Below are 72089 nucleotides of genomic sequence, written 5' to 3'. Positions count from 1 at the left end.
CTTACCGCCACCATTAGTTCCAACTAAAGTAATGCATAAGACTACTAAAGACATTTTCCTAAATTCTTACCTAGAGGATGTAGCACCAGCTTACGCCAATCTGCCTGTTCGTGCCCTGCCCACTGACAGGGACGGGGGTGGCACTACGCCCCCAGATCATGTTCCGCCAGTACCGCGACAGACCTCCCCTGTTCCGCCAGCTCCGCCACTTCCCGCACCCAAAACTGACCTACCGAAACAAGTCCTACCTGATCCCACCAAACGACAAATTCAAGTTCAGGTACAGACTCCGCAGGGAGAAAATGCCCAAGCATCCGCTTCAGGAGGTGCGACTGCGGGTCTTCGGACCCCGCCATTAACACGCAGATTCAATTTCAGGGACACGCAGAGTCCTCTCACGTTCCAGTCACCCCGACTTGACGCATTTAAAGAAAACATTTCCGTTTGCAGATATGATCCAGTACCCGGAAGAAACGATCTAATGATATTAGCATCACTACGGTTAAGATCTGCCACTGATATCTTGCTATGTTATGTAGGAATGAAGGAGCGGCTCGATAGAATATATGAGTTTGTTCAAACAGGGAAAGACCCTGACAGTATCAAGGATGCCATGGATAAACAGAAAGTTGACATTCAAGCACAGATATTACGATTTTTCATAAATTGTTTAATAAGAGAACGAGACAGGCCTGAGACAGATCAAAGTGAATTAGATGCACTAACAAAGTGGGGTCAAAATATAGCCGAAGGAAAACATGACAGGGGGGCTTGCATAGCCAGTATGTACCAGAAAATTAGAAGGGCAGTGATAACGGCACATCAGAAAGGGAATGAAAAAGCTTCCTCCGAGGAGGAAGAAGAACTTGCAGAACCAGGAAGGTCTACAGATACTATAGCGTATGTAGGTAAGGGAAACTACCTTAGGAAGGGCATCCGTCCGGAAAACAAGAGAGTTTTTCTCTCTGCTTTAACAAACCCGAATTCCTCTGAACATCAGTTCCAGGAAACCGATAAAATGCTTCGAGACCGAATGGGGTACCATGTACTCAATTCTATGGATGAACAGGAACTAGCCCGATCAGCCGTGTTATGGGCCGAAAACCCAGACATATATAATGATGACACGTTAGCGCAGACATTCTTGAACCTTTCCCCAGAGGAACAGAAATTAGCAGGCGTATACATGATTCAGCACCTCCTCATCAAGTTCAGAAACAACCATTCCGATCCAGGTCCCTTACACGAAACATTAGAAGCACTACTCATGGATAGATGGAGAGGTTTCAGTACCAAGTTAATACAAATAATTCTAGAACAACGACATAAATATAACACTTTCATAAGCTCTGAATATGTTCCCGCCCCGCCTCCAGAAAGAAAAACGTATCACATGCAATGCCTGAGTGGCATTGAAAGTCAGAACCCCTTACGAGAAGTACACCCAGTTATGGGTGCGGACCATGCCTTGAAACGTGTATATGTACACACACCACTGACTAAGTTAGAACTGTTAGAAATGAAGAAACTAGTTCCGTGTCACGATAAAGATCCGGCAGGTTTTCACAGAGAGCTTAAAGACATGTTACTCATGGGGGATTACACGTATGATGATATTATGACAATTTTAAAAGTACTGTTGCCCACGGGCATTTACGAGAAATTAAAGGAAAAGGAATGGGAGGTAGGAGAGACAAAGATTGCATGGGCAGAAATAGAAGACGAAGAAAGCAAACGAATCCCCGGAGTAGGCCTTGGGGACAAGACTAAAGCATTACCCGGTTTAATAGTACAGGTTTTGCCAAGATTATTGACAACTAGAAAGGAAGATTGGGACGTCATCTCGTCCTGTAAACAGAAACAAGATGAAGATACTAGTGACTTCTATTCAAGATTCGAGAAATGTTTCATTATAAATAGTGGCCTACAACCAAGTAGCGAGTCATATCCACACCTTTTCGTATCAAAATTAGTCGAGAATTCCCTACCATTAGTTAAAAATAGAGTGTACAAGGTTGAAAGTACTTGGCAGGCAAATACGCCATCCCAGATGTTACAAATGTTACAATATCATCAGAACAGAATTAGGGAAGAACAAGATCAGGAACAGAAGCGTATGAAAGACACGAAAATGAAAATGTTAGTAGCTCAGACGGTCCCAGCCGACGGTCAGAGAAAAGGTGGGACCCAGACAAGTCATACTACAGCTCCCGTTAAGGGGACATGTAATTACTGTAAACAGCCAGGGCATTACGTACACGAATGCCCAGTCCTGAAACATAACATCTCAACAGGTAAAAGTAAAGAAAGACCGCATCCGCCTAGACAAGACCAGGTCCAGCAGCAGACCCCACAAAATGTACAGCCAATACAGAATACACAGCCTATGCATGCTCCATCCCACACAGCACAGACAGTAGCAGTACCACAACCACAGCCCATTGCCGCGACTCAGCAAGTTTCGCAACAAATGTACCAATATGCCCAATCTGCATATCCAGATTACCCCCGATATACATGAAACAGCCTAGAGAGGGAAGGTGGTTTGCCTCTTATTGAAATTCCTGTAGATCAAGAAGGTCCTTATGTACATAGTCACGTATTGGGAAAAGACAGAAAGTTTTTAATTGACACAGGGGCAAGCCGCACCACAATCAGCCATAATGAAGTCCCAGGGGCACCCCTCTCAGGCTCACAGAATGTTTCCCTTGGTTTTTCAGGACAGCCTATTGTAAATGAAGTATCGGAACCAGTACCGTTGGCTGTGGGTCCATTATCACGAGTCACAGATTTGTTACTTACGAACTCATGTCCAGAAAATCTGTTAGGAATTAAAACACTGAAGGCTCTAGGAGCTATAATATGCTGTTCCCCGGAGGGAGTTAGACTCTTTCTACGGGATTTCAAGGGTCATTATGTTTTACGAGATTTTGATGTCAGATTGAAAAATGTACCAGATCACCTATGGGCAAAAGGCCCAGCTGACGTAGGTTGTATGCATATCACTCCATATCGTGTTACACTCAAGACAGGAGTTGTTCTACCCAGAATCAGACAATACAAGTTACCACCCGATGCTGTAGTGGCTTTACTGAGAATCATTGAAGAGCTTATTGCCCAGGGAGTGGTTGTAGAGACCGACTCCAATATCTGTAATTCACCCATCATTCCGATTCTTAAACGTACAGACCCCAATGCACCGCCAGTATATCGGCTGGTGATTGATCTTCGAGAATTGAACAAATGCATTGTACCACAGTACCCTGTGGTCCCCGATATCTCTTCCCTATTGACTGCTATTGATTCAGAAGCAGCGTTCTTTACTGTAATAGATCTCAAGAACGCTTTCTTCAGTGTACCTATTGATCCGGAGAGCCAATATCTCTTCGGATTCAGTCTAAATGGACGAAGTTTCAAATTTTTCCGCGCACCTCAAGGATTCACAGAAAGCCCCAGCATCTATAGTCAAGCACTGAAAAGACAACTAGATTGTATTCAAATGCCAGTTAACACCGCTTTACTGCAATACGTCGATGATCTACTGATCACCGCACGAAGTGAGCCCGAATGTGAACAAGCATCATTGACAGTTTTACATTTTCTGGCAGACAAGGGACACAAGGTGTCTCCTTCGAAGCTACAATTCTGTGTTCAGCAAGTTGTGTACTTGGGTCACTTGCTGTCCAAAGTGGGGAGACAGCTCACTCCCGATCGCATTCAGTTAATTGTAAATATGCCACGACCCCAGACACAAAAGGAAGTGCGGGCCTTAATAGGCCTCACCTCGTACTGCAGACAATGGATTCCTCAATATGCATTTCTAGCTAAACCACTCATCCAGTTAACGACGCAGGAGGCAGCAACTTCGCCTGCCCTCCCTTGGACTCAGGAACATACACAGGCCTTTGAGGAATTAAAGAAAGCATTATGCCAAGCACCAGTTTTAGCGACACCATGTTACAGCAAACCGTTTACACTTTTTGTTACAGAACGTGATGGTACAGCATTGTCTGTCCTCACTCAAGACCAAGCAGGTTCACATAAGCCTTGCGCTTATTTTTCAAGTACATTGGACTCAGTAGCCCAGGCACTCCCTGCGTGCTTAAAGTCAGTAGCAGCAACAGCGTTAGCAATCAGACAAAGCGATTCAATTGTTTTAGGCCATCAGTTAACAGTACAAGTTCCACACTCTGTAGAGGTTCTTTTAAACAGAACTCAGACTCAACACTTGACTATAGCACGACTGACAGGTTACGAATTGACACTATTCCAGCCACACATAGAAATCAGACGCTGCAGTATCTTGAACCCAGCAACACTGTTACCTACAGTTATGACAGATCCAGCCCCGCATGATTGCATAGAGATCATTAATGCAGTAACAAAGCCCCGACGAGATTTAACAGATGTTCCATTGACAAATCCTGACCTGACACTTTATGTGGATGGTTCATGTATGAGAGCAAGTACAGGAGAATTAGTGGCCGCGTATGCAGTGACCACTGAAACTGAAGTTAAAGAAACACATCGTATTGATACACTGTCTGCTCAAGCGGCAGAGCTCATTGCTCTGACCCGAGCTTGTATTCTAGCCAAGAACAGAAATGTCAACATATATACTGATTCCCGTTATGCGTTCGGAGTTGTACACGACTTCGGCATGCTGTGGCAAGAACGAGGTTTTCTGACCTCTCATGGTGCCAAGATCCAACATGGTCCCCTCATTCAAGCACTGTTAGAAGCAATACATCTGCCTTCAGGAATATCAGTCATGAAGTGTAAAGCACATACTAAAGTCACAGATTCTGTTTCCCAGGGTAACGACCTGGCAGACCAGACAGCAAAACATACAGCACTGACTCATACTCAGACAACTGATACAACACAGACAACAGAACCGACAAACTGTATGACAGTCAGGGATCCCGCACTAGATGTTATCGATATTCAGACACATGCTACTCCAGAAGAAATAAAGAAATGGATTGAACTAGGAGGGATCCAGACAGAACAAGGTTGGATGACGAAGGGAAAATCTACATGGTTTCTCCCTGACTCTATGGTTCAAGTCATGATAAATACAGCACATAGTCCTGCACATCTAGGAGAGAAAGCGATGTTAGACAGTTTACAAAATCTTTGGAACAATAAACACTTACGAGCAGCAGCGAAGCAGAAAGTGCGTACTTGCATGATCTGTTGTCAGTTCAATCCAGGAAAAAGCGTCCCTGTAGAGCAAGGTGGATTTCATCCTCCCGATCACCCTTTTGAAGTCCTCCAGATGGATTATATCCAGATGGACCGTTGTCGAGGATTTAAATATGTTCTCGTAGTCGTCTGTGCTCTGTCCCGTTGGACCGAAGCATACCCAGTCCCAGATTACACTGCTCCGACCACTGCCAAACAGCTGGTTCGTGAATTCTTCCCACGATACGGCTTGCCTCGTGTCGTGTACTCAGATAACGGTCAGCCATTCTCATCTGCCTTAATGAAAGAAGTTTCTTTATTATTGGGATACCAGTGGAAGTTCCATTGTGTCCGACATCCCGAAGCAGCAGGCCTTGTAGAAAGGCATAACCAGACACTAAAGATCCGCCTTGCCAAAATATGTCAGGAGAAAGGGGTCGACTGGATAGTCGCCCTGCCAGTGGCACTATTCTACATGAGAATGGTCGCCCATTCGAGATCAGGGCTATCCCCGTACGAGGTGGTCTTTGGCAGACCACCGAATATGTGGGGGACGCCCATTCCGAAAAAGATTACTGATGTTGATTGTAATATGTTGACAGATTACCTTGCCTCCTTGATGTCTGCACTCCAATCATGTCGTTCACAGGTTGCCGCAGCGTTCCCTGACAACATTGATGTAAAGCCACAAGACGTCCGTCCTGGCGACATTGTACTAGTTCGCAACTTCGACAGAAAGAGTCCGCTGGAGCCCCGCTGGAAGTCCCCGAAGACCGTTCTTCTCACCACAAGGACGGCCGTGAAAATCGAAGGAAGAAAGGGGTGGGTTCATACGAGTCATGTGAAAAGATTCCTTGGACTGAAACCTGACCGAGACTCGTCCACCCCCACCAAAGACTGTGTCGAACCAAAAGACTTTACAGAATCTGAACGAGAAAAAACTCCTCAAGAAAATTATCGCATGAAACTCCGATCTAGCAAGTCAGACAGTTTAATTGTTTAAGTCCTCCCCTAGGTGAATCGGTTAAATAGTTTCTGACATGTATCCCCTAGATCGAGATAGAGAGAGAGAAGCTAAGAAACGTACATACTGTAAATCACTGCGTAGTCACTGTATAGTGACCCTATTAATCATGTTTATTCTAAGTATTCTAATCATTGTTGCTAGCATCCTATTACCAATCTATTACCCTATTTTCAAGCGTGAACAATCTGTTTATAATGTCTCTGCTGAACACATTTTTAGCAAGTTACCTCCACACGAACTTTCCTACAGACTTGCGCTGCGCAACAATACATTCATCAGTATGCTACACCATTCTCATCAAACTAACAATGCTACAGACTGCTGGATATGTGGCCGACTCCCTCCCTTCCAGAATTTCAAGGGAGCTCTGCCCCTCTTTCCGTACCCATTCACTCACAATGGCTCCTGCGGAGCATGGTTTAAAATAATTAATTCCTTAGATCCTGATATTGCTGTTTTCGATGGGGGTTGGGTTTGGGGAAACTTGAACTTAGTCCTGCTAGACGTCTGTTACCCAGATAAGGAGGGACTCCCCACTAGAATAGGAACTGATCTAGAAAATGAAGTATATGGATTAGGTAATTATACAATTAGCCTCATGATTCTTACTGTTGAATTCGAAGACACGCCAATTATACCCACTATGTCAGTATTGCCAGTTACTGGTGCATTATGTATCAGAAAGAAAGGTTCAGTACTCTTAGGTCATAGTAAATGCACTACTGTGATCGAATTCAGTGATCATGGTAAGTCATCCTTTAAAGCTATCAGTCATTCCTACTTTGTTTGTGGTCACACCGCATACATACGTCTACCTCCAGATTGGGATGGTACCTGTTACATTGCATTCCTTCTGCCACCTGTTTTCCTAGCTCCCCCTGATTACCATAGAAATACCAATCTAGTAAAGAATAGACCCAGAAGAGATATCCCACTTGTCGACTACACAGAAACGGCATGGGAACAGTACACCGATTTTAATAAAGGATTCTTTTTCTTTTTAGGACCTGTCCAGAATAGTAAATTAATACGTAGATTAACTAGAACGCTTGAAGCAGTAGTGAATGAAACTGCCTCCGCCTTAAGTAACTTAACAGAAGAGCAGTCCGCTATGCGGGTTGTTGTCCTTCAGAACCGTCTTGTTATTGACGTCATCTTGGCAGATAGAGGCGGAGCCTGTAAGGTCATCGGGTCAAGTTGTTGTGTTTTCATACCACAAAACGCACCATCTGTATATCAAGCTATTACACGTCTCCATGAAATTGCAAATCAGATCCATCAGAATCCAGGCACCTGGACTTGGTCCGGTTGGTTCTGGACAACGTTGACAGCTTGGGGATGGAAGATCCTATCCTTCCTAGGCATTGGCCTAGTCCTAGTATTCAGTTGCTGCCTGTGCCTACAGTGTGGGCCAGCGATTTGTGGACTGTGTGCCACCTCTTGTATTGAACATTCCAGTTTTTCCTCAAAACGTAAACGAAAGAAAGAAGAACAAATGATGTTACAAGAACAAACTGATCGATTCATGAGGATCGATATTTCATGAAGGGTCCGTAGGGAACAAGGAGGGAATGAGGAAATATAAATTTTTGGTCATGTTATGTTCCCTAGCGCGTACCCCACCGACTCCATGTACCAGCTTAAAGTGCATGTAACTTCCCTCCTATGCCAGCTATGAAGACGCAAATACATTTGCGTCCAACGTTAACTTGTCCTCTCTCAGATCCACCCTGAATGGATTATATAGTCCGTTCTTAAGTATGCTATGACACCGTCTTTTTGTAGTGTACTTTACATGTTTTCCTGCTCTGACAGAGTAGGCCCTGAATTTCTGCCATCGAGCCTCTTTTTTTGGCTTCTGACTATGACAGCCTCAAGCCCAGGCTGCTTCTGTACCCGTGAACTCTGACTTACTCTCAGCGCGGCCCCTCGCGCTCAGCTCAGCCTGCTTTCTGCCAAGACTGACTATAACCTTCGAGTTATCTGTTCCGCTCCTCGAGAATGCATTCCTGCCTACTAGCTCCAGTAAACATCCTCTCCAGCTGCAGAGCCAAAGGGCCGACCTGTCTCAATGCAAGTAATTCACAGTCTCTGTTACCATGCTTCCATGGAAGGCCTCGTGCCCCCACGCTTCTCATGTAGACACTTAGGCGCTTATACACGCATCCACAGTTAGCATAGAATAGCTTCTGCCCTAGAGACCTTTCCGCCCAGATAGTATGGTTCCTAAACATCAGATATCAGATACGATAAAAGTACAAGTTGATCTGACATGCCAGACTTCTGTCTCTTTCCGTCAGTGTAAATGTCAAGTCCCCTGCACCCCGTCAATCACACGTCATGCAGCTGCGCACGCATCCAAGCTTCCGATTTCTGCTGACATTGCAACAATTCTGTTAGCACCACCCTTAGGTGCCACCCACTTGCGTCACCTATCAGTGACGTTTCTAGCACACACCTCCAGTCCACGCCTAGTTCACGCCTCTTGATTACGTACTAGTAACACGTGCATACTGTTATCTTGTCTTCTCTCAGCTGTTACGCCTCTTGCACCATTACTTATGATGTGAATTAAGTATATAAGCTATGTAATGTCAATAAAGTTTGCTCTATCCCTTCTGACACCCCTGTGGTGGTCAGAACATGATATCCTGGTCACGACCATTCCTTTATGAGGAATAAAACCCTTAGAATCTCTAACACCACGGACTCTGTCTTTTTTCATCCGATCTGAGTTATTATTGATTAAGTACTTACCTGCATAGAAATTAAGAGAGTAAATTAATTATTTACGTCAATACTCTAATGAATAAACTTAGTCAAAATCAGGAAGTTGTTATTAACAAATCTGACAAGGGGGGTAATATTGTCTTGTGGAAAAAGGAAGAGTATATGGCCGAAGCCATGAGACAGCTTAATGACCCCACCTGCTATGAAAGATCAAATGGGATGGCCTACAAAAGAGCCAAAGACAACTTGAAAAAACTGCTAATGTCTTACAAAAGAACTAATTTGATCTCCCAAGCTGAATTTGACTACCTACATAGAGAACATCCGGTTATACCGATATTGTATTTGATCCCTAAAATTCATAAGCAGAAAATTCCCACTCCGGGCCGCCCCATCATAGCGGCCATTAACAGTGTGGGGGAGAACATTTCACATTATATAGACTTTTTTCTGCAGGACATTGTCAAAGATTTGCCCAGCTATTTAAAAGACACAGGGGACTTTCTTAACAAACTTAATTCTATTCAGTGGCGTGAAAATTGGTGCATTTTGACTTTAGATATAGAGTCCTTATACACCTCCATAGACCACACTAAAGGATTGGACGCTATCACACACTATCTTGGTTTTCGATCTTGTGAATATTATGCACATAACAAGATGTTGTGTGAGTTGATACATTGGTGTTTAAATAACAATTACTTTATGTTTGCCAAGAGTGTCTGGAGACAGGTGCGAGGTGTGGCGATGGGATCGTGCTTCTCCCCCAGCTATGCATGCTTGCATGTTGGCTGGTGGGAGGAGCGCGGTCTCACCGGCACTCCCGGATTTGATAAGGTTAAATACTGGAAACGGTTTATTGATGATGTGTTTTGTATTTGGGAGGGGGATGAGGAAAGTGCTAAAGTTTTTGTTGATGCTTTAAATCAGAATAATGATAACTTGTTCTTTACGGCCCACATCAGCAAGGAGAAAGCAGATTTCCTAGATGTTCATGTTACAATTTCTAACAATACTGTTGCCACGTCGTTATATCGTAAACCGACGGCTGGCAACAGCATATTACATGCTAGCAGTAAACATCCCCAACACGTCATCACTAATATTCCATATGGGGAGCTGCTCAGAGTTAAGAGAATTAGCAGCACTCCTGAAACCTTTGAACAAGAAGCTCAGATTACGATAAACAGATTGAGAGCTAGGGGATATAACAACAAGGTCCTTCATAGCGCACTGAGACGATGTCGAGCCAAGTCTCGGGAATCTCTTCTGACATCTGAAACCGTGGACATGGAATCAGAGAACCCTGCTCCTCGACTTGTACTGGTATTCAGCAAACAAGAGAAACAAATAAGGTCCATTATGAGGAAGCACTGGTCCATTTTGCGTACTGATAGTGTCCTGGGTGATATTATCCCCAGTGCACCTACCATTACGTACAAAAGAGCACCCAGTATGCATAACTGTCTAGTCAAAAACAGCCCTGAACTAGGAAATGGTAGCGCTTGGCTAAAACAAAAAGGTTTCTTTAAATGTTCCTCTTGTAGGGCATGTAAATTCGGTGTAAATACATCATATTACTTTACACCTTTCAGTCCTAGGAGGAAAGCCATCCGGGGTTACTTTAATTGTCACAGCGAGTTTGCAATATATGTCCTGACGTGCACCTGTGGCCTACGATATGTGGGCAGTACCAAACTACAGGTGCACGCCAGGATTTTGCAACACTTACGAGCTATTGTAAATAGTGACAATACGTACCCAGTAGCACGTCATTTCAAGTCCACTCATAACAATGATTTGTCCAATCTATCATATTATGTTATTGATGTGGTTGCGCCCCTCGTTCGAGGAGGCGACAGAGAAAAACTGCTACGAAAAAAGGAAACCGAATATATAATTGAACTAGACAGCAAGTACCCCAATGGGCTGAACACCACTGAAGACCTACATCATTTGTTGTAGTCTTACTAATCCTAATGTTCTCATATGGAGTTTTTTCTGTATTTTTCTCCTCAAGGTCTTTCTGAATATAACAACTGATACCAGATGGCGCCGGCTTGGCACCACATGGGAGTCCATAAAGGATTCATTTATCACACGGACCTTGATGTATATTGCCTTCCTGTATATAGTATCTCTCTATCCATTTATAGAATAATTTGGGGACTAATGATTTTCAGTCTACCGATAATGTGTTTTTATTTCCACTAGGGTGCACTTTCACTATATTTTTAATATAAGATCACAATAAGATTTATCACCAGTGGGTAATCTAATATCAGCGTTGATATACTATTAGCACATGTATATATTGATGCTATTCATTTTCCTGATTAACACTCGGATATGTGTCCATTTGTCCAATGTAATGCCATGTAAGTTGGAAAAGATATAGATTTTGTAAATAAGAAAATAGTGTGTATTTTTGTAAGATATAAATATGTATATATGTATAGGAGTAGGCATATGTATATATATATTTTTTGTATAACTTTGTATTATTGTACATAGATAATATATATATATATATTTCTAATTGTATATAGTTGGATTTGAGCTCAATGGGCACATTTGTGTGCAGGATTGATATATGCATATTTAGTATGTTTTATACATGGCTATGGTTTAATATGACACTGTAAATGCATTCATGCAGATATAATTTTTTAAAGATCATCAACTCTGATATGTTTTTTTTTTGATTGTATATAGAGGTGTGCACGTATTCTTATAATGAAATACGTGTTTTTTCTATGTCTACACCTTTGCAACTCACGTTAATGGGTGGAGCATCACTGATAGAAAAAACTGTATAAATTTGTAGCTGACCAGGTGCGCGGTGTGTGACCAAGAGCACTAGTTGCTCGAAACGCGTAACCAGAGAGGTTTTAAATAAAATCTCCTTGACTGCAACCATTGGGTCCGTGTCTTCGTTTCCACAGAAGTGTGGTTTTTTTTGAAGATTGTTCTGTTCATATATATATATATATATATATATATATATATATATATATATATATATATATATAGATGTAGTTGATGTGGTACGCAATGGCAACTTATCTCCTTATCTCTAAGCTCAAAATATTTTCTATGTTGCAAACATCGATTTCTTTTGTGGTATAAATCATTGTGCTTATTTTTTTAACCATGAGAGGAATGAGGAAAAGTGAATGAAAATTTTATGTGAGGCATCTCTTAGTTATAGACTCTTGGGAGCACACATATCAGGCAATCTATGGAAATGTAGAAATCATTACAGTCAGCGGAATTATGTTCATACATATTGCTTTCAAAGTGGAACATTGATATAATAAAGTGACAGCTGCTGACATTTTACATTCTTTTCCTCAATTTATTTTCAATATTACTTTGACTTTATATGAATAACATGTGAATTCAGAATGATAAAGTCTGCAGAACTATGTACTCTCTTAAGCGCCATTATTTTTCCAAACCTTTAACCATTTTTACCCAATGGAAGGCAATTGGACAATGTATGAAGTCAACATGTCCTGCTAACAGGTGAATATTTCTTGTTTTATTCAAATAAAATTACTTTGTAAAAGTATAATGTACCTTTTGCTGAAAACAGACTCATTATTTTTGTCATAATTATCTGTAGGCATTTCGTGGAGTGTGTGATTTGTTTTCTTCAGGAAAGAGCTGTAATACTCTAAAAACAAGCACTGGCAAAGCCAAAAGTTCTAGCGTTGGTCACCAGCCTTCTTTCTAGCTTTGTAACTACAAGTTTTGTGTTGTCATGTTTGTGACATGCGCACATTGGCTTACTAGGTCATGTCACTGAAAGGAAATAATTTGTGTATGAATGTCCTTCTTATGACAGATCAGAAAACTGCCGTTCACATTGAAAGTAGCCAATAACTGACGTCGGCTCCCCCAGTGGGCAAAAGAGAATTGTAAATAACACACCACACCAATGTATGACGAGGGCTGGCTGAAAGCCCTATGAGTAAGTGTTTTCAATAATTTACAATATAATTTAGTATAATCGAAAGGTCCTAATGTCAGGCCTAAAATGAAGACACATGAGCATTTAAAGAATAGTAGTGTGCAGGTTGGAGGGTAAGAGTGCCTCCATTAAAGGAATGGTTGACGTAATGAGGAGGAGTCTAAATGGAGGCATAAATGCAAGCAGAGGGATCAGGGGAGGGTTGATTGATGGAATGGAGAGTAAACAAAGTTACATATTATGAAGGACATTGGTGGGGAAGTTGCAATAGATGGAATGTGCATATGCGTATGGAGATGGAGGGATCTAGTAAGACCTTTGTAGAGAAAGAAAAAAATGTGTCACGTTTCTACAAATGACATTGAATAAGAGAAAATTGTGTGGGGGGGGGGCATTCGTGGACAAAAGTAGAAAGACAGCGAACTGAGAGACTTATTTGTAGACAGGCAGATGGGTTGTTGATCTGTGGAAGACTTGAAAAAACATTGAAGGATTTAGACTGGCACATAGGGATAAAAAGAAGGGATGTGGGAATGAGAGAAATAAAGGGACGTTGTGGGATCTGAAAAGTGCTTAAATGTTCAAAGGAAGATGAATGAGGAGTGAATTTACATAAGTACAAGGATCTAGTGTGGCCAAATATAAATAAAAGAGAGGGGTTATCGTCAGGGCAAATAGTATATTTTGAAAGATCCGACAAGGTCACAGATGTGAGAACTTAGAGACATCTGTGAAGGCCAGGTGCCACAATGCTTTAAAACCAATATTGGGCCTCATATGCACAGACGTTTTTCACAAAACCTACAGTTCACAAAAACACAGTATTTGCAACCGAGGACAACTTTTTTAAATGCATCATACTCCTCTTGGTTGCCATAAAATTCTTTCTGACTCTTTTAATGGACTACTCCAATCAATTATAAATTGGAAGTAGGAAGAGGCGTGAACGAGGTTTTCAAAAATCACAATAGAATTGATGGGTTTCACAATTGAATTTATCAATCGGTTGTGACCACAACTGCAGTAGCAAACCATTGCTCAGTTACTGCCACCTGAGTTGGATGATAACTGATTTGAATGAAAAGCAGAAGAGAATCAGGGGAACCAGATTGCTCTTTCGGAATAGGGTTGAAATGAGGGGAGGAGGCATTGATCCAGAGACCACTGCCTCTTCCCCACGAAGTGTTGCCAAATGGGAAACATTGTTTTAAAAAAGCGTCATCTACCCCTCTAATGGGCACAGGCTATTTTAACGAAATTAACGGCCAGATTCATCAAGCCGAAAACGGCTCGCAAAGGGCCAGATTCTGAGAATCTGGCCCTTTGCGAGCGCTATTTTTGCATTTGGGATTCATCATCCCAAATGCAAAAATCGCATATTTAGAAATTGCATATTTGCGAATAATTGCATTTAAGGAATCTCAATTAGAGATTCCTTAAATGCAATTCAAGAAGCATTTAAAAATTGCGAAATCGCTATTTTGGGCCGCTATTTTGCAGCGAGGTCAAACCTCGTGGTAAATAGCGAAAACGTAGAAAAATGCATTTAAATGCATTTTTCTAAGTTGCATGTTACACACACATGTCCTTTGGACATGTGTGTGCGCAACACCAATGTAGATTACATTTCAAGGGTGCTACAGGGTGTCCTTTGGACACCCCTGGCACCCTAGAAATCGCATCCTTATTTGCGATTTAGCAAATTGCTAATCGCAAATAAGGAATAACTTCCTTATTTGCGATTAGCAATTTGCTAATCGCAAATAAAGAATGTGTAGGAATCGCAATTTATTTAGCGATTCCTACATGAATCCCGTTTTGCAAGTCCTTAATAGCGATTCCTTAATAATCGCTATTAAGGACTCGCAAAACGGCACTATGATGAATCTAGCTGAATGTTTCCTGTTTGAAAACGCTGTCCCATAAGATCCGCATTCGCGGTCAATCATAGAGGCTTGCAAACAACACCCTGCATAACTAATATTCATGAGGTAGGTCGTTTTGCAATCATCCTTGAATGGAGATTTGAGATTCAGCCTGTCAATTTGCAATGCTAATTGCTTCGCAAACTGCCAGTGTGCAAATTGTTCATCCAGGGTTTGCAAATGATAATAAACCATCAGGACCATAAATCTTTGAGACCGACCTGAAAGGTTTCAAGTGCCTTATTCTTATTTATACCACATGCATTTTTAGCATCAGTAATTAAAAATGCTATGCATATATGTTTTATGTGTTGGATGCGTTGCTTATCTTTAAGTGTGCATACAAATGTTCCATAGACCTTGAAAATTTATGTTTCTCTTCCCCTACTCCGTATTTAATTTTATATGTTAAAAACATTACAATATTGGATGCATTAAAGAATCGTGTTTGTGTCAATGTAGTGGAAGACGTTTTACACAAAATATTTTGAATTTGCTCGCATTTGCCATGTCTGTTTCTCATCTATATTGAAGCTTCTCTGGAAAGTAGAGTGTTCATTGCTAGGGTTAAAAGACAAATTGTGTCAATTGATAAAGGGTCTGATTTAGAGATTGGCAGACAATATATTTCGTCGCAAATGTGACTGAGTACCCTTTCAGCCAAACTGTAGGTCCACCCGCCTTGTTTAGAGACGTGCAGACCGCAAGGTTTCCATTGGCAGAGTCACCGTCCCCTCTGTTGATGGAGTGTTTCCTCATACGGAGTAGGGGCTGTCGGTGGAAAGTCATTACACCATCCGCCCTATTTAGAGTGGTTGGTGTAATGTCCTTATTTTCTGTCTGTCACAGCAAGCTAAAATCCAAGAAAATGGGAGATAAAAAAATATTAATTACCCATCCCCCCCAGCCCACCCACCCCCATAGCTTTGGGGAAAAAACGAAATTATGAGCATTGTTAGTGTTTTGATTTACAGCAACAACGTTTTGTGCCTTGAAGGAAACAGCCGTGTTGGGGGCATCTTTGCAGGTATAGAGATGACCACTGGCGGTGTTCATATCTAAATTTGACGGACATCAGTCCATCAGGGTGGTTGAGTAGTGGTTCTAATTATGGACTAGCTGTGGAGCTGTGGAGAAGTGTGGCTCAATAGTTAGAGCGTCAGACCCTGATGCAGAGGTCTGGCCCGGGACCAGGGTTCAATTCCCGCCACGGCGGGTCATAGGCTCAATTTCCTTGGACCTGATAATTCTCGTCTCGGTGCCTATTCTAATCATGGGTCCCACTCTGCAACTCTGGGCAATAGCTTGCTTAATCTCCACAACGGCCCCAACAGCGCTAGGAGGCCTGGCTTCACCTTGGGGGTGCCCAGGAGTGGACATTTCACAGGGAAAAGCCAGGAAGGGTTCCCAGCGGTATGCGTTACAGCGCCGTTGGGGTATTAGTGCGCTTTACAAGTACAAATTACATTTACTAGCTGAAGACTTTTCCAGATTCTGTAGACCCAATGGAATTAAATAAAATGAAAATAGCAAATGATATGCATATTTTCTCTTAATAATAAATGATAAAATGTGAAAAGTCAAACAAAATTTATTGATTTGTTCTTGATATTTAGTATTTAAATAGCAGGTGTTCAAATACTAGTTTAATCTTCTAAGCGATTATCACAAATTATAACATGCCTCCTTCAGTTAACTGTTATTTGTCATTTGTTGTTATGCCACTGGATACCATGTTCATCTTCATGTATCTGTGATCACACAGCTCATATGACACATTTCATTGCATGCAACATAAACTCGTTCAACCTTCCTGATAAACTGAAGTCCAAGATGCGCCTCCAGTGTATCATAGAAGAAGGATACTAAAAACCAGGTTAATCAAAATGATCACATTTGAATTTTCACTGTATGCTTAGCCACCTGCAATTTTAGACTTTCAATATGACATGTTACCGAGCCAAGAATTGATTCAGACCCTTCCAGTGCCCCGAGCATCTCTAGCACTCCCATTTGCTCAAGTCGAATAATTTATTAAGTAAAATCATCTATTTAAAAATACAGCAGTATCTAAATGTAACTTTTGAAACATTTGTTACACTTTTCTCCCAATTCAAATGTAGTGTTGTATCTTGATTTTACAAGAGGGTGCTACAGACAAATCTTGGTTCAGTGATAGCTCTGCCATATCTGAGTTACCATTTCCAAGTTTAACCCGGGAAGTTATGCATTTTCATTCCCACCTACAGACAGATTAGGCTGTCTGTTGTAGACGACCTATCGTCTCTACTCAGTGGCGTTAACATTAGCCCCCCACGGTATGTGGGGCCCTTCCGAGCTCCAGGGGCCCCCCATCTGGGACTGTGCACGAGCGGGCCCCCTGGCATGAAAGCTCTTGACTGGGTCCAGAGTGTCGGGACGGCCCCCTCCATGTACTTTGCAGGCCCCACCCCTCTTGTTTCGATACACCACTGTCTCTAATAGAATATAAAATACACGCCTATGTTGGGCTTTGGATCGGCTCTTGATTGAATGACTTTCTTCTCTGTCTCAATTACCGGCTTCTTATTCAATGGCTTTGTAACCTTAATTTGTGTATGCCCCATCTCTGGAGCATCATTTTTTTGCCATGCTTCTGATTAGATGACTTGCATCGCTTGCATCCTCCCAATGCTGACGCTAGGAACATTTTATTTTGTTTAGTTATAGTAGTCCATAGTAGTGCATGTTCTTCTGTGCTATGTTCCTCGCCTGCTCGTTCCTGATCATCTTCCCAGGCTCCTGCTTTCACACCCCTTCTCGGATCCTTTGTTGATGTCTCATCCCTCTCCATCCAGTTTGTCACTTTTTTTCCCCATGTTCCCAGCCTCTGCGTTCTTCGTTGCTACTCCAACCCACACCTTGCTTTGTCCAATCATCTCATGGCTTCCTCTTTCCCACTTGCCTCTTTGTTTTTAGTTGCTTTTTTCAAATTGCAAAAATGTTGGTGAGGATTCAACATCTGCACACTGCTACTTGACAGCTCCAAACTTTTATGCACTTTCACACATACTTTTACAGGGAGAAACACCATTCCAAGATAACCATTGTGGCTTCCACATGCTTCCTGACATCTCGACCCTCAGGCACACCTACACGGCCATCTTGAAATTGTATTTTGTCATAGAAAATGCAGCCCAAGATGGTCACTGGTGCATATTTATTTATTGTTTCTTTGCCAGAGCAAACAAGCATTGCCAAAGATAATAGTTCACCTCTCACTTTTAAAAGGTGAGACTAATTGGTTTGTTAACTTCAGACTGCTCGGAGACACTTGGCTCTTTGAGGACCCACTCTATTGCATCTCTCTACCACAGTCCTTTTGTTTAGAATTGAACATTTGTATGGTAAATGGATGATAATATGCTCCATTTTGTTAGGTCTTTCTATTAATTAATTTCTATGAGATTACACTAGTTCGATACTTAAATTTACTTTTGTTTAAAAGACCAAGGTGATTATCCTGATGGGAAAACTGTCAGAAGCAATGTTCAATTTTTTGCAATAATAGTTTATTGCTTTTCAAGACAAAGAATGAAAAAAAGAACCTCGAAACATACATGACTGTACATGTGAAGGGTTACACGTAATAAAATTAAAGTCAACATTATAGTATTTACCTATTAGTTCACTTATTGTTGGTTTTGGAAAGTCAGTAGAATAACTGGTCAAGTACCTCTACCCATCTATTTACAAACTCTTGTCTAATTAGAACAGAATAAGATTCATATGATTCCATTGCAAAGGCAAGGCTTAACAGTAGCCCTCTTCATTACTATAATACATCCATGCCCCTCGATCCGAACTGTAATTCCCATTTCTTAGACTGGATAACCTTAGGGTGGTGTTCCTTCAAACTTTTTGCCTTTCTCCTCTATTTTTGCTGATTTAGTTTTTGTTGGTTGTATGATTCTGTGCATTTCACTATTGCTAACCAGTGCATGTGCTCTCTCCTTTGAACATGATCAAATTGGCTTACACCCAATTGGCACATTTAATTTACTTTTAAGTGCTACAGGTGTCCAGGGCATGTAAACTGAATGCTACCTGTGGACCTGCAACATTGATTGTACCACCCATTTAAAAAGCCTTTTAAACATTTCTCAAGCTTGCCATTGCAGCCTCGTTGTGCCCTTTGAACTGTCAATTTGACCTGGCAAAATAAACCTCTTGCCACTCCCACTCCTGACTCTTATTTTTTAATGCCTATAAGACTCCCCTTTAGTGGGCCCAAAATAGCCCCCCAGAGGGCAGAGTGAATCATATTCAAAAAGATGGACATGTACTTTTCAATTTTACATATTCGGTAGTGAAAACTTCTTAATTGTTTTTTCTCTCCTGTAAGGCCTACCTCTCCCATAGAATAACATTGAGTTACCTTATTACACTGAATAGGTGATAACTTTCAATCGGACGCAGGCAGAAATATTGAGTTTGGTTTTTGAAAGAATTGTAATGAAAAACCCTTTATTAATGGTAAAGCCGGGTTTTAAATTTTCATTTCTGAAAATGGTATTTTCAGAAAGGTGACAATTGCATGTCCTAACAATTTGGTGCCTGCAGTCTGCCTCTGGCTCACATGGTTAGGTGTAGCTGGAAGTTGGTTCTTTTGTATTTCTCCCAAACAGTGAAATGAAGGGCCATAGGTGTAGGCAAAATTGGCAATCTTTGATTTGATGAGGAGGGAGAGCGGTCTTCTTCCACACTTGCACATCACAAAGGCTCTGCCTGAGTGCACTCACAAAGACTTTGACACTAGTCTGTTGAGAGCTCCGAGCATCTGGGGCCAGGGAAAGGAGGTAGGAAATTCCAAGCACCTCTGGGGTGGAAACCTCAAGGACATTCTTGCCTACTTCAAAGAGGGCACTAGATAAGAATATGGGACCCTCAGTCCTGACTCTTCAGTGCACCTCTGGACCTGTGGAAGACTCAGAAAGACTGCTGTGCTGCTCTGCCATCAGCACTGCTTCTCTGTTGCCCAACTGCCCTCCTGCCTGAGTGAAGGACTGGACCTGCATCTTGCACCCAGGACCACTCCAAGGGCCAGTTGGCTGGTCTCCTGACCAGAGCCTCAGGGACCGAAGGTTCCAACCATCTTCAACCCAGTACCTGGACTCTGTCAGCTGTGAGTCCTACCCTCCCACTTGGTGCCACCCAGTCCTGGTACCCTGAAAGAGGCCCTTAAAATGTTCTGAGGGCCTAGCTGTGGTCCCAGGGGAACCGACACAGCACAACATATCGCCTCACAAAACTCTGCATCAGAACCGCTGTGCATTTATCTCCAACACAGGACTTCGCATTGCAGCCTGCAGTATCATCTGAAGCGCTGCTGCTCATCATATCCTCAATGCAGTGCACCACATCTGAAACTCTGCAACTTTTTCGGAATCTGCCGGTACTCAACACATCTTCAACATAGAACTTAGCATCGGAAGCCAGCGTCCTCGACAATGATGCTATACCCTGCATTGCAGCCTCCCTCGCAGGGTCCCAGAACTGCTCCTTTAGATGCATCTCCACACCAGGATCTTGTACCCCCTGTGCTGCATGACACATCCTCGACGTGCTATTTCATAACGGTCTGCAAGCAGTATTTAAGGTTCTCTTGTTCAGTGGGCTTTAGTAGGTTCCTGTAGTTGCCTGTGCTCCGTCGCTGTTGGCTTGAACTTGTGACTTTGTCCCAGAACAGCGCAACAAGTAAACCACAGTTGACCCTTATTGGCACTGTTTTTATTTAAGTCTTTAAAATTGCATTTTTCCAGTTCTACTGATTTGATTTTTGTCATTTTGGTCTAAAATAATTGAATACATTTTACTCTCTTTTTCTAAATTGATGTCAGATTTGTCTTGTGTGGTTTTTTCACATTATTACTGTTTGAAGTTCTGTACAAATACTTTACACATTACTTTTAAGTTAAGACTGACTACTTTTTGTCAAGATGCCAGAGGGTTAAGCACAGGTTAATTTGGGGTTTGCTTTTGTTTCACCCTGACTGGGATTGTAGTTGCTGCTTGATGAGGATTTCAACCCCCTCAACCATCAACCTACTTTCTAACATTGGTGTTCAGTGGTGGGATTTGGACTTGTGGTTGTGCAGTGCTGTACAGTGATTTTGTATTACACTAAAATCCTAGATAAATAATTTGATTCCACTTTGGGTGTTCTTAAATTCTCCTTGATTGCCTCTTTTGCTTTTTCCAAATCTACTCTCATTGCTACCTTACGATCTTTAAGCCTTCCTTCAGTAATTGAATTTGAGCTGGCCAACCTGGAAAGTTACACTGTGATTGAGCACAAAGAGTTCTGAAAGGACAAGGGACTGCAAAGCAAGAAGGGAACTATTAAGTTGGAGCTTCATAAAGCTCTGAGGTCCAGGACAGAGATCTACCAGTTACTGACAGCAACTGAGAAATGGAATAAGGAGGATGACATAGATGAGCAGTAGCAGGGCCTGGATACCAGCCCCTTAGATGCAGCACTCTGCAGAGGGGGACGACTCATCTCCTGAGTTGGAACTTCTTGCTAGAGTGGGAATCAGTCTGTCCCCAGAGGAGCTGGTGGGTAGGAAGACACAGACGGAGTTCTGTTTAAATGGCCAAACTCAAGTAGGAGGAAAGATTAGCCTTAAAGTGATTGTCTCATGAAAGGAACTTCAAAGAGCTAGACCTGAAAGGTAAACAAGAAGAGTTCATCAACAGTGGTGGCAGCTTACTTGTAGTGTCTGAAGGGGACAAGAAGTGCCCAACTATGTGGCAGGAGTTGACATAGACAAGCGGTTTTCTGCCTATGAGGTGACCCTTATGATGACAGGGTCCCAGAAGAGTTTTGGGGGGTGGAGGTATCACCAGTGGCATAATGAAAGGTGAGGGTGCTCCCCTGCAAAGTATATGTAGGGGGATCACAGTAAACTGGACCCAGAAAGGAGCTCTTGGTGCATGGGCCCGCTGTACATGTAAAATGCTAGAGGGGGCTCCCCTAGAGGTCATGGGCACCCGCACCGCAGGTCTGCAGAGGCTAATGTTATACCAATTGTTATCACTCTGGAAAGACTTGCCTCCAGTAAGAAGCTATACCTTACTTGCACTAGAGTTGGAGGACCAGATGAAGTACATTCCAATGAACACCATCCTTGTCACCAACTTTAGACTCGCTTAAAACAAAAATAGAATAAGGTTCAGGGATAGCCAAGAGATGCAGAACAAGTCTTGGGTGGATTTTCTTGATTATGCCAGAAAGGCACTGAATGGTGAGGTGCGGGGCAGCAAAGTTTTTGATTTTGCTGGGCTGTTTTAATCTGATACTAAGAGAGCACATGTTCAATATCTGTTTAACAGAGCAGCGCCAGCACCTAATTGATAGTAAGCTCATTGACCCCAGGGGGCTTACTAAGGAGGGAGACCTCTGGGTCAGCATCAAGGTGTCCATAGAGGTACCTGGATGGGATAAAAAATAGAAGGGTGGTCAGGGGTCCCACCATAAGAAAGGGGGAGGAGAAAAACACAATAATAGGGAACCGTAGTTGCCAGACCCAATTTTGATCAGAAGAAGAAGGGATTCTTTCATACCCCAGTGTACTGAGCGCTCCAGATATGGACACTCTAAGGGAGACAACAATTGTCCCAAGAGGGCACAGCCCCCCACCGGAGGCCAGACATCTGGGTTGGCGAGTGTAGCGCTTAGAGAGGAGGTTGTCCCAGAGTAAGCTATGATCAGAGAGCAGAGGTTACCTTAGTATTTTCTAAGGGATAGAGAGTTTGTGACAAAAGTTCATATATCTTCAGATACCTCTGATTATAGGCAGTGGGTCATCATCAATGAGCAAATATTGGAAGCTCTGATAGACACAGGTGCCAGTATTACTACCATGAGGTGTGATCTGGTATCCTCTGAGCAGGTCATCCCCAATATATTCCACCATGTCTTAATTGCAGACAACCATGAGGGTTACTACCTGGTGGCTCTTGTTCCCCCTGAGTGAGGAACGGCGGGGCGGGTCTCAGGTTCTCTTAAAAGTAGCTGTGAGACCGACCATGCCTGTAGACTGTCTGTTAGGCTGTGACCTAGAGCAAATTGTCTGGAAGGAATTTGAGCTTAGGTCACACCTGGAGATGTCCGAGTTACCTGAATGGGTCTGTATGACCATAAGACCCATGGCTGCTCAGCTGGGAAGTCTAGGAAGCCTGAAGCCTGGAACAATGGCTCAGGCAGCTGCCAGGAAGAGGAACGGGTAGGGACATGGGGCATGGGAAACCAGCCTCTGGAGTTCCCATGGACCAGGTTGATAGGACATCTGAGGAAGCCGCACACATGCCTACCAGGGAGTATATTGCCATCCTGGAAGACCTGCTTCAGATTCCTGGATGGAAAATTGAGGGTGGGCCCACTAGGGGGTAATCTTGCAAGGTGCAGAAGGAGTGTCTCACTCTAGAAGGCTTGAGGCCCAGGCAAAAGGCGATCGGTCTGGAGATCACCTTATATATTGGGAGATTGACCTCCTATACAGTGAGGCTAAGGTTCCTGGACCTTGGGCATCCCTTGTTCTTGTGGTCTCTAAGTGTTACAGGCCTTTCATACTGGTTTGGCTCATGATATACACCTGGGAGGTCACCTGGGGGCAGGACGAAATCCTTGCCAAGCTTGTCTCCCCCTTTTATTGGCCCCAGATGTAGACTGCCTCAAACACTTTCTGCAGGGCTTGTTCCACCTGCCAGGCCTGCGGGACAGCAGGGAAAAATCTTAAGGCTCCCCTGCCTGTCATTGGTACTCCCTTTGAGTTGGTTGGCATCAACATTGTTGGTCAGTTGGACGCCAAGGCAGCCTTGGGCAGCAGGAACATCCTGACCTTGGTAGACGACACCATCCTATACCTAGGGGCCATGCCTGTGAGGTTAGTGACTGTGCCTGATGGGGATTTTTATCTATGTGGGGTTCCCCAAGGAAGTAGTGTTCTGCAGAGGCACTAGCTTCATGTCATCTTAAATGAAGTCCATGTGGGATGAGTGTGAGTTAACCTATAACTTCTCCACAAATATCATCCTAAAACAAACTGGCGTGTTGAAAGATTCAACAAGAGCCTGAAAGGCATAGTTCTAGGCCTGCCTGTGCCCATGAGGTGGAAGTGGGACGTCCTCTTACTTTGCAGGCTTTTCTCCTACAGGGATGTGCCACAGAAGGGGGTTGAGCTTAGCTTATTTGAATTCATCTATAACAATCCTGTTAGGGGGCCTGTCAGCCATGTGAGACAGGGTAGTAGCAAGCTACAACAAACCCCCATCAGGATATGGTTAGTTACATGCTGGCACTCTGCAACCAGATGCAGCTTTTCTGGTGGAAAAAGGTGAAAGATGATCTTGAGGCTAGTCAGTAAGAAATTATACACTGGTACAACCAGCAGGCCACACTGGTGGATTTTCAGCCTGGCCACAAGGCATGGGTCATGGAGCCTGTGGAGCCCAGAGCTCTTCAGGATTGCTTATGAGGTAAAAAATCTGTAGTGGGATGCTAACTACCTCTTGGATCTCAAGAGTGCCAGAAAAACCTCCTCCTACAAATCAACCACCTCAAACCTCACTTCGAGATATCTGAGGTCACCATGCTCTTGGTGAAAGATGATGGAGTGGAAGAGGAGAGTGAATCTCCCCCTGACCTTCTGTCTCACCAGCCAAGAACGAGATGGTTTTAATTGCTCCCCTTATCTGACCCCAGAACAGCAGAGTGACTAACGGCAGTTGTTGGGGTAGTTTTATTCCCCGATCGCCCTCACCCCTGAGCTTACACAATTGTGTGCCCCCGAAATAGACAGTAAAGACGGTCTACCTGTCAAAAACACAATTTACAGGCTGTCGGATAAGATGAGGACCAGTATCAAGGAGGAGGTCTCCACGATGCTGGCATTAGGGGTGATCAAGCCCTCCAACAGTCCCTGGTCCAGCCCAGTGGAGCTGGTATCCAAACCTGCCCTACATGGCACCACCCCAGAACTAATCTTCTGCATGGACTACCGAGGCTCCATTCCATCACAGACTGATTTACACCCCATCCCCCAAGTTGAAGAGCTCATTGACAGGCTGGGTATTGCCAGGTTCCTCAGTACCTCTGATCTCACATCATAGTACTGGCAGATTGCTCTGAAGGGGGGGAGGTATTGAATGGGCTGAATTCTCAACCCTTAGATGGCCACTTCCAGTTCAGGGAGATGCCCTTTGACTTGAATAATGCCCCTGCCACCGTTCAGGGGGTGGTGAGCAGGGTCATGGTTGGGAAGGAGGTATTCTGTGCTGCCTACCAATTTGACATAGCTGTCTTCAGCTATAGATGGGAATAACACCTGTACCACCTCCTAGACTATCTTTCCAAATATCCAGTTCTACTTATTGTATTTTTGTTATTTTGGTCTCAAATAATTGTTTACATTTTACTCTATTTTTCTAAATTGATGTGGACCTTTTCTCATGTAGTGTTTTCAATGTATTACTGTTTGAAATGTTGCATAAATACATTACACATTGCCACTATTTTAAGCCAGACTGCTTTCTGCAAAGCTACCGGAGGGCTGAGCATAGGTTAATTTGGGGTTTGCTTGTATTTCATACTGAACGAGATTGTAGTTGCTGCTTGAGTAGGGTTTCACTTCCCTCAGCCGGTAACCCACTTCCTTTATTATGAGTTTCCACACTAATAAAGATCTTCTGGAAACTCAGAAGAGCATATAGGCATCTGTCCTCAGTTAGTAGCAAACTTAAAAAAGGCAAGTTGAAGCCAGCTATTCAAAACATATTAGATTGGGTCCCCGGTTCCATCTTCATCCCACTTAGCCTATCGGAGCCATCCATACAATTATACCATACATTATACCTATCATATATTTAACAGTTGCCTCCTTCACCCGACCAAACCAAGAACACCCCAGTGAGCACTACAGCCGCATAGTGGATCTGTTCACAGAATCAGTGTTCTAACTGGAGAAGAGAATGTGTTTACTAAAGGGCTCCCCCAGAAAGCAGCAAACTAGATACTTAAAAACTAATTCTGAGATTTGAGAAATAGAGAGTTTGAAGCATGCTCTAGAACTTGCAACTGGCAGCAAGCACAAAGGGAACTCAAAACCAAATCAGAACTGCAAGATCACTGCACTTCATGATGAAAGGTCTTTCAGCAGGAGCTAAGGGTGCTAAATGTCAACTGCTGTGCAACTCTAGGGTGAGGGACATTTTGCTCGAAATAAATCTATACCTGTGGCGATGAACTGCTTTGTGTGATATCTAGAGGTTGGGGCCAGAAGGGAAAGATTGAGGTGGAAGAGTGATAGTACAACTAGTGTTGAATTTCCACCTGGAGCATAGAAGAATTGAAACTTTGTCATTAGTTAAAAACACTAGTCTTGATGGAGGTGATAGAGTGAAGGGAAAATTAAATGTAGCCCACAAAGAAAGCATTGTGAGACTTTGTTGCGCAAGCCAGTATTCTGTATGTGGTCAAGTTATGCATGGAGTGGGGGGTGGAGGTTTGAACAATACCTCTTCTGGAACTCTGTGGTGGCCTCCAACCTGCTAGGGTGCTGACAGAGGCACTCACTGGATGCAGAACAGGACACTGAGGCAAAGGTAGAAGGGTGACCACAATGCCATGATTCACTCAAACAGGCTACATGACAGACGTCAAATGTGATAGATCTGTAGTTCTATAGATCTTACCCAAACCTAATGATTAATGTTGATTTCTACATGGCCATATTTTATTTTAATATTCAAATGTGGTCAAATATTTTTAAGTAGATGCAGCACTTGTACCAGCAATTAAAGCTTTCATGGAAGGACTCAAAAGAGTCATTCCACCAAGAAGACCACCTTCCCCAGTCTGGAATCTCAACATAGTGCTTACCAGACTAATGGGGCCACCCTTTGAACCTATGCATAGGTGTGAAATACAATTCCTCACATGGAAGGTGGCCTTCCTCATAGCTATCACGTCACTTAGAAGAGTAAGTGAACTGCAGGCTTTTACGATTCAAGAACCATTTATGCAGCTACACCAAAATTAAGTGGTTCTTAGAACAAACCCAAAATTCTTACCAAAGGTTATCTCAGCATTCCACATCAATCAGTCAGTGGAATTACCGGTTTTCTTTCCAAAACCACAAACAGTAGCAGAAAGAGCCCTACATACACTGGATGTTAGGAGGGCCATATTGTACTATATAGAGAGAACACAAACTTTCAGAAAGACAAAACAGCTATTTGTTGCGTTTTCTCCCACACATAAAGGCAATCCCATCTCCAAAGCGGGCATTGCCAGATGGATTGTAAAATGCATTCAAATATGCTACTTAAAGGCAAAGAGAACATTAACTGTTCCTCCTAGAGCTCACTCTACACGTAAACTAGGAGCATCTATGGCATTTCTGGGAAGCATTCCACTAGATGACATATGCAAAGCGGCTACCTGGGTTACACCGCACACTTTCACAAAACACTATTGTGTAGATGTGCACACAACACAACAAGCTAGAGTGGGACAAGCAGTATTAAAAACATTGTTTCAGACAGTTGCAACAGACACGGGCGACCACCGCTAGGGAGAGAACTGCTGTATAGTCTATTCATAATGTACCATCTGCAGCCCATATGCCTCGAACGGAATATGCTACTTACCAGTATGCATCTGTTCTTGGCATAGAGGGCTGCAGAGTGGTACATGCCCTCCCAGCCTCCCCGGAAACCTGTGTCTGTTCCAACATTATCTTATTTAGATACACTTACATGGGCACTCTTATCTGTATTCTACTATACTACTCCATCTAACCCTACTATGGCAAAACAATCTAAGGATGGAGCCGATGCCCATGCGCACTACCAACTAAGGGAGGAGTCACCAACATACAAAAGACTCTCCAAGAGAAAAACAAAGTGCAATCATCCGAGCCCAACACCAGATGGCGATCTATTCATAATGTACCACTCTGCAGCCCTCTATGCCAAGAACAGATGCATACTGGTAAGTAGCATATTCCTTTCTGATGGCATTTGGTGGTCCCGGACCTGGATTCAGACTTTTTTGGAAACTTATGTTGTTCATGGATTGGCGAATGGATTTTGGGTTTGCAAGAGTAATAAATTGGTGCTGGACTTAGGATCTCGTGAAAAGTGTTCACTTCTATAGGTTTCAGAGCGTTAGTAGCATCTTCCCTCGATAACCTTGATGATGCTTATGACTACCATGAGCTGCCTCTGACCAACACAACATACAAACAGCAGCTCGTTATCTGTTTTCCCAACTCTCCCATCTGATTAATTTCTGCTGCATTTAATAAAAAGTGAAAACGTTGTTGACTTTGCAGAGAAAAGCTTTTAAGAGAGGCTGTGGTCTTGGGGGATAATATTAAACTGCAGCGCACTTGCCATTTTTGATCCCGCTGCAGTGTGTGAGCAGAATTTGCTTTTGTTTACCTGTCTCCCGCGGGCAGCCATTTTCCACGCCAGAATCCCAGCAGGCCCCACTCTACTTTCGTCAGTGAAGGGGAAGCTGTTATTTTGTTCACTGAGTTCTAGGGAGATTATGTTTTACCTGGAAATAGGAAGCACTTTAAAAACTATAAACGACTATGAATAATAGCGTGCAGCTCCTGCAATTATGGGCTTTCTTCTGCTTTGTGGGCAGAAAGTGAAGGGGGATAAAATGGCTTCCTGAGACCCACGCCCTGTAAAGAAAGGCGCTATTCACTTGTGCGTCTCACTTACAAGGTGAACATTTGAAGCCTCTTACCACGGCAGTGCACCTTAGAATAATAGACTGCACAGGTAGGCGGGTAACCCCCTGCAGGAGCTGAAATTCAACCAAAGCGCCAAGGACAATGCAGGCAATAGAACTTAGCGAGTGCCAGTAAATAAGGATTGAGGCATAGGCTTATTTTTAAAATCCTAGGGCGGGATCTTTATTGATTTATATACGAATACAGTTCCAGAAAGTAACTTAAAAGCCTGTAGAAGAACTAATCTGCAATACTCCAAGTATTTCTGTGTGAAAAGAAGTGTTTTTAGTAGAAATTCGATGGACCTTAACTAAAAATCAATAGTCTACATGACAAGTTTAAAAACGCTGTTAAATCTTTCATTTCTACTTCTGATGCATTTGATCCTTTTCCGGAGTGGAGAAAATGGATGTCTGGATGCGGGATTTAGCTTCCCAGTTCATAATATTGTGTACAGAAATATGATCTGACAAATGTTATTTACAGAAATATAATTCCTCTAAGTGTAGATTTTCCAATGGGGCGATATTTTTGGTCAAATTGTACAGGACACAATATTTAAATCGGAGGATAATCTGAGGGATATGCTTGTATCCAAAAACTGAAAGAAAAATAATTATTTTTCAGTAGTCTTTGATTGGTTTGACATTTCCACTTGCAATAGGCTTTGGTTAGTTGGTTCATTCACCTCTCTTACTGTGCTTAAGAAATAACTAAAAACACATTTTCTTAAATGTGTTTCTGGGAGACCTATTTTAGGAATGTACATTTTAAACTGTCTCTGTGTAATTTACCGTAGTCTGAAATGTTTGCAATTTTCTAAGATGCACAACGTTTTCTGACCACCTTCTGAAGTGAACCATTGCATCTCCCCCCTCCAGTACTTTGCAACCAATAGTCTGATGGGACTTGTAGTCCCATTAATTCTTTCCAATTGCTAGGATCCTGGGCTTGACAGGATTGTCTTAAATATTGTTACTCAAAATTCCAGAGACATTTGCTGCTGCCCGATGAGCCACATACTTCCACTTCCTAGCTGCTAGAAGACCCCCCTCCCCAGACACTTGGCACCGTGGTAATGGAAATACATGGCTCATTAGAAACATGATAGATCACAGCTGCAGTGCAGGGCAGCTACTTTGCAATTTTTGTTTTTACTTTGTCTGGTCTGCACTATGCGATCCTACTGAAGTTTTTTAAAAAGTTTACAAACTTTGGAAAGCACTAAACTCCATAACCTTGCACATACCTATTTACATTTTTTACTGAGCTTTTGCATTGTGAATTGTTATTTTATGTGGTGAAATACAAATTCTAAATTATATTTGTGCGCAATTTATTTATAAATGAAAATATAATTGTTGAGTATGGTTAACATATGTTTGCTGTCAAGTGGTATTTGATGTAGTCTAGTATGCTATATAAATGCTCCCTAAGAGTATTGCTGTTTGCTGAGTTGGGTAGCTGCAATAAATTGCCTGCCCACTGTTTCCTGGCCTGAACCCAAGCCTTCTGCTCATAACCAGGGGAAGAAGTAATGAACAACTCTTAATGTCCCACAATATGCATTCAATAATGCTATAACGCATGTTTCCCCAACCTCTCCCTAAATACTCACGGTGTCAGTCTACTACATGACCCTGCTCAAAGCTTCCACTAACTGTAGAATGAAGGCAAAGAAAACAAGTTAATTCTTCCATTCAAAACTGTTTGATTTGCTGAGTCAGGACCTGCATTCTTTAAGGGTGAGTATATTATTAGTATTATATTGGTTCACCAGTCGTCAATTTGTATACAAACCCTAGTGCCTACCTCCTCTGCTCCCACTAAATGAAATAAGCAGTTTTAGACGAGACAACTGGAATATCGCATAATAGGCTGGTTATGGTTGTTGTATGATGGATTACCTTGGCACGTCAAGTGCACATCATGTTCATATTAGATGCCAAATGTCGCCAGTTGTCCTTAGTTTTCCTTATTGTTACCAACTGAGATCGAAGACATCAATGTGTGTGATTATTAAGCCGTCAGACTTTACTTGCCGCCAGAACTGACTTCTAGCCTGGTGCTTAGTCTTTATAGTGGACACCTGATGCGTTTGCTGAGAAGAGTCTTTACATTATTACCACTCACAGCAAGGAAAGCTTTGCTCCAGGCCATGGCCCGGCTGGGAACTGAAAGCAGCCCTGGCAAATTTCCCCAGATCAGCCCCCGTCCGGCACGCCGTGAGCGCAGCGAATGAGCCCGACCACATCTAGGGGGTTTTGGGGGTGTTCTCCCTCCAAGAAAAGTTTGGAAAAAGACAGACCAAAATGGTGCATTTTAAAACACATTTTTCATTACATATTTAATGATATCAACTTTCAAAGCACAGTAAATAGTAGATGATGACCTTAAAGAGCACCAGGTTACCCACCCCGTCATATGTGGGCGGCTTCACCCTCAACAAACACTCCAAAGCAAGTGCGCCCAACGGCAACGTCCAATTAGAGCACAGTAGAACAATCAGTGGCGCGCTACTTAACTGTCGCTCCCTCAAAAAACATAAACTGGAAGTATTCGACCTTTTAACTGACAATAAATGGGACCTACTATGCCTTACTGAAACTTGGCTGGACGAAGACTCAGACCCTGAAGTCAGGGAAGCCCTGCCCCCAGGCTATGCTATCTGCAGGCAGGATAGACCTAAGGGAAGGGGAGGCGGCATTGCCATAATCTATAGAACGAATATGACATGCATCCTTGAACCTATCACTATAACAGATAGCGAAACGGGAGTTTTCTTCATCGATATTGACAAAAATACGGTCATCAAAGGCCTATTGATTTATAGACCTCCGGGAGGTAGCAGAAACTTTACGGAAAGTCTTATCCAGAACGTCACCCCACTGGCTATGAGATATAAGAATTTCATTGTATTAGGGGATATTAACCTCCACATTGAAGACCTCAACAACACAGCTGCTCAAGAATTATGCCAAGAGCTGCAGATCCTACAATTAGTCACTACCTCCCACGCCCCGACTCATCGCCATGGGCACCTTCTAGACCCCATTTTTAACAACATGGAGGATTTGAAACAGGATACCCCCATTCCTTTGCCGTGGACAGACCATTTCTTAGTTCCTTTTCAATTCCTAGTCATGCCTCATCATACAAAAACTCACCATGGCGCAAATAAACTGCAGAGAAAATGGGCCAGGTTTTCCATGGAGTCCTTCGAACATCACTTCCTACTAAACGGGTCCCCTGCAGACCTAGGAGTGGACGTTGACAGAGCTTGCGCAGCCCTGGACGAACACATCAATAAAACCCTGGATATTACTGCCCCTTGGGCCAATAAGGGCCCGGAGCGACAAACTAAAACTGCCCCTTGGTTCAATACAACTCTTAGAGAAACCAAGGCAGCCTGCAAAAGGCTTGAACGCGCTTGGAGAAGGAACTACTCATCAGAGGCAAGAGATGTTTACAGAGCTAACATAAAAGAATATCACCTCCTAATTAGGAAAGCCAAGGCGTCCTTTTATGCCGATCGAATAGATAGTGCTTTATGTTCTCCCAAGGAACTCTTTAGGATTTATAAAGAGATTACAACACCTCCCCCTGGCTTAGAGCAGGCAGATACTTCAGCACAATCATGTAACGCCATCGCAGAATTTTTCCATAAAAAGGTACGCGACATCTACAACAGTTTCCCAGAGGATGCCAGAACTGGATCTAACCTTCTTCCTCCTCACGAAGAAGCAGTGTGGGAGGCGACGATCGAAGACTGCCTCACAGTATTCCAGACTCCGTCGGAAGATCTCCTGATAGCCACTGCTAAAGGCATTAAATCAGGCTCCCCGCACGATCCTGCCCCTGCCAAATTTCTGAACAGCGCCATGAGTCATCTGGCACCCTATGTTGGCCACGTTCTATCTACCTCTTTTGACACCGGCAAGGTCCCTCTCCGGTGGAAACAGGCAGTCGTACTGCCTCTGAAGAAAAAACCCAACATCAGTGCGTCCCAGCTTAGCAATCTACGCCCCATTTCGCTCTTACCCTTCTTTTCCAAACTGGCGGAAAAGCTGGTTAACCAACAACTATCCGCGCACATAGAGTCCAGAGGCCTCCTGCACACCAACCAATCGGGCTTTCGTGTACGCCACTCTACAGAATCAGCCCTCCTTTTTTCTACTGAGGCACTGAGGAGGCACGTAGACGCGGGACATGTGGCAGCACTAGTGCTTCTGGACCTCAGTGCAGCCTTCGACACTGTAGCACATCATACGTTGCTGCAGTGTCTGAAGAAAGGAGGGGTGACAGGCCGGGCCTGGTTATGGCTGGAATCTTTTCTCACCAACCGCAGCTTCTCGGTAGAGCAAGGAGGAGCACGCTCCGACACCTTTGACCTTGGTCAAGGAGTGCCACAGGGCTCAAGTCTCAGTCCAACCCTTTTTAATCTATACGTCACCCCAGTGGCTTCTACGGCAGAACGATATGGGGTAGAAGTAGTGACATACGCAGACGACACACAGTTGGTGGTCGCTCTGACCCAACCTGCTGAACAAGCAGCCGCCAATTTCTCAGCATGCCTCCAGGACTTGGCGGGATGGATGGCGAAGAACTGCCTCCGTCTTAACGGGGACAAGACTGAGGTGCTGATTGTTGGAAAACCTCCCTCAGTCTGGACATCTGCCTGGTGGCCACAGACCCTGGGGCCCCTTCCTACCCCTAGTGACCAGGTTAAGAATCTGGGAGTATGGGTAGACTCGAAATTGGACTACGACTACCATACCAGACGGGTAGCCGGCACGTGCTTCTCGATCTTACGGAAACTCCGCAAAACCATCGACCTGCTCCCTGAATCATCTAGGAAGACCCTTGTCCACGCCCTGGTCACATCAAGATTGGACTACGGCAACGCCCTTTATTTGGGGGCCAACGCCTCTAGCCGGCGGCGACTGCAGACTATCCAGAACGCTGCCGCCCGCCTGGTCCTCCGGTTGCCCAGAAGAGCCTCCTCAAAAAAATCCCTTCAGACTCTTCACTGGCTTCCGATCAATGAAAGAATTGATTTCAAAGTCCTTTGTATCAGTCACAGGATAGTACATGGCAAGAGCCCGGCCTTCCTTCGGAACCTTCTATGCCCCTACACGCCCACTCGTCAACTCCGCTCGCTAGGAGCAGGCCTCCTTGCTGTCCCCAGACACAAGAAAGCCAGAATGGGTGGAAGATCCTTTCGCATTCTGGCAGCACGTAAATGGAACTCTCTCCCCCTGAGCTTAAGAGCGGAAACATCTGAGCTCATCTTCCGCAGAAAGCTCAAAACATTCCTCTTTCCCAATGATTAACCAGTCTCGTTTGACTTCGGAGTTGATGGCTCTTCTGACAGCGCGGGGACACACGGAAGTGTAACCATGCGCTCTACAAATTCAGAAATAATATGTGTACCCATAGGCATTCTTACAGAGACCACCAAAAATAGACTGAAACATACGAACCTCTATTAGTAAAGGGGATAGTCCTTTTTGATCTGTTTTAATTGTTTTTGAACATTGCAAAAAATTGGGGTTGTTGGTCGACTCTGTGTATGACCGAGGCGGCTTCTTCATTTGAGTGGAGGAGCGGTGATCAACAAAGAAGAGCCCCAGTCCAGAGCTGAAATACAACAAGCATTTGCAATGCAATAGGTCTCGCAATTTTTGAAAATTAGAGCTCTTGGTGTTAGAAATAACAATGGTTTTTAATTTTGTTTTCTATATATAGTGGAGTGATGATAATTGCATAGTGCTATTTCTATTCATATGACCTTGAGGCGCTGGAGAACCAGAAAATGGGAAATAGGTTATAAGGAGGGGGTAAGGGGGAGACAAAAGTAATATGCTGGCTTTGCAAAAAAAAGTACGTGGTGACAGCACTGGCATGTTCTGTCAAAAGTTTAACTTGGCAACGTAGAGTTGCTGATTGTTCAATTTAAGTGCTAAACTGGTACTAATGTGGGTAATCTTTTCCCATCCAGTAGTATTTGTTACAGATATTGTTTTTAGTGAAGTCTTTTATGTGCAATAAAAAAACTTTCAAAATAAATATAGATGCACAGATAGACACACACACAAACGTTCAAGCACGGATAGAAACACATACACACAAACTCATGCATAGAAATGCACACATTTGGAAACAGCCAGCTGCAGCCACATACACAGATAGATACAGCCACACAAGCATACACACACACACACACTTAAGCACAAACACGCACATAAAGGCACAATCACATAGAAGCAAAGACACACTCTCACATATACAAGCACATAAGCAAGCATGCACATACATATACAGCATTAACAAGAGGAGATACATTTACAAAATCACACATGCAGGCAGATGTATTCAAGCACACATACACAGGCACTCATATATACCTACGCATATGTGCACTCTAATACACATGCAGGCATGTACACAATTACAAGCACACACTCTTGTGTTTCTTGTCTCAACCCTGTGAGGTGTCTTGAATGAAATATTTATTTCACATTTTTTGCAAATGTAAGCATTTGAAGTGCTTTTAAGGGGCAGCTGATGGATGGAGATAACAATAGAGAGAGATGAGTGTGTGAGACGGAGGAGAGCGATATGTAAAACAGACGGGAGAAATAGAGATACAGGTTTAAAGAAACAAAAGATGTTAAGGACAGAGAGCGAGATGAGGCAACATGGATGGATTGGTACATATAGAGCAAGAGAGAAAGGGGAGACAGATGAAGACAGGTGGGAGAAAAGGTAGAGGCGAATGTGTAAGGTGAGAGAGAGGTGGAGGGAGAGAGAGATGGGTCGACAGGTAAAGAAGTAAGATGGAGCAAGAGAGAGTGTGGGAAGAAAAGACAAGAGGATGTGTAAGGTGAGAAAGACAGAGGTGAGGGAGAGATGAAGAGACAAGGGATAGGGACATATGAGGTAGAAAGAGAGAGGGAGGAGAGACAGTGGGAGAGATTGGGAGACGTGTGGGCTGGCAAATTGGGAAGGAGGGAGGATGGATGAGCGATATTTTGAGAGAGTGAGAGAGAGACACTTAGTAACAGAGCACGAGAAAGTGAATGAGAGATAGGGAAACAGGGTGTATGATAGAGACACAGATCAGCCAGAATAAAATGTTTGCACAGAGCATGGAAGGTAGAGTGAGGAGCTGGGATGGGGTGTAACAATTGAGAGTTAAAGGCGCAGAGCCACTGCACTTTTCTCCCAAATACTGCACAGAGGCAGGATCTGAATCTACAGTTAGGTTTTTATTTCTCTTTGAGGTTTTTAGCAGGCACATACAGCCAACAAGGAAAAATCTTTGCAGAGACTTTTAGCATGTGTAAAAATGACAAAATAATAACGTATCAGAAAATTTACAGCACCACTAACAACAGTGTACGGTGTAAGAGCATTTTACAACACACATATTACACAGAGACAATCAATCATATGTGTGTAAATCACTGTTTAGGAAATGTTACATAAGACAAAGGGCAACAAGGTGTAGGAGTCACATGACATCCATAATAGTAGGCAGCATAGTTTAATAGTGATTGGTCTAGAGAAACACAAACTCTGAATTTAAAACATAATACCATGGCTGTGGGCTCTCTTTAATAATCAGACTTCTACCCAAATGAACCATTTTTTGCAAAATTAGGATAATCAAATACTGGGGGAAAAAAATAACAGTCTAATTTACATGAAGCTCTTACATGACAGTTAAGAGCTCACTGTTCTATGTTAGGATTTTACCTTATTAAATATTAAATGCAAGTAACAATAGGGTTTCTCTGACAAAGGCAGTAACCCACTGACCTATTTACATTATGTGCACTTTGAGATCTGCATGGTACATGTTCTTAGCAACAGGCACATTAACCCTCTGCGCTTTCTTTCTATGAGTCAAAATGTCCAAGATAAAATATCATCTGTCTACTAAGAACATTAATCACTGGAGTTGTCATGACATTTTTATTGTTGCTGAAAATTGTTGGAGGTCAGGAAGGAGGCAGCAAGTGCTCTTAAAAGCATTTTATACTTGCAAACACGAAACCCCCACCTGAAGTCAGCGCCAACATGCAGGTAACAGCAGTGGGGTGATGGGGCAGGGTAAGGGGGGATTTCGCAAGACGGTGCAGAGGGAAAATTAATTAATTATGTAATTTTCCCTCTGCATCGTCCCTTGAAATCCCCCTTAACAGCGCCCCTCTGGTCCACCACTGTTAGCTGCACGGACTGCGGCTGGTCATTGCCTGCTGCGGTCACACTGCCCTAGAGCCACCCTGCTTAATAGTCCTGTGACCTCAGTGACTGAGTCACTGTCACTCTATGATGTGCTGCTTCTTAGGCCTGCCTGCAAGACTGAAGGTGAACTTCAGAATGAATCGTAGCGGACAGGCCTTCAAGGTTTACCCACACTTGCCACTGCTAGGGTCCGTCTGCTGGTGCTAAGACAGCAGGGCTTTTAAGATCTTGCGGGCCTTCTCAAGTCTTTTATGGGAATGTGCTCCCTTGGGGAGAGTGGTCTGGTGGACTGGTCGTGTAGGCTGAACCTGGTTCCCCAGTTCCAAATTCAGCAGCTATGAGCAAAGTGCTACATCCTGTATCCCAATGAACACCATACTGCCCCACTGAGAGAAACTTGCACTGCACTGACACGCTATAAACACCCTGGGGGAACAACCTTTATAACGCAACTTTTAGCACGCAGTGCTATTACAACGCAGACTTTAAAACGAAAACCATTACGACGCATTACACTGGGGGGCGCTCTAGGATAGGGAATAGTTTCAATTTACTATCCAACACCTTCGCTAGTGTCCACGGGGACTGGTGTTGGAATAGTAAATTAAACTATTCACTATCCAGCACCCCCCAGTGTAATGCGTTGTAAAGGAATGCGTTTTAAAACTTACGTTGTTACAGCATGCATGGTAAAAGCATGCGTTGTAACAACGTACATCCACACCCAGATGTGAGACAATTCAAATTACACACTAGACAAGAGCAATATGCTGCCTAAAAAAAAATTAACAACATCTTAGCAAAAAAACAAACACTCATGGGGAATGCAAGATTAAGTAAAGCATGTTAAATGTAAGCAGGAACAACACTACACTAATTATTCAGAACTTAGTGAGTGCTTTTGCCTTGAAAGTTAAGGCCTTGACTACAGAGTCCCACTTTAATGCACATTGCTTATATTGTTACAAAAGGAAAGCAGTATGGTTTAAAAATACCACGTTTGTGAATACAGTGCCACATTATGCATTTTGTTTTCCAATTCATCCAACAAGCAGGTATTTCAGTACCTCTAGGAATATTACACTTTACCACACAGGGAAAATACTGTTGTTCAAAGAGCGTGGACACAACAAAAGTAGCGCTTTACTGGCAAACACTGTAAAGTGGCGCTAATGTGTTTAGGTGTGAAAAAATTTATTTATTTTAAAAATGTATAAAGCGCAACATATACCCGTGGGTGCCTTGGCGCTATGACTTAGCTGAAGATCTCAGATTGAGCATGTGTCTACCTTAGAAAATGTTGTCCTGATCAGTTTATTGGTCAAATAACCAGGTTTTTACCAACTTTCTGAATTGAAGTAACAAGGGTGCCAAATCAATCTGGCCACCTTGCAACCAATCTGTCTTGCTTCAGTTAGTTAGTTATTTTTCATATTTTTTATGTCTTATTTCTCTCCATCCTGAGGCTGCACTTAGAAATTGAAAAATGTCAGAAAAAGACCACTTTTCCAGCAAGCATATTAGGAAAGAAAAAAAGAGCTACTATGCCTCCGTTGTTCAACAGGCAGAGAACCCCAGCAAAGAAGTGTTTAAATTGGTTAAATCCTTTTTGAAGCCCCACTGCATTGAAAGGGATATTCCCCCATCCATAGCACTCTGTGATAAGATCTCTATCTACTTTGACAATAAAATACAGATGGTCTATGACTCCTTTGGCCCGCATAAACCTACGGCCAAGGAGGATAGAGAGAATGTGGACCGGCCCCCAGTCTCCTTGAGGAAATTTCAACTTATCCCGCTAGATGAGGCAAGGCAAGAGATAACCCGGTGTAAGTCAGGCTCCCCAGAGGACCATTGTCCACCTAAACTGTGGGCACCTTTAGCGGACGCTATTGCACCTATGCTTCAACATATCTGGAATACTTCCATAGACACTGGGGAATTTCCGGAGAGTTGGAAGCATGCGACGCTCCTTCCACTGAAGAAGAAGCCAAACGGGGATGCGGAGGATTTAACTAACCTCCATCCTATCTCTCTGCTGGCAGCTCCCGGGAAAATGCTGGAAAAACTAATTCATCGCGAGCTGAATGCTCATGTCGAATCTAATAACATCCTTCATGAGACTCAGTCTGGGTTCAGACCCGGCTTCAGCACGGAGACGGCGCTGATTGAGGTGGCTGATTCTCTGAGGTGGTCGTTAGATTCAGGAGACTCAGCTATGCTGATGCTCCTGGATCTCTCGCCGCGTTTGATACGGTGGATCATGCTAGGATGATCCAACGTCAGGCAGACATTGGCCTACAAGATCAGGCACTCGGTTGGATGCAGTCCTACTTGTCAAACCGAACGCAGAGGGTCACTCTAGGCACTTGTGACTCAAAGCGTAAGCCGCTGCGATGCGGGGTCCTGCAAGGATCTGCCCTTAGCCCCCTTTTGTTTAACGTTTATCCTGCCCCTCTTTTCTCTCTCATTGCCAACTGGGGAGTCACCGCAATATCTTATGCTGATGACACCCAGTTGGTTTTTCCCTACTCTGAGGTTACAGATGCGGCATTTGCAAACTTTAAGGGGTGCCTTCAGGATGTGGCTTCCTGGATGAATACCAATAAGCTGAAACTGAATCCGGGAAAAACGGAAGGGATCTTCTTTGGTAAAGGCAGTCACCCTCCAGCTGAGCTCTGGTGGCCGACTGAGATGGGTACTCCACCTTCCCCCTCCCAGTGGGCAAAAAATCTGGGGGTCAAGTGGGATGAAAATCTCTCCTTTGTGCCCCAGATCCATCAGGTCACAGGCTGCTGCCTGAGCAAAATGAAGAATCTCCGTCCAGTCCTGAAACTTTTGCCTGAGTCTTGCCGGAAAACCGTGATCCATGCCACCATCACTTCGAGATTGGATTATGCTAATGGCCTGAATAGCGGTCTCCCGAAATACTTGGTTTAAAGGCTGCAGACGGTGCAAAACACGGCAGCCAGGTTGCTTAAGCATATTCCTTTTAAAGAGCACATTTCCCCCCATCTTCGGGCCTTACACTGGCTCCCGATTGCCAGTAGAATAAAATTTAAAACTCTTACTTTGGCCTATAGGTCCCTCTACGGCACCTGTCCGAATTATTTGAGAGCCCGTCTGCCTAGATATACACAGTCCCGCTCCCTTCGTTCAAATGATCAGGTGCTACTGAGTGTGCCGCGAGTCAAAAGGGCTAGATTGGGCGGCCGGACCTTTTCAGCCAACGTGACCCGTCTCTGGAATTCCCTACCTCCTGAGCTGCGAAAGGCCCAATCAGAAACTAATTTTAGGAGACAGCTTAAGTTGTGGCTGTTTCGGTGCCTCTCTAAGCTGCAGACTCCCAGCTAGTTTTCTTGTTGAGCCCTCACAGCGCCGGGACGCCTCCTAGTTGAGGCAGCTGTTCTCGCTTTATAAATACTAGTATTATTATTATTTTTCATTTTTGGATTCATTTCACAGAGGAGCAAATAAACGAAAGGCAGAAAGAAAAGGTAATGCCCGTATTTTGAAATCTCGGTTTTTAGGTTTTGACTAGCCAATGCTTACGAAGTAAGCATTCGCTGGAAAAAACCTAATGAGAATAGTATATGGAGCTTGGAATCCGCCCCGTCTTCGATTGGCTAGCTCCATAAATGGAGGCTAGCCATTGGAAGACACGTCTGTCTGTCAATGCAGGACCAGATTCGGGGGCGTTCCTGAGAATTTTTGGCTTTTGGCGACGTCAGCCGAAAGCCAGTTCTCAGGAACGCCCCCGAGTCTGTTCCGGCATTGACGGCACCCGCCCCCCGTCCCTTGACGATTTTTTTGAGCCCCCTGGCAGGTGCCCACCCTGCCAGGGACATTGCCGCCTTTGAGCGAGTGCCACCTCGCTTTATATTTTAATTTAATTGAATCCGGTGCCCACCCGGCATTGTCCCGTGTTTACACCTCCGCTGTCCGGCCTCCCGACCCCAGGGCCACGCTGCGATTGGCCGCGACCCGGAAGTCAGGCAGGCCGGGGGCGGGACAAGCGGAAGTGCCGGAGAAGAAGAGCTCCAGCGCAAGGAGAAGCTGCCGCCTGCCGTGTCCTTCCCTGGGCTCCCAAGTGAAGGGGGAGCCCCGGAGTTCTTGCCAGTCTTGAGGGAGGAGCGGGAGTCCTCCAGCCCCTGGCCGCCCTGTGTTGCGTAGGTCCCGCCCCCCCAGCGCGGACAAGGAGAAGCAGCTGCACCGACCGGCAGGGCTCCATGGTCGAAGAGGAGCCCCGCCGCCGCCCGTGAGAGCACCCGGCCCCAAGAAGCGGGACCGGGTGAGGAAGAGCTGCAGCAAAGACCCACCCGCCCCCCCCCCCAGCGCGTACAAAGAGAAGCAGATGCTCCCACCGGCAGGGCTCCATGGTCGAAGAGGAGCCCCGCCGACGCCCGTGAGAGCACCCGGCCCCAAGAAGCGGGACCGGGTGTTGTGGTGTTGCCTCCCACGGGGCTCTGGGTCACACGCCCTTCCATGTGACCAGGTAAGCTTACTGGCAGGAAATCCAATGTGCGTATGTGACGGCCTGACCCATCTGGTCCCACGTATTAGTTGCGCAAAGTCAAAACAATAAAGGACTACTATACTTCTGTGTGTACATACTTATGTGTGTATGTACTATGTGTATGCGCCTGTGTGTTTGTGCGGGTTTCTTCATGTGTGTACGTCTGTCTGCGCATTGTGTGGCTGAGTGAGTGCGCCTGTGCGTGTCAGCTCGTCAGTCTGCATGTCTCTCAGTCTCTGCATATGTGTCTACGTGTTGAGTATCAGTGTGAGAGTGTGTATTGTGTGTGTGTGTCCGCCTGAGTGTGAAACAATGTGCGTGCAGTGGGGTGGGCACGTGACGCCGTCGTGCCCCGAGAGGAGTGCACTATCCCAGGACACATTCTGTGTGTGTGTATAAGTTGCTGGCGATGCCATTGCAGATTAGATGAATGAGGGTGAAAACCCTTTGAAACTGTTCACAATTGCCCGGTACGTCTGAGAAGAAATGGTGGTTGTCCTTTGGTTAAAAAATTTCAAAGACTCTCAGTGTATAATGGCTAACATCATAGTCTGATAATGTGGTGCAAGATAACTTGCTGTTCATAGTTTAATTTGCCTGTGCTTCGTTTTATAGTGGAAGTGCCTAGCTTAGCCCCTTGAGTGGAAAGGCGTTTGTCTTGTCCCTCTGATCTCTTTGGGCTAAGATACTCTTTTGGTTCTCAGATTGACTTGTTGACCATGCTTGTTAAAAGAGATGCTTCACTGACTGCTGAGAAGTTTGCACTGTATGGTGTCTTGCATGTTCCATGAATTGTAGCTCGTGTTTTTCCCATTGGTTCAGTGTTTACTTTCTTGGTATTGTAAGTTTTATAGTGGGCTTGGTATTCCCATGTGACATTATCTTTGATGCATACTATGGCCTTCATTACAGTACCTTTGGCAGTGGCATTGGAAACCTGCAGTTTCTGTAATGGCGGGCAAAATAAAACTAGCTTAGAACGGGTTATTGTGCTTTGTAGTAAAGCTGTGTGATCACCCAGACATCCCGGGCATGCGTGGTGTAAATTTGGCGGGGGGAGATGTAGAGGTAGAGGTACCTCCCGCCCCCTCTGATAACCCAGGCAGCCTGGCATGTCGGGGTTGGGTGGGGAGGGGGTTGATGTAGTGACCCCTGCCCGCCCTCTGATAGCTCTGCAGGTCTGGCCTGGTGTTTGTTTGCCTGCCAGGTGTGTGGCTCACATTACAGCCGCAGTGACTCGTCTCCCGCGGGCAGGCTAGGAGCCTGTCTCACACCCAAGGCCTATTCTGGGGGGAGGGGTGGGGTGGACGCTAATACCGACTGCCACAGGTCCCTACCTATGCAGCACCAAGCCACCCCCATTCCGTCCCGGCTGCCGCCACTCCCAGTCCTACTGCCCCACCCCCACTACCTTGTTTCCCCTGTCCCAATCTTATCTTACTGCCCACCCCAGTCCTTCCCCCTTACTGCCCTGTCCTCTCGCAGCCTGCCCTCTCCCAGCCTGCCCTCTCGCAGCCTGTCCTCTCGCAGCCTGTCCTCTCGCAGCCTGTCCTCTCGCAGCCTGTCCTCTCGCAGCCTGTCCTCTCGCAGCCTGTCCTCTCCCAGCCTGTCCTCTCCCAGCCTGCCCTCTCGCAGCCTGTCCTCTTGCAGACTGTCCTCTCGCAGCCTGCCCTCTCGCAGCCTGCCCTCTCGCAGCCTGCCCTCTCGCAGCCTGCCCTCTCGCAGCCTGCCCTCTCCCAGCCTGTCCTCTCCCAGCCTGTCCTCTCCCAGCCTGTCCTCTCCCAGCCTGTCCTCTCCCAGCCTGTCCTCTCCCAGCCTGTCCTCTCCCAGCCTGTCCCCTTGTAGCCTGCCCTCTCGTAGCCTGCCCTCTCGCAGCCTGTCCTCTCGCAGCCTGTCCTCTCGCAGCCTGTCCTCTCGCAGCCTGCCCACTCCCAGCCTGTCCTCTCGCAGCCTGCCCACTCCCAGCCTGCCCTCTCCCAGCCTGTCCCCTCCCTGCCCTTTCCCAGCCTGTCCACTTCCAGCCTGCCCTCTCCCAGCCTGTCCCCTCCATGACCTTTCCCAGCCTGTCCTCTCCCAGCTTGTCCACTTCCAGCCTGACCTCTCCCAGCCTGTCCCCTTCCTGCCCTCTCCCAGCCTGCCCTCTCCCAGCCTGTCCCCTCCCAGCCTGTCCTCTCCCTGCCTGTTGTCGTGTCCCGGCGGCAGCAGGCAGCAGGCAAGAGCGGGCACTGCGTCCCCGAAGTAACAGCCGTAAAGCAAGCAAGAAGTACGCCCCCCTCCCACCAATCCCTGTTAGGTAGTGGAAACTGTCCAAACTGGGGTGCAGACAGCCCCTCTCACCTTTCGGCCTGGTACTACTGCACCAGCCGCACTACTTCCCTACTGACCGTTCTCCACTTCAGCCCCGTCTAAATTACAATTCCTGCTTGTGACCCTTTTGCCTGCTTGTGCTTGTTTTCGTGACCCTGTTGCCTGCGCCTCCGTGTGCCCCTGTTGCCTGCTTGTGCCTCCGTGTGCCCCTGTTGCCTGCTTGCGCCTCCTTTTTCGTGCCCCTGTCGCCTGCTTGTGCCTCAGTTTTCGTGCCCCTGTCGCCTGCTTGTGCCTCAGTTTTCGTGCCCCTGTTGCCTGCTTGTGCCTCCGTGTGCCCCTGTTGCCTGCTTGTGCCTCCGTTTTCGTGCCCCTGTTGCCTGCTTGTGCCTCAGTTTTCGTGCCCCTGTTGCCTGCTTGTGCCTCAGTTTTTGTGCCCCTGTCGCCTGCTTGTGCCTCCGTGTGCCCCTGTCGCCTGCTTGTGCCTCCGTGTGCCCCTATTGCCTGCTTGTGCCTCCGTTTTCGTGCCCCTGTTGCCTGCTTGTGCCTCCGTTTTCGTGCCCCTGTTGCCTGCTTGTGCCTCCGTTTTCGTGCCCCTGTTGCCTGCTTGTGCCTCCGTGTGCCCCTGTTGCCTGCTTGTGCCTCCGTGTGCCCCTGTTGCCTGCTTGTGCCTCCGTGTGCCCCTGTTGCCTGCTTGTGCCTCCGTGTGCCCCTGTTGCGTGCTTGTGCCTCAGTGTGCCCCTGTTGCCTGCTTGTGCCTCCGTGTGCCCCTGTTGCCTGCTTGTGCTGTGTGGGTGTGTGTGGAAGGCTCTGTGTGGGTGTGTGGGGGGCTCTGTGTGGCTGTGTGTGTGGGGGGGCTCTGTGTGGCTGTGTGTGTGGGGGGCTCTGTGTGGCTGTGTGTGTGGGGGCTCTGTGTGGCTGTGTGTGTGGGGGGGCTCTGTGTGGCTGTGTGTGTGGGGGGCTCTGTGTGTGTTTGTGTGTGTCATTTGCGAGAGATACAGCTAGTGGCATTGTAAATGACAATGCCATTTATTTATGTTAAAAAAAACATAAATAAAAATAATGTCAAGAGCAATGCCGATAGCTCTAACTTTAACAAAGGCAAAACCATTGCATTGTAAATGCTTGTTACTACATGAGGAGGAGCTAGACTGAAGTATAGGGAAGAGGGGGACAAAGAGGGAGGAGCACTAAATGAGGTATTTGCTACTGAAACAATGCAAGCCGTTCTGGGATATTTCAGGTTTACACAATGCAGGGCGTCTGAATTGCTCTAGCTGCCTGCGGACCAATCATCGAGATGTAATTGCGACGTATTTGCCGTTTTTTTCAGAGGGGGCCGGTTTTGCTGGGGCTGCTCCAGCAAAACCGGCCCCCTCTGAAGAAAACGGCCTCCACACCATCCGGCCTACTGGGGGATTGCCCGGTGCCCAGAATCGCCATTCCGGCCCTGCTCCAGGCGTTGGTCATCAGCCGTCTGGATTATGGTAATGCGCTCTTGGCCACAGCAACAGAGACGTTGCTATCTAAACTTCAGGTGGTACAGAACACCGCCGCCCATCTCAATCGTAATTTCCACTCTATAGCCGCCTAATACCCTCTTCTGCATGCATTACACTGGCTACTGGTGAGAAACAGAATAATCTTTAAGGTCTCCTGTCTCACTCGCAAAGCTCTATTTGCGAAAGGGCCCACCTATCTATATTCAAAGCTTATTCGCTATTCCCCCTCAAGACTTTTGAGATCTTGCACCAAACACTACTCACTGTTCTAAGGGCTAGAAAGTCCTGTTCAGGGGGCAGGCCATTTTCTTTCCTAGCCCCGTTTTATTGGAACAAGCTCCCTCTTCAAATTCGAATTTGCAAGGGTCATTTCCAGTTCAGGAAATTGCTTAAGACTGGCCTATTGTAACTGTTATTTTCTGCCTGTTATCCTATTATTTGTACCGAGATACCCCTCCCAGGGGAATTTGTGCGCGTTATAAATTAAAATAACATAACGCCCTTGCTGCTTTTGCTATGTAGAAAGCAGATTAAACAAATAAAGTGGAGCCATACAACAACAGTGATATAATTGCACTCTTTGTGCAATAGCCCGACTATTAGTCAATTGCTTAAAAGTAACTGATTGGTCAAGGGTGATCCAGGACTACTAGAAACATTACTCAGTAAGAATTTAAATCCCCTACTAGGTGCGGTTTCAGAATCATAGGCAAAATTCCTAAGAAAGTAAACACATGTAGCCAGTGATACAAGAATTAGATTGCAACTGCAAAATTACTCACTCCTCAACTAGAACACAGATGGCAGAATGATAATAACTCTGAAGATGAAACGAAATACAGTGAGCAATAATAAAGCTATGAAGGTCAGATTAAAGAAACAAAGAAAAAATATTTCTTAGAAAGGCATGCAAATTCTTTGAATACTTCAAAAGAACTCTAGAATTATTAATGAGTTACAGAACCCTCAGGCGCAGATATCCACTCCTACGCGATCACAACAACTATTCAACAAACTCTCTTCCTTCTTTGAAAGTTAGATTGAAAAAATATATATATATATGAAATGGAAAGTGAAAGAGTTGAAAAAAACACCGAGTCTGACCCACTTAGAAGACTCCGTTAAAGAAAAGGCCCCGAATGGTCTGAAACAACTAGAGCAGTGTATAGAAATTACGACCCCTTCACTTTTAGAATTGTTTAACCACTTCCGCGCGGATGACAAAGCCAGCTCGTCATAGGCGTTACCTGCGCTATGCGCATGACGAGCTGGCTTTGTCACGTAACCCGCGATTTTTGAAAATCCAGTGCACAGCGGGAAAACGCGGTAGCGCGGAAGCGGTTAAACAAATGTTTTGCTGCATCCCAGATGCCGCTGTGGCTTAAAAGCATTTATTTGTCTTTCCCAGAATTTTGAAACTGGGTAGAAAGGCAGAGGGAACCCGCCCATCAAAACGCAGGGACACATAAATGGGGCAGTTTAGCACTCCAGGCTAGGCCTCTCTCCCGCTTCTGGGACCCGACCCCAACAGGAGGTGTGAGGCCCCAACAACTGCAACAACACACTGGTGCCTGGCTTAGCACTCCAGGCTAGGCCTCCCTCCCGAGTCTGGGACCCGGCCCCAACAGGAGGTGTGAGGCCCCAACAACTGCAACAGCACACTGGTGCCTAGGGTTGCGAGCATACAACAGAAAAATAAAATACAGTTTGCGAGCCAATGTCACCCCACCCCTGCTACCGGCATCAATCTCAGGACTCGGCCGGCCCCTCTCCTTGATGCGAGTGACTGGCATGACCCGGCTGGCCCAACTGCACTGTGAGAGTTATGTTATGTTATGTTATGTTACAGAAAACTTGTATCGCGCACTAATACTCTGGAGTGTCCTGGCGCGGGAGTGAACTGGGGCGGAGCAGCAGGAAACCAATTAGAGGAGCTGACTGTACAGATGCATCTTTAAGCGTTTTTAAAGAGTTGGAAGTCTTGAGTAAGCTGAAGATCCGCGGGGAGCGAGTTCCATGCAGCTGCTGTTTTAACAGAAAGAGACTGGCCTCCCAAGCTGGCTCTACGGAAACGCAGAGTTACCATCCGGCGCAAAGTTCCAACAACATCATGAACAGTTAGTTGGCGCGGATCTACCGATGTGCCTGATGGCGCGCTCATTGGCAATTATATAATTAACACACACTGACAGACACTCTGTGGGTGGCAAGTGGTTACTAGTCTACTTACTAACTGTCCTTGATGGATCTTCAGCCAGGCAGCACTGCATGACTGATGTCGGCGACTCTCTGCAGCAGACTGCAGGCTCAGGAGGACCCGAGCAGCCTTCGCCGCAATCATTTTGGTTTGCTGCCGGCACACGCGTTAGTCCAGGCTGTGGCCTGTTAATGTGAGTCTATCCTGCGGCGGCCAAGCAATGGCTATAAGATTGGCCCGGCTGTTGCGAGGCACAAGAGTCTGCAGCAGTTCAGCTAACTGAGCACCATGAGCAGCATCATGACACACTGTGACCAATTAACACTTACTTAATGACGAATTGAGTCTGCTGTATCTGCGTCGTTGTCCCAGTCCGTCTGCACAAATTTGCGCCCGAGATCATGACTGCTACCTCTGATGCGTGGCGCTGGCGGCCCTCAGTGTCCACAGTCCTGTCGGTGAGTCCCCGCTGGTCTGGCAATGTGAACGCCGAGGGCGGGGGGGTTATTGCGGGGCTGCGCACCACAGACAGTCAGTCAGCAATGCCTCAACTCAGTTTGAATCCCCCTCCGCTTCGGCTTCTGGCCAACCTTTCTCACTTCTTCATCCCCTGGACGTGAGGAGGGCGGCACTACTGTCACATCCTATCCCGGGCCCCCCATGGTGCAGCAATGCATGAGAGCAGGCCCCGGCTGCTAATTAGTGCCAAAGCCGTGGCGCCGTAGGAAATATGCATACAGGCAAGACAGGAGTCCACTGGCCTGGGCAGAACATTGCAACATTGTAGCCGTCACTCTCAGCAACTCGAGCTGAGAGCGGACAAACAATTAACTATTAAATTGCTGAGTCCAGCAGTTGCTGGCAGCACGTTCGGAGAAACACTGAGAGGTGGCGCACAGGTGCACAGGTGCCGACAGCGTGCGCTGGCACCCTGGGTAGCTAGTGTTCCATAGTGTGGCATTAATGCGTGACAATGCATTTCAGTGTGGTGATGCGGAGCACCACACTGAAATGCGTGAGTGTCACACCTGATGCGTGATGCTTGGCAGGCATGTTTTAGCAAGTTATTAAAAAAATCTGTTTAGACTCATTTACAGAAATATGTTGAAGACAATGTATTTTTGGGTTAACGACCCCTTTCCATTTCACGCAGAATCTGATCGACTTCAGTTTAAGAAACTGCTAAAGACTTATTAGCAGAACCTTTCCGGGCCTGGACTGGGAAACGAAGGCAGGTGTGGCAAATTTTGTCAGATGATGCAGAGCGAGTGAGTGCAGCGAGGGGACCTGACCACTTCACAAGAGGTTTGGGTAAGGGGTAAAGGGGAAAGGAGAGGGGTTCTTCCCACAAGAAAATATGGAGAAACATTGCAAAAATGGTGCATTCCACAACACATATCCATTATATATCCAAATGTATTTACTTTTAAAGTATAGTAAATTATATCCTACCCACAGATATTCTTACAGAGAATAAAGAACAGAAAACACAAAAAAATAAGACCGAGCAGTCCCCGTACAAGCGTCTCAATGACCCGTTATGTTCACTCTGTTAAATGTGTATGCCTTCTTTTAAGTTCCATCTCATGCATTTACATATCTTACATCTCTCTTTCCTCTTCCGCACCCTCTTTTCACCTCCTCTCATCTCCCTGACTTCACCACGCCCTATCACACAACATCCCACTCACCTTTAAGCAGTTCCTTTTCTTTTACTTTTGCCTTGTCAATATTTTGATAACTGTGTACCTCCTTCACAAACATTTGCACAGAATCAAAATTGAAACTGGAATGTGTGACGATTGGTCTGTGCGCTCTGCAGAGAGGTCATGGATTGGATGACCATTTATTCCGAACAACCTTTTGATCCCTTGAACAAGCACTATGTGAAACTCACTCCACCTTCAGCCTCAACCCCAGCGCTCTCGATCGAGGCTCTATAAGCACCTGAAGGCGAATCATTTTAATTTAAGCACTATACTGAAAAAAGACGCAAAGATACACCATTTTGGAAATACCTAACATTGTTAGGTAATGCAAGATAAAGTAAAATATGTGAAATATAAACTCAAATTAAAATGCTGACATGGATTACATTAAGGGTTTTGTTTGTACATAAAATTTTCAGATATTGATCAGTGTGTTTACTCATAAATTTAAGGTTATATAAGGAAACACTATGCGTGATCACAAATCCCCATGCAACACCGTTGTCTGTCTTATTTTATTTTCACAGCCTGGAAATGAAATGCTTAGTCCACTCTGTCCAACTCGCACTTGTTGCTGTCCTAAAACCAGGTTGCAATGTCCTCCCGATGATGACATCACCCCAAATTACCCTCTCCCCAAATAGTAGGCGTTAAAGTGACTGGCCTGCTGATGTTGCTGCAAAATAGGCCATAGTAACAAAATCGTCCCCTAGTAACCAAACCCATCATTCATCCTTCCAGCCTCCGAGGAAATGCCCGATGCCCAGTCTAGCCAGTGCGGCAATGGAAACTTTAACACTGCCTCAGAAGCTTTAGCAAACTACACTGTCTACAACTAATTCACCATGGCCCATGAAAACCTTTCATGTAAAGGCGTCCCTGACCACTGTGATTTAGGACTCTGGGATCGTCAAGAACAATAGTGTGTGTAAATGTAGTCCAGTGCAACAATGTATTCTTCATGGTTTAATACTCCAATAAGACTAAACACACAAATGGTTACTCATCCAGATCTTTTAGGCTGAGTCAACATGTTTCAGTAAACTTCAGTGAAGTGACTGGTGCTCTCATTGGTTCTGATGGCTCACTGCTTACTACAAAACATTTGGAACATAGTATCAATGCGGGAAGATTGTTCATCCCTGTAGGGTCTAGGCTTGGTATTGTCACCATTCCTGTTCAGTCATTTTCCTGTGAGAATGAGCACATTATACATAGTTACTGAACAAATCACAAAAAGTGTTAATTCAAGTTCTGTTAGACGGGACCTGGAGGGTCGGCCGAGGACAAGGGGAGAGGTCTCCGGGGAGAGCCGTCTCCAGCGATCGTACAGACAAGTAACTTCCCCCCCACAGATGGACACCACACAAAGATAAAGTTTAACGTTCTTTATAAGCAATCTTGAAGTACGGTAGAATGGTACAAGGAGGTCAGGACTCAGGGGTCCCCTCGATTCTAGTCTCTTGGAAGGGAAAAGGGGGTAGCGGGACAGTCTTGTTACCAATCTGGTAGTTACGATGAGATGATGGGTAGCTTACAATCAAGGAGATCGTAGGTGGCAACGGTCCGCGGCAGCGCCAGCAGGTCCCGACGACGATGGTAGTTACAACGGGCCGCGGCAGCGCCAGCAGGTCCAGACGAGGATGAAGGTTGCAGAGGGCCGCGGCAGCGCCAGCGGGCAGGACGACAGTTCACAAGGCAGGGCTGCGGCAGTGCCAACAGTCCGTCAAGGATGAGTTCTTCACGGTGTCTCTCGACTCCAGGATACAACTGCCTTCCTGCTCTGGAGCTGCCCCAGTTATAGGGCTGGCGCCCTTTGATGTCTGGACCCTCGCACTTGGAGGTCGGGAGGTCCGGGATGAGGGAGTCCAGACACCCAGCAGGGGGGTGGAGCCAGCGCCCGGGGGAAGCTGGGGGCGATCGGCACCTGGAGGGGGAGAGCCATCGAAACTCCTCTCTCCCATTGACCTGCCAAGTGGTCCACTCACCTCCCGGGTGGATGGTGGTGCCGGGCTGTCGGGGCCTGGCAAGGCCCAGGGTTAGGGTCGAGCTGAGGCCACGCGGCCTCGTGGTGCAAGGTCCAAGATGGCGGCTGGGCTCGGGCGATGGTGCCGGTGGAGGCCCAGGCCGGTGTTACGGAGATGTTCGGGGCAGGTGTCCCGTGTGGGACGGGTTACGGGTTACTTCTGGGGGTGGCTTCTGGAGAGTCGGTGTCCAGGCTCTGTCATGCGGGAAGGGAGCGAGCCCCCTTCTGGGGCCTGTCCAACAAGTTCTTAGTTTATCATCTAGGTAGAGAATTGGAAACACTCAAGTGAGAGAGAAGAGATTATGTGAATGAGCTGTATGTCTCTCCAATATTACTTTTCAGTCTGGAGTTGACTTGGAATACAAAGCAATGTACATACGTGGGTGATATGGAAAGTGCAGGATAGAAGGGGAAGGCCCAATTATTATCAGTCTTATAGCACTAAAGAAATAATGGTTCACCTTATGGAGAATGTAGGAGGTACACAAGGAGTAAAATGCCAGACAATCTGTGGAGCAGGACATGCAACACAAAATACCAGGGCCCAGATTTATGCAGACTTTGCGTTTTCCTTGTGTTGTGCAAGGTGACGCATGGCAAAGCAAAGTCTTTCATAACTTTTACAAAGCCATGCTAGTGGCGAGCTGTGCGGTATTGTGTGGTTTTGTACAGAAATGTAATGCAGCATAGCTGCTTATGCTGCTTTACGTTGCATTTCATGCTGGGAGGGGTTCCATGGCTGGAGCATGAGCGTTCCCATTTATTCACTCATCAATTTTGGCACATTCCCAAATTTACTGATAGTAAACCTGGGAATGCTTCAAAAAGCTATGCCCTCCCCAGTGAGGCATAATGAGGAGAAATCTCTTTATTTCTATTCGTTATTTCCTCTTTCCATGTCCGCTGCATTCTGCAGCATACACAAAAGAGCAAAATGCCTCTAAGGATTGATTTTGTGCAGGAAGCTCTTCTTTTCTGCACAACAATCCTGCCTCTAACGCAGTTGGCACAGGGAGAGAGCAGCAATGTTCCATGTCTTTTTAGGGCTCACGCCCTGCGTTGCACTGCACAGCAGTGTCGCGCTGGCGAGAGCCCTTTTGTCTGGGGTTTCAAAACGGACCCTGGAATCGCACACGCTCGTGCGTGTGCTTTTCTTTTTGGGGTCCGTGATTGGGCTTTGCGTGCGTGTTTTTTTCCAACAGAGTACGCAATAGGCCAAAGGCTGGCACATTGCTCCGCCCATGGCTTACTGGTGTCTCTTACGCGCACAAAAGCCCATATGTTTCCAAATATCGTGCCCAGACAAGGGCGCGATAATTCAAAACATATTGCTCGCAGTCGCCCGCTTGCGCACCACTCACAGGCGTGTTTTTTTTGTTTCAATAGCGATGTCTTTCGCGATCACTTTGCATGAGTCATGAGTCAAAACCGCTTTAACTGCAAGGCCTAGTGCATGTGGGGCCTTCTAGATAGGACCGGGTCTGCAGCGCCACTGGACAGGCAGCGGCAGTGCACGGACAAAAGGGCTCTCGCCTCGTATGCCGCAGTGCCACCTGGGCCCGCCGCACATCGGGCACGCAGAGGGCCCAACACTTCAATATTTGTAAAAGAAATGCCTGCAGGGCCCGTCGCATGCCCAGTGTGCGGCGGGCCCAATGCCACCTGGGCCCGCCGCACACCGGGCAAGCTGCGGGCCCAACACTTCAATCATTTTTTTTTCAAATGCCCCCAGGGCCCTCCGCGTGCCTTGTGTGCGGCTGGTCTAATGCCACCTGGGCCCGCCGCACACGGGCACGCGGCGGGCACAACACGACAATACATTTTTTTTAAATGCCCCCAGGGCCCACCGCGTGCCCCGTATGCGGTGGGCCCAATGCCACCCTGGGCCCGCCGCACACTGGGCACGCGGCTGGCCCAACACTTCAATAATTAAAAAAAAATGCCCCCAGGGCCAGTTGCGTGCCCCGTGTGCGACAGGCCCAAAACCACCTTGGCCCCCCGCACACCGGGCACACGGCGGGCCCAACACTACAATCATTTTTTTTAAATGCCCCCTGGGCATTTAAAATGCCTCCGCGTGCCCCGTGTGCCCTATGCCACCTAGGCATGCGGCGGGTCCAACACAACAATACATTTTAAAAAAATGCCACCTGGGCCCGCCACACACCGAGCATGCGGCGGGCCCAACATTACAATATTTTTTTTTTTAATACCCCCAGGACCCGCTGCGTGACCCGTGTGCGGCGGGCCTAATGCCACCTGGGCCCGCCACACACGCGGCAGGCCCAACACTACAATAATTTAAAAACAGGCATTTGCAATGCAATAGGTCTCGCAATATTAAAGTTTGAGCTATTAATGTTGCATTATTTAGCAATGCCAATAGCTCAAACTTTAAAAATGCGAGACCTATTGCATTGCAAATGCTTGTTAAATATAGAGCATATCTATTCTCTCCCTTTCACGCAACGTAGCGTAGCAAGTTAGCAAGTTTTACTTGCTGCCCTGTGTTGCACGAAAGATTAGTAAATATGCCCCATAATTTTTACCCAATACGACATCACTTATTCTTGTATATGTTCTATTTAAAAAATAGTAACAAAATCTTTGCAAGCGTGGGTGATGTCCTAGCAGACAAAAATCCTAAGAAATCTCTCCCTACATGCAGATGGTTTGATTTGGTTAGTAGCGGACCCCACCGAACTCAAAAATTACCGCCCCATCTCGCTCCTCCCTTTCCCGGCCAAAGTCATCGAGAAAGCTGTCAACAACCAGCTCGCCGCCTTCCTCGAAGCCAACAAATCCCTCGACTCCTCACAGTCTGGCTTCCGAGCAAAACACAGCACTGAGACCGCCCTCATCGCAGCAACAGACGACATTCGAACTCTACTGGACAATGGAGACACAGTCGCCCTCATCCTCCTCGACCTCTCTGCAGCCTTCGACACAGTCTGCCACAGCACCCTTTTACAACGCCTCAGAAACATCGGAATACAAGGAAAAGCACTTGAATGGATCACCTCGTTCCTCACCGGAAGAACCCAGAGAGTCCGCCTCCCACCTTTCAAGTCAGAGGCCACCGAAATCATCTGTGGCGTACCACAAGGATCCTCACTCAGTCCCACCCTCTTCAACGTATACATGAGCCCCCTCGCGGCCATCGCCCGCCAACACAACCTCAACATCATCTCTTACGCGGATGACACTCAACTGATCCTTTCTCTCACCAATGACCCCAGCACCGCCAAAACTAACCTACACGAAGGAATGAAAGAAGTTGCCGAATGGATGAAACACAGCCGTCTGAAACTGAACTCAGATAAAACAGAAGTCCTCATCTTAGGTACATCCCCCTCTGCATGGGACGACTCTTGGTGGCCGGAAGCCCTTGGAAAAGCACCCATCCCGACAGACCATGCACGGAACCTAGGCGTTATCCTGGATTCTTCACTTTCAATGAACAGACAAGTCAGCGCCGTCTCCTCATCCTGCTTCAACATTCTTTGCATGCTCAAAAAAACATTTCGCTGGATCCCCACCGAAACCAGAAAAACAGTCACCCATGCTCTGGTCACGAGCCGACTGGACTACGGAAACACCCTCTACGCAGGTACTACCGCTAAACTCCAGAAAAAACTCCAACGAATCCAAAACGCCTCAGCCAGGATCATATTAGACATCCCGCGTAACGAACACATCTCTGGTCACCTGAAAAACCTCCACTGGCTACCCGTCAATAAGAGGATCACTTTCCGACTTCTGACCCACGCACACAAGGCACTCTACGAAATCGGACCAGAATGCCTCAACTCACGACTGTCCTTCTACACCCCCCCCCGCCAACTACGATCCTCCAGCCAAGCCCTCGCCACTGTACCTCGCATCAACAAGACCACCATGGGAGGTCGATCCTTCTCATACCTGGCGGCTAAAACATGGAACTCACTTCCCACTTACCTTCGCCTTACCCAGAACCACCTAGCATTCAGAAAGCAACTTAAAACGTGGATATTTGACAAGTAATCCTCCTCCCCTCCCTAAGCGCCTTGAGACCCTCTGGGTATGTAGTGCGCTATATAAATTTTATTACTTGACTTGACTTGACCCATGAATAGAGAACAGGTAAAGATGGCAAGAAGGGATTATAAAGAGGCGTTAGACTGGAGGAAGTATCAGATTAGAAGGGAGGCCTGGGGCAATTCTGAAGTTGCAAGTAAACTAAATGAACAGCACAAGTTCTTGAAAATTGTGAATCACTCATTTTTCTCTATGCTTAATTTGGATCAAATAGATTGTTTATCTCTGAAGATTTTTGGGTGACACTTCTCTACAGTGTTGGCTTATACAAAGTTTCTAAATGTCTTCTGTTAAGGATAAATGAGTTACTTACGATTTTGTTCCAGTTGCTGCATCTGTTTTTACCATAAAGGCCAGTGAGATGATCACTACAATTAAAAACAGACCTGTGCATAAAGCACTGGGCTCATTGGTGTCCCAGTGGACTTAGTTGAGGGGTACATAGAACTGTGGGTACCACTTACCAAATAAGTCCCCAGAGCAGTAATCAAAGGCCCTTTTGTTCCCTTCCGGAGGGAGGCGATTACAGTCCCAATTTAAAAAAAAGGCTTAAGGACACAACCTACTTGTTACTGACCAATTTCACTTTTGGACTCAACCTCTATGATACTGGGGAGGGTTCGACTTTTACGGGCTAAAGGCATGGGCACAAACAAACAATGTTTTAACCCCTGTTCAATACTGTTTCCATGCCGGAATAAGGATGGCTGAGCAATTCCTTAATCTAGCACTTAGATTTGGGAAATATGTCAAGTCCAGAAGAAGTGCGCTACATATTGCTTAAAAGGACCACTCCTGTACCTTTGACAACATCAGTCGATCTAAGCTTTCGAACGTTACAAACTGTGGGATAAAAGAGACCTTGCCATGCGTCTTAGACATTTACATCATGATACAACTGTCAAAATTCGGTGTGGCGAAAATGGGGAATGTACAGTGCCAGTCCAATCAAATAGAGGGGTGCAACTAGTGAGCATTTTAGCTCAGTTTTTTTCTTATCTCTATAAATGGTTTGAATTCATATATAACCGAGAAAGATATACCTCAAATTGGTGGACACCAGCTACCTGGTCTCCTGTATGCAGATGATGCTGTCCTGATAGCCAAACCAGCTAACACTTTACAACTCCTTCTTGAGTCTTACTTCCTTTATGTCTAACCTTGATCTCAGAGAAAATGAAGACCAAGAGTAATTGATGGGGTCAAGCTGGATAGAGTCCCCTTTTTTTTAATTATTTGGGCATCCTGTTTGATATTGGTTATAATTAGTACCACATATTTGCCATTAGATCTGAACAGGTCAAAAAAGGAATTAACCTAAGTATATAAATGCAAATGCATCCCGGTAGGTCTTTAAGATTATGGAGATTTGTTGATGTTGATACCTTATGCAAAACAGAGAACAAATGTGTTACCCGTTTGCTGGCATTACCACATTATGTGTCTTCAATTACTGATCTCACAGAATTAGGTTTGGTGTTCCTAGATGCTGCAGCTCATATTGCCCCTTTACTGCTGTTGGTTAAGACCTGGAGCACGCCTGAAGCAGCCTTTTCAAGATCTGTCTTGAATGACTGCTGGAGTTCTTGAGAAAATGGAAGAGAATCCAAGGTTAAGCTATATAGAGTGGATGTTCGAACAGCTGGGTATTATTCCATTTTTTACTAACCCGACCATGATTAAGTCTGCAATGAAAGAGCAAGTGAGAACTCTTAATTAGGATCATTGCTCAATTGTCCATGCTTTTAAGACCCAATCATTCCACACAGTCACAAATTATCTTATTCTGGTTACTACTGCATGTTCAGAATGATATCTTATTTGAGTACACAACCCCTAATATAGGTTTTATCTCACCAGGTTAAGACTGAGCAGAAGGGGGATGGGAGCACACTGCCTCACCCCCCTTAGCATTGTGGTAAATGCAGTTCACAGTGATTCCTTACTTGATGTTTAGCTGTAGATGTTCACCAAAGTTGGTGCAGGTTAGTGCTGTAAATCTCTAGACACACACGTTTCTGGATATTATCCTTCATCAGTAGAGATCAAAACGAAACTCCTTCTGGGGTGGCTGAGAAGGCTGCCACAGTCTCTCAGGTCTCAGTACCTCTCTGGTGCACAGGTGCATCTCCAAAAGCTCGTCAGCTCAGTGGCTCATGGGAGCCTTTTCAAACAGAAGAGGGATGGGAGCACACTGCCTCACCTCCCAGCACAATTCGCCCCTTAAGACTGAGCACTGTACACTTTCTCCTTCCCTGTACAGGGTACTTGGACGAGATCTCTCCCTAGATGCCCATGTGATAACACATCGCAACAATCTACAAGACACTGCTGTTATTTTGCACCCTCTATATCTTAGTATTGCAGATTCTGGGTCCCAATTCTGTTGACTGGGAATATAAGACATTATAGTATTGCTTTGGTTTATCTCACCTGTAATTTGCCACAGAGTGTTGCACTTCATTAGGAGCGCATTGCTAGTAAGGTATTCTTATGAAATGGAAATGACAGATTAAGTAATATATGTTCTCAGGATGTTTTATAAAAAGTATTTGTTTATTTTTAATCTAATTTTTCTGATTGACTGTTTTAGAGTGGTTTATCACTTCAGTCGACATGTAGTTTTATGAGCTTCTCGATACAGCTTAATTGATCTAAATTATGTTTTTATTGGTGACTCAGAATACCCTTGTCATCTTAGCGGACCCATTCCAGAGATTTTAATTGTCAGGTTATTTTTGAGGGAACCTCGTATTGTATTTTGTAACTATCGTTTTTAGCTAGGTTCGTAGTTTGTTACTCGCATATCGTACTGCAAATGAAATGGTTGTTGATTTTTAATGATTTTTAATTTATTTGATTGTTGGAAGTACTTTTATAGCTAATTTAACCAAATAAAATAAATTTGACTAACTAGAATTTGGCTTTTTAAGATATGTGTTAGTGACTCGCCAATTATGGTGAGAACATATGAAGGTGAGATATTGATTTTGTGCTCAACACGTATTAAAAGCAAATTGTGTGTACTGCTCAAGCCCAAATATGCAGAGCATCATGGATGAATAGTTGCAGAACTGTGATACATAATGGGTAAAATTCTTTGATACATCAGTCCTTATTTGCCTAATTCAAACTGGATATGATTGCAGTAGATATACGGCTTTTCCACCTGAGCTGGGATAGGTGAAAAAGTCTTGGGGCAAAAGTTGAACACAGTGAGATGCAGCCCACATCCCAAAACAGTTGGTCTTCACACAAGAAATAATTATTGGTTAGTGCAACTACATTGCATTTTCTTACAGATGTGATGTTTGCAGAGCTCGTGCGGCATTTTATGCTCTCGAATTCCGCAATAGCACTAATCCATCTAAAACTATTTTTAAGGCCCTCAAGGACATTGTGGCTAAAAAGGCCTCTGCGAATGAAACCTGTTCCACTTCACATTGTGAAACCTTGGCGGCTTTTTTTCTGGAAAAAGTCCAAGCCATCTACCGAGCCTTTCCAATGGCTATGCCTTCTGGCGAAGGGTCTCTTAGCCCTCCAGTGCAGGATGTCCTAGCCTCTTTTCCCTGCCTAACACCGGAAAGCTTTAAGAAACTGGCTCAGGGTCTCCTGTAGACCCTTTAAGGCCGGCTTTGTTTAGAGACTCGGCATCTCTCAACCTTTTGCCGGTCCGATCCTTGATTAACACCTCGCTGGCATCTGGTTTGGTTCCCCCCAAGTGGAAACAGGCAGTGGTTATGCCCATTTTGAAGAAGCCGTCTCTGGACGCCAGCAAACCTGAGAACTATCGCCCGATATCGCTCCTTCCTTGGCCGGCTAAAGTAGCGGAAGCGCATGTCAACATTGCCCTTTCAGACAATCTCACGCGGGCCAACATCTTGGACGCCACGCAGAACGGATTCGGTGCTGGGCACAGCACGGAGACAGCCCTCCTCTTCATGGTGGAACATCTGCGCTCTGTGCTTGATGCGGGTCAAACGGGGGTGCTTGTTTTATTAGATCTTAGCGCCGCCTTTGACACCGTCTTGCACAGGGTTCTTCTACTGCGCCTGGAGGAAGCTGGCGTCGTCGGCCCTGCTCTCCAGTGGTTTCGCTCCTTTCTTGCTGACCGATCTTTTTGCGTGGCGGTTCCGCCCCATCAGTCTAAATTTCACCCTCTGGATCTTGGGGTCCCTCAGGGATCCTCGCTGAGCCCCACGTTGTTCAATCTTTACGTGAGGCCGCTGGCTGAGGTCGTCAAGCAGTGGGGTATGACCATGGTGTCATACGCTGATGACACTCAGCTGGCGGTCACGCTCAGCGGGGATTCAGGTTTGGATGCCCCAAGATTCCAGAATGGACTTCGGGCGGTTGCCAGCTGGATGACCTCCTACTGTCTCCAGTTGAACGCAAAAAAGACGGAAATCATGATCTTCGGCAAGCAGGCGGAACTCTGGGGCGACATGTGGTGGCCCTCAGAGCTCGGTCCCACTCCTACTCCGGTTTCGGAGATAAAAAATCTTGGGGTGTGGCTAGATCCTACCCTTAGCTTTGTCTGCCACACTAAGCGAACGGCTGCTTGCTGCTTTGGTATTCTACGCGGCTTAAGACCTGTGCTAAAATTCTTTGACGCCTCGACCAGGCAGCTTGTGGTGCAGGCGACGGTGATTTCTCGGCTCGACTATGCCAGTTCCCTCTTGGTAGGGATAAATCAGGCCGAAATCACTCGTCTTCAACGCGTGCAAAATGCGGCCGCTAGAGCAGTCGTAGGTTTGCCCAGGTTTTGTTCCGTTTCCAATACCTTGCGCTCTCTTCATTGGCTGCCGATTAAGCAGAGGATTCAATTTAAAGTGCTTTGTTTGTCCCACAAGATCCTTAAGGGCTCTCCTGCCCAGATTCTTTTGAACATTTTGTCTCCTTATGTTCCAGGCCGCTCACTACGCTCATCGGACCTTGAACTTGCAGTAGTCCCACGGTTCAAGCGTAGTCGTGCTGGCGGTCGCTCATTCCGTGTACGTGCTGCAGCCTTGTGGAATTCCCTCCCTTTGCAGATACGTACCCTTGCTGATCGGTTTTCATTTCGTAGGGCTGCTAAGACCTTCCTATTTCCTTAAATTTGTCTTCCCATTAGTCTGCCCTTTTTAAGCGTGTGTTATGTTGTTACCTTGTCGGGCGCCAGGACGCTCCTTTGCTGGAGCAGCTGTGCGCGTAATAAATGCTCATAACATAACATAACATAACATACCTGATTCATACAACTAAACTGAGTTGTGTAAAACTCCAAGGTAATGATCTCTGGAATGCTTATGTACAAAGATTGACTACCAAGGAAAGCTAAGGTTTACTCATTGGGGCTTATTGTAACTCTGATTAAATACAGAACTACTATAGTGTCTCTGACATGAGCTTTTGCATTCAATGCAAACTTCTTCAAGAAAATGTCTGAAAATGTTGGACAGCCTAACAGTGGAGATCAATTTTATTGACCTCGACAGAATGTAAAATGCAGGAATGCGAGGATGGGATTTCAGGTCAAACTCAGTCTCCATTTTAGTAACCAATTGTTTGCAGAGGCATTCTCAAACATTCTTAATTAACTGTTTGATTTTAGCAGCATGATCATCAATCAATCATGCATGGTAATAAAAGACCATCTGATAGTCATGTCCATCACCTGGTAGATAATGATTCTCTATTCTTCATGCCTCTGCAGCTACAATGATGTTGGGCCCCCACCATTATCGGTTGGTTGTATCTTGATATCACGATTCTCATTGAGAGATTTGATCATCAATTTATTTGTTTCTGTCATGTTTTGAAAACAGTTATTGTGTGCTGCCTGAAGAAATGACACATCCATAATCTCTGCCTTTATGAACGGCTCAGATCAGCAACCATGGCACTTGCAATAAACAAGTTCCTTTTCTTGATCGTTCTACTAATAAATGCAAGTTAGGGTCTGTTACATCCACTCCATGAGTGCCTTTGGGCGATGCTCGTAAGTGAACTGGATAAGGCTGATACCATGATCTGTCTCTGTTTAAGAAATATCAGTTCAGATTTCTTAGTATGATTTCCCTTCTATGCTCAAGGTCTGCACACTTGACAAGGACACTCCCCTGGATCCCAGTGACAGATGATTTTAGTCATTGATCAACCTAACTGGGCATCATTGAATGTTTCTGCTGTGAATGAACCATATGCCATTCACTCTGCAAAGTCCGTAAGCCCCACACAGATTTCCAACAGCTATTATTAGCTATAGCAGCTGGACAGTAAAGGAAAAGTAAATCCAGCTTCTGCCTGATATATCTTGTCATACCATATAGTTGGACGTTGCTGCGGTGGCAGGCTCGACAGTGGATGGTACCGCTTTCTTACAGGTGAGTTCATAACAGATGTTGCTTCTGCAGCTCTCATTTCTTGGAGATATATTGCCTGAAATAAAATTGAGGCGATAATTCAGTTGCTGACAGATGATTGGAAGTTGAAATTATCACTTTGCCCAAATGCTAGATCTTGTGATGGATGAGAACTGGGCTCATCTGCGTCTCCAATTGACTAACAAATGTTGTTTTGTAGAGAATAGATTTGAGGGGTCGGCGAGAATGAGTGAGTCTCTAGTTGCAATGGCACAAGAAGCTCAGCAATTATCCTGTATACCCGCACATTCAGGGGGAGGAGGGGCCAATCAGAGCTAGGCATCAGATCCAGAGAGACTCTGCTATCTGGAGAGGGAATTCATTTTGAGTGTGGCCTTAAGTTAAATGGTTTGAGGCTCCTGCAAGAAATCTATTAAGGGGAGAGGATTTGATCTCACGGCTAGTCTGCTGACCTTGGAGCTGGGAAACCAAGGTTCGAGTCTCGGGATTGACTCCACATCCTGTGATTCTGGGAAAATCACTTAATCTCGCTGTGCCTACCAAAAAAATGATTGTGTCCTTGAGTGACGTAACTGGTGCTCATGTAAAGCGCTCCAATAACTTTGGGTCGAGTTCCCGCTATATAAATCTGCAACCAAAAGAAAAGTTTCTAAGAATTGTGCAGTGTCAACACTGCAGTACCACAGGTGGCTATTCCAGTGTTAAGAGAACTGTAGATTGGTATCATAAGGGTAGAGGGTCATATTCCTATGAGTTTCGTTTTGCCCAATTTTGCTTTGGTTTGTCATTCTAGCATGGACTCTGTTCCTAGTAGAAACAATTACATTGTGTGTGCTGTAAGCGGAGGTCCCCTTGTAGTTCCTTTGCATTGACACAATTTTCATATTATCTAGCATCTTTGCTTACTGTCTCGGGGTGCTGGAGAATTGATATACTCCAAACTACATCTGCCCTTTTTTCTGGATGCTTTACTGCGTTGTTCTTCCCTGAACTTTTTACAAGGTGTTTGACACCTCTGGCAGTATGTGATGACTTCGCTTAGCACATACTATAGACTCAGTGAATAGGGATCTGCTACACTGTGGACTTTGGGAGGTCCTTGCATACTCAAGGAATGGGACAGACTGCTGCTGCAACTTAGAGGTTCTGTTGTGACCTTTGGGACAGAATGCAAGGGCCTCATGCTTTTCACCTGAATGTTAGGCTGCTCAGTGCATCATGCAGTGAAGCAAGGGTATACATACCTCTAACTTTTGTTATCCTCACATGACCCTCTTTTCAGCAGAGTTCATGGAGGGAGGGCCCCATCTTTGGAACTTGGTAGCATCGTCTGGTACTACATTAGCTTCCCTGTCGCTTCACAGGTTAAGAGTGGGCAAGGCATTATTATATGAAGTCCAGCCACATCCCAATCCTTGTACCTCTTCTCTTCCCAAGATGTCACTCAGACTTTGCCTTGGGTTGTGCTTGGGTCGAGATTAAAGCAAGTCACGCAAGAGGTAGTATTTATACCCTTGCCTTTGCGTAAGCACGTTTTGTTAAATGGGAGTTAAAAGCAGCAGGGGAGTCTGTCAGGATGGGGTTAACTCTTGTATTTCTTTATTTTATAGAGTTTTATTTAGCGCGAACTAGACCCGAGACCTCGGGTATCAGAGCGCTTTACATGAGCGCCAGTTTCATTACATGAGGACACAATAATACCTTCAATGTATTAAGACTTAGCTGAGAAAGAGTTGGACTTAGTGCATTGAGAAAAAACAGTATGTAAATGGACCTGGCTTGTTGTAGCAGAGAAATAATACTCCAGAGTCAAAAACAAGAATACAGGAGTATTCCATGAGATAATCTGTGGATTAAATTTTAGCTATGACTGTTTAGCCAATCGTTTAGTATTGCATTAAACTGTCATTTATACAGAGCTTTCAAGCCTCTAATGAGGCCCAAAACGCTTTAGAGACTGATGCATAATCATAATGTCTGTTTGTTATGCTTTTTGCTGAAATGTTACCTTAAGAAGGCATATCTATCCAGCTGTCCTGTTTGATGATTGGAAGTGTGCACCAGCTGTGTTGCAGTGACAAGTCACAGTACAGTCATATAATGAAGGGGTATAAGAGCCAGGATGCAGCTTGCAATAACAGACCAATCGTTCTTGTAGGTTGAACCAAGTTGCTGTTTCAGGAAAGAGTCTGTTCTTTATTGCCAAGCCATGTGATTGCTGATGATCTCTGTTTTTATTAAGGAGCATGTTTGGAAGCATGTTCCAGAACATTCAAGTCTGTGGATAGAAGAATTGAATGTTTAATCTGTTTATGGGCCTAGGTTTTAAAACACCGCTGTATAAACAGGCCTATTGTTACTAACCTACATACCGTAGGCTTTGGGCCCTCCACGGGTCGCCATTGGCTGTTTGTGACCAGACTCATTCCGGAATCGGCTTTTTGCTTTTTTAATCAAATCTTGTATGAGTCCCAACTAGTAACTCTTTCTCACCAAACTCTATTGACTGCTTGGTGTATTCTGCCGCCTCCAACTGAGTAAATCTATTGCAAAGATTGAGGGACTATTTCGCTTTCTCCAGTCTCTCCCTGTGTGGGCTTCTCCTTACTAACACATGCGTAAACACACACCTGTGCATACCTATCTTTGCATGCATTGTCACATTAAACCCAGCCCTGTTGGATTGGTCAATGCTTGTTTTTTAAAGAGGAGGGCTGCATTGCAGAAAGAGTGGTTATAATTAAGGCGCCCGGTTTTCTGTTTTTATGGATTTTTACAGATAAATGCAGACAGAATTCTGTCTGCATTTATCTTTAAAAGTGGATAAATACAGAAAAGTTCGCTTCTTTTAAGTGACTCTCCGTGCTTTCTTCCATGAATTATAGGCCAGCAGCTGAGCAGATGGATAGCATGGGAAATTAAAAAACAGGATGAAATGCCTTTTAATAAAGGAATATGTTAACATATATTTATGGTATAGTGCTAATATCTACCAGTGTATGTATTGTGTAATATTTGGCAGCTTAAATAGCTAAAACACGATAGATATCAAAGTATGAGTTTGCGTCTGCCAGTTAAATAGATATGGAAATGTACAGCTTTACAACTTTATTTATACGCAAACACAAAAAAAATATGGATAAATACATATAAAATGGCCCAAAAATAAATATGGATGAATACAGACGGAAATGTCCAAAAAATAAATACCATAGACCGGAAGCCCTAATAATTTATCAGTGCGCTGTTAGCTTTGATAACTATTCTCTCCACACTGCTCCTCCGAAGGGTCTTTTCTCGCTGCAGCCTGGTAGTCAATATGTCAATATCCCTTCCGGCTCCTGCTTGGCTCGTGCAATTTCCGTATCCCAGGCCCGCCTAATAATAATATGCCTCTGCCGCCTCCATCTACTCTGCTGGTTCAGGCTAATGCGGAGTGGCTATTATCGAGGCGTGCCTGCAACTCGCGCCGAGATTACTGCAATATCATTGTCTTTTAAACAAACAGTGGAGAGCGTGGGAGGACCTGGGGGGAGAACAGGCGCCCTCGGAAGGGGCTCTTGACTAAGAGATGGATATCAATTCAGAAATCCCAGGGGTGCCCAAGGATGAGGGGAGGGGATCTATTTTTAATCGTATTCGTTGCTGGTGGTGGTGGAGGTAGCCTGTTATTTCTTTATGAATTTAAAGAGGGCAAACCACGCCCCGAAGGGTTTCGAAGATCTATAAAAGAATGGTTGGTTGAAGCTCCAGGGAAGGGGACAAGCAGAACGTTTGAAAGAGATGCATATTTTGTAGCAAAACATTTCCAAAGAGCATCTGTCAGTTACGGGTCCATAGGCCCACCTGGGAAATGGTACACAGCAAATTAACAAAAAAAAAGTGCACAGCAAGTGCCCATCTGAGCTACATAAAAAGGGTCCAGAACATCCCGAACGGTATTGGGATGGTTCAGTGAGTTGAAACGAGTGTTAAGAAATCGTCACCAGCCACATCAAAGGAACGGTGAACTGTGTAGTGCTAGACATTTGGAGAACGGTCCCCGGGGACAGATGTGATTCTGCACATTTCTTACTTGAATATTCTGATAGCGGAAGTGGTAGGGTGAAGAATCGCCCTGGGCAGCTCAGCGTTACTAATGGAACTCAATACATAGCATCTTTTGTAGGTGCACTTCTGGCCGGTGGCAGTGCAGACCAATGTCAGAAGGCTTCCTGAAGGTCACCGCCCTGCATTGGGTGCTAAATAGGTCCCAATGTAGGACCTTTCTCAAAGAAGAGATGTTCAATTTGCACCTTGACTGGTTTATGTAAAATTATCCCTGATCCACGATCCCAAAAATAATTGGTGACCAGCACCATATCTTGCTGCACAAATGATGTAGTGGTTCTGAGACATGTCATCGTACATCTGCCCAGGAGGAGGAGTTGCTGGCCCCAGTCCACTCTCGCATTTCTTTTTCTATTAAGAGGTTCTTTGCCACAATGGACTTTGGTGGTCCTTCCTGTTTTCTTTGCAAAGTTCACAATACTAACGGATTCTTCTATTTTCAGTAAATATTTTAGTGCCTATTAAATGTGACCCACAACTTTTCCCACTAATATTATGGTGAGGTCATTACTTTTGGTTTGGTGAGCACAGATTGCCATGCCAACTGCTCGCGAGTTGGTAGTTTGAAGGCGGGAACGCTTTACCATGTCCGGACAGAACAATTAAGTGTGTACTGATATGTGTAAGGGGTGATCCTAGCTAGAGGGTAACAGAGCCCACATCTTTGGGTGAAACATAAGGGGAAACGTGTGCGAAAGAACACAAAAGCAATGATCCCTACATGTTTTTCCCAAAAACATGTGATGGGAGTATTTTCCCTCCCAGGTAGACAAATCCGGTAAAAGGGGATAAAAGGCCTATTTATCGCCCACTTTTAATTCCGCCCAAGTAAAGTTAGTGGAACAAGATTATGATTGAGGTTATATGGTAAAACGGTGGGGTATGAGACAAGCTTGCTAAAGCCCAGTGTTTCTGCTCCATGAACAAAAGAAAGAGCTGATGGTAATAGAAATTAAGGTGAGTGCCCCATTATGGACTAAAGAACCACTGTGGAACTACTTCCGAAGTAGCGTGCTACGTGCCGAAAAAGTACTTCAACACCTCATCAGGGGTAGCAAGCACTATATAAATGCAAACCTTTTCCCACTTCTATCCCTCCACTATCCTTCTCAATCCAAATAACTAACTAACATATCCACCACTCAACTTACTTTCATATTTTTACTATACTAATTCACCACTAATCCTTTATGGGTTCTGAAGTAGCGTGCTACTCGCTGAAAAATCGCTTCAACACCTCGTTAGGGGTAGTAAGCGCTATATAAATGCAATTACAATACAATACATTATAAGAGCTTTGAGAGCATGTCTAGAGCTGCTTCTTTCCCTGGAACGGATGTTAAACAATGTAGCTCCTAAACTTAATTGGACTTATCTGCACTTACAGGTACACTTCTGTGACTGGTCTGGAGGAATGATGTTAAGCAGCATCTATTCACTGATTGGTCACAGAACATCGCTCATGGAAGTTCCCCTGTGGCCTCCAAAGATTGCAAGGGCCATTTAGGGTCCGTTGCAGGCCGCATATCCCTTAGGACATGCACTGCGGGGCACACTACCGGAGGAAGCGTGATATGATCCAGGTGCAGGCTACGATGTATCGGCCTGCGCTACTTTTAGAAGACTGACTTTGGGATCTCTGCTCAGGAGCGAAGAAAGGGAAAGCCATAGTACTGGAGGCAGAGCATGCAAATGGTAAACACCCTCTCAAGAATAGCCTTAGGATAGTCCTGGATCTGAGTAGCCAGAAATTCCCTGTCAACCCTGATCTCCACATGGCGAGTCCAGGTGGGCTGAGGCACCGTTGACTCTAAGAAGATGATGCTTACAATTTGCATGCGGGATCCTCAGTCACTACTGGTTGTAATTGCCATTCAGGAATCTATTCGTGATAAGCTGCCCAGGCATCTTGATAGTTTTAACTCAATACCTACTCGACTGCAAATTCAAAGCACCTCACTTATCAGTTACTGCTGACTTCCTGCATTCCTGATAACCCATACCCTTCCTTGAGCTTAAGCCACTAATACCTGCCCGAGGAATTATGATACTTTCATTCATCCTTAGCCGCGTATATAATTTCCGGGTCCCATTGTGACCCTGCCATACCAAATAGTTCTCGATCCTTATAAACCACTGGCTGTCAAAACAAAAATGGGACCAACGTCCAGGCATGCAGCAGGACTCATCCATTATTAGACATGTGATGCCAGACTCCTTTCGCCAGTAGATGCCCATGCGTTTCAATGGTGCTCCTCATCTACTATTAGACATACGATGCCAGACTCTATTCGCCAGTAGATGCCCATGCGTTTCTTTGGTGCTCCTCATCCACTATGAGACATGTGAGGCCAGACTCTCTGTTCACCTATGCGTTGTAATGCTTTTTATTCAGCACAGACTGCTCTGTGATTTCAGACTTCTGACTGATCATTCACCTCCGACTTCCTGCTCTTTGTTAGGGTCCACCATGGATTGCCCGTATGGTTTTCTTATCCTCCGTAACTGTAACCTGTCCATATGATTCTGAGACTGTCACTCCCCACTAGCTGCCCATGTGATTTCTGGGTCTTACTTTACCACTGACAAATCAAATGACTTCAGAGCCTCATTCAGTAGAAGGTGTCCAGGCTGCAGTGGGAACTTCATCCCTGACTGCCTATGTGTTGCCTGAATACTCTTTCACCACGAACTGTCCATGCGAGGTCTGGATCCTCATTCAGCACGAATCGCCCATGTAATGCAGAGATTTTCATTTTTCACTGATGCTCTAGTCATGCTTGAATCCTCATTCACCACTGACTGCCCATGTGATGCTTAGATCCTCAGTCATGGCTGACTGCCCTTGTAGTGCTCAGATCCCCATTCACTGCTGACTGCTCTTCGGATGCTTACATCCTTATTTACAACTGACTCCTCTTGCGATGCTTATATCCTCATTCACGGCTGACCCCTTTGTTATGCTTTGAACCTCATTCACAGATGACTTCCCTTGTAAATCTTAGCCCCTCATTCACTGCTGATTGCCGTTGTGATGCTTAGATCTTTATTCACTGTTGACTGCCCTTGGGATACTTAGGTCCTCTTTACCCATTGCTGAATTACTTTCTTATGCTTAGATCCTCATTCATAAATGACTCCCCTTGCCATGCTTAGCTCCGCGATCATTGCTGAATACCCTTGCTATGCTTAGCTCCGCGATCATTGCTGAATACCCTTGCTATGCTTAGCTCCGCGTTCATTGCTGAATGCCCTTGTTATGCTTAGCTCATCGTTCATTGCTGAATACCCTTGCTATGCTTAGCTCATCGTTCATTGCTGACTGCCCTTGTGATGCTGAGTTCTTTATTTTCCACGGGCTGCCCTTGTGATGCTTAGATCCTCATTTATCGCTGACTGTCCTTGTGATGCTTAGATCCTCATTTATCGCTGACTGCCCTTGTGATGCTTAGATCTTATGCACTGCTTGCTGCCCCTGGGATACTAAGTTCCTCATTCATCATTTCTGACTGTCCATGTGATACTTGGATCCTCATTTACCATTGCTGACTGCCCTTGTGATGGTTAGATCCTCATTTACCCTTGACTTCCCTTTTCATGCTTAGATCCTCATTTTTCACTGACTACCCTTATAATACTTAGATCATCCTCCATCGCGGCCAGCCACTGGGATGCTTAGATCCTCCTTTCCCGCTGACTGCCCTGGTGACACTTAGATCTTTATTCACAGCTGACTGCCTCTGGGATGCTTAGACCATCATTCACCACTGACTGCCCTTGTGATGCTTCGATCTTTATTCACCACTGACTGCCCTTGTGATGCTTCGATCTTTATTCACCACTGACTGCCTCCGGGATACTTAGATCCTTATTCACCACTGACTGCCCTTGTGATGCTTAGATCTTTATTCACCACTGACTGCCTCTGGGATACTTAGATCCTTATTCACCACTGACTGCCCTTGTGATGGGCCGATCCCTATTAATCCCGGAATTTTCATATAAGCCTCAGGTAGTCTGCCACAGCTGTTAGCAGGGACACTTGAGAGAATTTCCATTAGCAATGGCACTCTGGATTATAGCATTAAAATGTCTCCCAAATGGCAAAATACACTCTCGTGAGTTATTTAAAAGGGCAGTCACAGACTGCAAGAACCGTCACAATTTGTGGACTGCACCACCTGCTTCTGGATGCAAGACATACATTTAAGACAGCTCCCCAACTCGCCAACTAAAGCCGACCCATGCGTAAGGATCCGTCCCTCAACCTGATTAACAACACTGCACGTACTAAGTAAATCTTCTTTCATCTTCTTGGCAAAATATTTTATTTATACAATTTTTAAAGCGTACCTTACCCCGGCGCTGCACACACATAAGGTCAATATAAATAATTCACACATTGCCATGGGCAGACATAAGACAAAACAAATGAAAGCAAGGCACACAAATACAAGATCAAATGAAATATAAGAAAAAAGCAAAAAACAGGCAGATGAGGCTAAGAGTTGAACCTCAAAGGATCCCAGGCGTGCAGCTGAATGGTTCCGCACATGATCTGCAGCAAGGAAAAGCCAACCTAAAGGTGAGGATTGTAGGGAGTTTTGAAGGAATACAATTTTGGGGAGCAGCATATTGAGGAAAGAGGGTGCATGGTAGGCAATGGCGACTCTGACGGAAAAATAATGGTCTGTGCATTTGTCATATTTAACCTTCACATGTTCCTGCTATGTTTTATTGGCCAGCTGAGCAAGATGGATGGGTTGGTTCATTTCTGGCGAGCACCTTCATGGTGATTTGGTAAACAACAATGTAATGGGAAGAATGCTTGAATTGATCTCACCTATTGGCTTTCGCTCAGTTCCTTCCAATCCATTGTTTCTTGCCCAATGTACCACTGCAGACTACAAAATCTAATGTTTGTTTTCCTAATAACGACGGACTCAGGGAGGCTGGTAAGAACGGGCATGTGTCCTTTTCTCGCTGTGCCGCAGGAATCAAGCTATACCTCATGGACGATCCCTAAATAGTGGAAGGGTCGATAGTGGTCCATGGACCTCGTCTGTCAGTTTGGACTGTTCCAATTAGAGTAGGAGCAAGGCTAATATCATAGTAGATAGATTGTACTGTGGTATTGAGTAATAGGGTGCAATGTGCATTCTACATTCCTGGGCATTGTTGCCACTGTGTAAGTTGCACTGATGGTATCTATGCCCTAGTGTAAAGAGAGTTGGCATAAGGCTGCCAAGTAGGCGGTGAAATTTCTTTGCACCAATAAAGTCCTCAAGTTGGTGTGATTTGAGAGGAGCTGAGCAAGAGCAGGAAGATCAGAAAAAGCTTAGTTGCTGGTCTGTCTGGAGAGGTCCCAACACAGAACAGTGGAATATGATGTTATATTACTGTAATGACCAATTAATAACGAGAGCAATAAGCGTGTTTAGCTACATGTGCCTTCAAATGATTGGTTGAATTCAAGACAAATCCCAGGAATTGCGCCACTGGGATTAACCTGGAGGCTATAAATATCAAGTGAGTAGATCTTGGACATAACAGGCTATAAAGAAAGTGAGGAAGTGACTAACAATCTCTATTTCGAAGGCATGATCTAATGGATTGAATGGTATCAAGCCCAGGTTGTTTGTTGTACTAATCTCCCAAACATGAAAGGTGAATCCACTAAACAAGTTGTCACATTCAGCAGCCATTTCACCAATACGTGCAATGAAGTTCTTGGTTTATGTACTATGGAAGCTATATAATCATAATTTTCCTTCAGCTATGAAATGATAGGGTAGTATTTGGTTTCAGAAAAACACAATTTCATGGAATACTATCACTGAGATACTTTTTCACCTAAATTGTTTAATAGAAATGTGCAGAATGAATGGCATTTGCCAGTTCAATTTTTTTGCTTTGGCATACATATTTTTATGATTTATTTATTATTTATTTAAAGGTTTTATATAGTGCTGGCTAGACCAGGAGGTATCAGAGCGCTTTACATGAGTATCGGACAATAATTGCAGGTTACATCTTTACAAAGGTTACACAGTTATTACAGTATGGCAACATAGTGGCAAGTAAGGCTGAGACAAACAAAAAGGAACATATAGGTAAGGGAAAAAGCAGGCATGGGGAGATATTCCAGGGAGTTGGGGGGAGGGGGGTAAGAGCAGGGGAAGTAGATAGAGAATGGAGGAGGGAAAGAGGAGGGGAGGGTTAGAGACACGACATGGCAAGAGAAGGGGTAGGGTGATGGGGACACAAACCGGTAGACGAGTCAAAGCTGCGCCCAAAGTAAGCTGTGATCCCAGGGGGAGTGGTATCACTTCCCTATCTCTGTTGCGGGAGGCTCCCTAAGCACAGTGGACTCTCTCAGAGGGGTCTCTGAAACTCCA

This window comes from Lissotriton vulgaris, chromosome 2_2 (assembly GCF_964263255.1).
Source record: "Lissotriton vulgaris chromosome 2_2, aLisVul1.2, whole genome shotgun sequence".
NCBI classification, from domain to species: domain Eukaryota; kingdom Metazoa; phylum Chordata; class Amphibia; order Caudata; family Salamandridae; genus Lissotriton; species Lissotriton vulgaris.
Note: the sequence above shows the minus strand (reverse complement) of the source record.